This window comes from Peromyscus maniculatus, chromosome 11 (assembly GCF_049852395.1).
Source record: "Peromyscus maniculatus bairdii isolate BWxNUB_F1_BW_parent chromosome 11, HU_Pman_BW_mat_3.1, whole genome shotgun sequence".
In the NCBI taxonomy this organism is placed as follows: domain Eukaryota; kingdom Metazoa; phylum Chordata; class Mammalia; order Rodentia; family Cricetidae; genus Peromyscus; species Peromyscus maniculatus.
In genome coordinates this window covers 40,409,242-40,479,506 of record NC_134862.1, presented here as the reverse complement: position 1 = coordinate 40,479,506, position 70,265 = coordinate 40,409,242, and the positions used below count along the sequence as shown (strand labels likewise).

Here is a 70,265-nt window from a genome sequence, read left to right as displayed (position 1 = left end):
AATATCCATGGGTTTGAGGCTTCTATGTTAGGATATTTCTGGTAGAGGGGAGCATTGAGGGGTAGGAAGGTGGGGAAAGTGGACTAGAGAGAGATATGGGGGTTAGGAGAGGGTGAGGGACTAAAAAACACCCACAGGAAATGTTGAGATGGAAAAGTGAAGCTATGTTTTTTGTTTTGTTTTGTTTTTAAGACAGGGGTTCTCTGTGTAGCTTTGGAGCCTGTCCTGGAACTTGCTCTATAGGCCAGGCTGGTGCCTATGAGGTAGTCTTATCCTTGGGTGTGGCCATTCTCTCTGTCTAGGCTAGTGTAGGGCCCGCTTTTTAAAGGAACATTCCAGATGCAATCCTTGGCCACTGAAAAGCGATTCTTGGGAAGAACAGGGAGATGGGAGAAGGTATCTAAAGGACCCACTGATGTGATATTAATGTTGTAGCAGCAGTTAAGTGACATCTAGTTTTCAGTCTCTAATTTGGTGACTAAATAGCTGGTAATAGCAGAAGGAGTGATGTAGTTTGAAAAGTCATTGTCGATATAGAGTCGTGTGAAAACACATGTCTGAGATGTGAATGATGCCCGATAGCCTTTTCCTAGGGCAAAATACGGTGAAAGAAGGTAAGGCTGTGAGGGCCGAGGCCACTCTAGAGATTGTCCAGGTGGGAGTGGGATTCAACCCAATCAGGAGCAGAATGCTCCAAAGGATGGAGACAACTGCTTGACATTTGTATGTTTATCAAAAGAGTTGTAGCTTATGAGCGTGTGTTTGTGGGGCAGGCGTTCTTTTTACCTGGACCTGTAGCTCACCCATTCACCAGCAATCGTGGGTGTCTGTTTGTCTCTGCCTCCCCAGCTCTGGGCTCACAGGTGTGTGTCACTGAACCTGGCTTTTTCTTTTCTTTCCTTCCTTCCTTTCTTTCTCTCTTTCTTTCTTTCTTTCTTTCTTTCTTTCTTTCTTTCTTTCTTTCTTTCTTTCTTTCTTTCTTTCTTTCTTTTTTAATGTGGTGGCTCTGAACTCAGGTTCTCATGTTTTTGTGGAAAGCATTTTACCTACCTACTCAGCCCCTGACTGTAAAATTCTAAGTTCCTTTAAAAAGGATGAGAGAGCTGGTGAGATGGCATGTGCTGACAATCCGGGTGATTTTGATTTCCAGTGCCCACGTGATAGAGAAAGAGAACTTACTCCTTCAAATTGTCCTCTGACTCCATATGCATGCTGTGGCACATGCCCCAAAATAAACAAACAAATGTAATAAAAAAAAAAATGTAAAAGCACGAGAACTTCCCACCCAGCATCCCATCTCCATCTATAGTCGCCTGACATTAGTTCTGCAACAGAAACCGGTCCTGTTTCCTCTCGCAGGGCACTCCCTCTCTGCAGCCCGAGTCCACCCTTCTCTCATTTCAGAATGTCCGTCTGCACCGACCCCCCCTTTCTGCAGCATCACTGGCTTCATATTCTCGTCAGCACTGCAGCAGCTCACACACAAGCCCTGATGTCGGCGCTTTTAAAACCCCTCGGAGGGTGTTTGCCTCTTCTCCGCTCCTCTCTGTTCTCTCTCTCAAGTGTCTCATCAAATTCCTATCCGCTCCTCCAATTTCTCTTTGATCATATCCAAGCAAAATCTTGTCTCTAAAAGTCCACCCAAACTGCTCTCATCCGAGTCGACACAACTGCCGTCGCTGTCCCTGTGGACCACTTGTTTGTCCCCATCTTACTGGCCCCCTTGGCAGCATTTGACTCAACTGAGTCCTCCCTCCTGGGACCACTTCCTGTGCTCCCCCTGATGCTGTTCTGCCGTGGCTGTTCCCGTGACGGCTCCTCTCTCACTTGTCCATCTACATCCACCCCTCCACTGGGCTGGCACACAGCTGGGTATCCGACCTTCTCTTCCTGTGTCTTCCTTCTCTTTCCACACTAACTCATTTGCTCTAGGGCCTTTTAAATACAGGTGCTGATAGACTGGGTTTTAACTAAACATATGTTTGTTTTTCATCTTGTCATTTCCTCTGAGCTCCCGACTGGCTCTGGCCCCTGGACTCCATGGGATATTTAAGATGATATCGAACAACAGCCAGCAGAGAGCTCTTCTTAAACCTGCTCACTCACAAAAGAGTTTTCTATGTTGGGAAATAACGCTACCACCCAAGTGATGAAGGCCAAACTCATCCTCATGCTAATGAATCAAGAAGAAATTGCTGGAGGTCCAGGGAGATGGCTCAACAATCCAAGCTCTGTCCTTGGAACCCAAACATGTATACATGTCTAAAATCCCAGGCATGTATCTGTAATGTCCTTACTCCCATGGTAAGATAGGAAGCGGAGAAAGGAGAATCGCCTGGAAGTTCATAGGCCAGCTACCTTAAAGTCTGTAGCAGACCGGTAGGAAGGAGGTACGAAGTGACCCCCCAAAGTTACCCTCTGATCCCCACAATGTGCTGTGGCATGCACACAATAAATTTTTTAAAGGAATAAATGAATATTCTCTCTCTCTTGAGTACATGTCTCACATGCGCGTGCTAAGTCATAATATGTATATGTATTCTTATTGGTGGTCTAGGGAAAGAGGTTTGAAGCCCACAGCCTATGGTACTGTCTTGGTTTATGAGGGACCCTCCCATAGGGCTCAATGTCTATAGTTGTACTGAGCTCTAGGGACAGGCCTACCCCAATATTTACAGGCCTGAGGGCAGTATTAACAAATACTATCATACATCTAGCTTTCAAAGTTATTACCAAGGGCTGGGCATGTGGCTTGGTTACTACAGAGCTAGCCTAGCACGCACAGAACCCTGAACTTGAGCCCCAGGCCTATGTAGCCAGGGATGGTGGCCCATGCCTATAATTCTAGCTCTTGAGATCCTCTGCAAGAGGATCAGGAATTCAAGGTCATCTTCATCTACAGAGCTCATTAGAAGTCAGCCTGGGATACAGGAGACCCTGTCTTTAAAAAAAAAAAAAAAGATTAACAATAGACTATTGATTAAAGTATTTTGTATGTTCTAATCATGTTAAATCTATATATTCCTGCTCTGTTGCTTATGGCACATGTGACCTCCCTCTGGGCGGGCTCCCCTTGGTCCCTCAGCTTTCCTCAGTGATGTAATTTCTCCACATTTCTGGCACCTCCCATGTCCTGGGGTCTCCATTGCTTCACCTTCACAGCTTCATGCAGTGACACCTTGGGGTCTTTTGTACAGACAATCCAACCCTGCACCCTTTGCCTAGCCTCGGAAGCTGTTTGAAACCTCGGTGCTGGCCTTCACGACCCCTTTACCCTTGTATGTTGCACATCTGCAAAGGCAGCTGTGTGTGGACAGGCCGGGTTCTGCTATAGGCTTGAGATGCAGCATGGCCCCTTGGACCACAACTAGAACAGGATCTGTATGTCTTTGAGGACAAAGACTTTCCAAGGTGGCGGTATTCTAGCATCACGCCCTGAAGAGTCTCTGTAGTTAAGCTCTCTTTTTTCAAATGAAAATTTGTGAAGTGGGTTCGCATCACTACACTCTCTAGTTTGAGAGGTGGAATTTTGTGCTCAAGACATCTTTCCTATTGTTCCATTGCAAAGTCCGAGGTTTCCCCTTGTGCTGGATAGTTTTATGTCTCAATGAAGAAGACCCTTTAATAAAGATTGGCTTTCAGGCAAGCCCGTGGGGGCATTTTCTTAATTAGTGATTGACGGGGTAGGGCTCAGCCCATTGTGGGTGGGACTGTCCCTGGGCTGATGGTCCTGGATTCTATAAAAAAGCAGGCTAAGCAAGTCATGAAGAACACGCCAGTAAGCAGCAGCCCTCCATGGCCTCTGCATCAGCTCTTGCCTCCAGATTCCTGCCCAGATTTCCTTCAGTGATGGACAGTGATGTGGAAGTGTAAGCCAAATAAGCCCTCTCCTCCCCAACTTGCTTTTGGTCATGGTGTTTCATTGCAGCCACAGAAACCCTAACTAAGACACTCCCTAATTGTACTAATCTCTTAAAGAACCATAGTTCTTTGTCTGAATCCATTTTGTCTGATCTATTTGCATCTCTCAAGCCCTTTTCTCTGCCAGGCAGAGCGTTTTCCACACATTCTGTTCTTTCTCGCTGTGACTCTGGGCACACGCAGTGAGCCGTAACTGTGCCATGGCATGAATGCTACATTTACAGCACTTCTGTCAAAACAACTTAGTTCACGTGACCTCAGCATCATTCAGCTTACGGAGGCCCAAACAGAACACAAGCAGATTCTTTGCCAGGTTATAACACCAATGACTCCTACTCCAAGTTCTGATAGAGTCCTTGTTCTCCCGTGAGCACAGTCTTTACAGTGGCCCCCTTTTTTTTGGGGGGGGGGTGTCATTCTGTTCTTATGTGCTCTTACCAGTATGGCCCAATTAACTTCCACTTATAGCATTCTAGATCCTCTCTACATCATCCGTGTTTCAAAATGCCTCCTGAAAACTAATTCTGAAGGCCTATAAAGCCCAAGGTCAGATTTCTCACAGCAGGAACCCCACTTCCTGGTATAAATTTCCAATTATTAGTTACTTTTTCTCATTGTTGCAACAAAACACCCAACAAGAAGAAACTTCAGTAAGAAAAGGCCTATTTGGGTCCACAGTTTGAGGGTCTAGACCAGTAAGTGGTTTTTAACCCCTTTGGGGGTTGAACGACCCATTCACAGTGGCCACCTAAGGGCATCAGAAAACACAGATATATACATTGTGATTCATATCAGTAACAAAATTACAGTTATGAAGTAGCAACGAAAATAATGTTATGGTTGGGGGGGGGTGGACACAGTGTGAGAACAGTACTAAAGGGTCGCAGCATCAGGAGGGTTGAGAACTGGTCTAGACTATCATGGTGTCAATACTGTGGTAGCAGAAGCATGAAGCTGCTTGATTTTATCTCAGGGTGGGATCAGCAAGGAAGGTGAATTCCAGCGCTCAGCAGGCTTTCTCTCTTCCCTGTTTTGATTCTGTCTGTCATCTCAGCCCATTGTACAATCCGAAGTCGAGGTGGGTCTTCTCCCCCAGGTGATGTTCTCTGGAAACATCTCACAATCATACCCAGAGGTAAGCCTCACGAACACCTCAGCATTTCCTAATCCGATCAAATCTTGAACGAAGCTGAACCACCGCAAAGGAGGTATTATTGACAAACTAAGTAAGATAAGCACACTGAGCCAAAATATGGTGTGAGTGTTAATGGATTCAGAAGGTGCTCAAGAATGAGATACAGTAAGTGGGTTTGAGAAGAACCAGTGATTGGAAAATGGGGAGGAATGATGTTCCCATATCAAGAACAGCCTGAGAGAGGGTGTGGTAGCAGGGATCTGTAGCATTTGTTCAAAGAAGAGCCTGTTTGGCTGGAAGAAGATACAGGGAAGTGCAGTACATTTGGAGTAGAAGAGAGGAGAGGATATTTAAGTAAGTAGTGGGAGCCATCGAATGACATTCTAATGTTAGAGACAGGATAGATGGAATAGCTGGTTTATACGGTGGACCTGTGAAGTATCTCAGGCAGGGCATTAGGCACATTGAGTTCCAGATCTTGGTGATCATTCAAGTGAGGTGCCAGATAGGCATTCGTAAACCGAGATATGAAGTTTAGGGGCTAGGTTAGGGAGTCTTCATTTGAACTTGAGGGTTGCCAGTTCAAGAGTGAAAAAGAAAGATCTAAAGAAAGAGAAAATAGAAATAAGAAGAACAAACCTTAGAGACACTCACTTTTAGATCGCATACATATAAGTGAATAGTTAGGATACGTGACACCTCCAACCTTTAAGACTCTAAGGGTTGCCCTGGATGGAGGTCTGGAAGAATGCTGCATGAGTCAGGAGGGGCCAGCACTTCAGGGGTCCCCATCCTGATCCTCCCTGGCTGCAACTCAATCTCTCAATCTGTGCAGAAACGGTAGAGCTGGAGATGGCTGCCAATTGATGACCTCTGCCTACCTCAAACCTGCTGGCTAGCCTGGAGTGTTTCCCCATAGCACTCACCTGGCAGGAAGTAAAGTAACCAGAGCCAAAGGCACATGGTTCCTTCAAGGCCAGATCCTATCCAAGAGCCCCTGGAGTGCGGCGGAGACACAGTGATCACCTGGGAGCCTTCTACAGTTGGGCGCTTGAAAGAGATTCTGGCCCCCCTGAGGGGTAAGGGCTTAAAAATGAGGAAATGATAATCTGTCTTGTTTGCTAACTAGTCTTTGTCTAAAAAAGAAAACAGCAGCAAACCACAGCGGAAATCAAGTGTTGAGAAAACATGTGTTACATGAAGATGGGTGGCTAGGGTTCAAAGGGCCTCTAAGAAACTCAGGACTCCCAGATGCTACCAGGTTCCGGGACCTTTCTCAGAGGGGCTCAGGATTTGTGTGCATTGATTGGCTTCCGAGTTAAAGGCATTTATTGTCTCTCTGACTTCAGGACAACACAACCTCCTCACCAACCCTCCCCCAACCACAAAGGCTTTGTGGACCAAAGCTTGGCTGCTTGAAGTCTTAATGAGTCGTCAGTTAATTCCTCCGATGAATACTTGTGAACACCTGCTATTCGCAGTGATATTAACCATGGATTTTCAGCAATTCACTATTTTCTTCTCTGAACTTTATCTAGAGGATAAATGAAGGTGAGACACACAGCCTCTGGCACCCCACCATGCAAATGATCATTTCCGGGGTCTGAGCCTCAGCTTGCCCAGCACCCCAGCCATGCTTCGGCTCTCATTCTCCCACAGTGGTCTCCAAACAGGGGCTCCCCTCTCACAGAGGCATTGATAGGGAGAAGAGAGAAGCCAAGGCCCAGCGAGCACATGAAAACAACGTTGGTTTCAAGGCAGAGGGTTTGTCCAGGTTTGACACCTTTTAGCCTTGGGCGAGCTTCCCTGAGCCCGTGTTCTCACTGATCATTTGGGGACAGCAGAAATCACTGATGAGGCCAATACTGTGCAAAGCCGTAACTAATCAGAGGATTCCCAGGCTTTCCTTCAGAGGTCCCCTAGTCTAGGCATTCCAGCCCCTCGTGCCCACCCTATTTCAGGCTCCTTGGTGGCTGGCTGACTGCACACACCACTCCCCACTCACGCCCACACACCACATTTGTCACATGCTCTCCAAAACACAACTGGACACTTTCCTCAGCCCCGGAGGTTGAATGCGAGTGAGTTCAGAGCAGGTGCAGAGGAAGAGGAAAGAGGAAACGTGTGGGTGTCAGCAGCCTGCCCTGCTCTGCCCTGCCCATCTCCCTCCAGGTCTCTACTAGCTCAGAGCAACTGGCGTGGGATGTCCTCCAGCTAGCAAACAGGCCAAGAGGTCTGGGCGCAGCCTCGGGGCTTCTGGTTAGAGTGGCTAACCGAGGCCACTTTCAGCCAGGATCAGTGTTTACACTTCCTCCTTACAGAGCGTTTTCCCGGGGCCTCCATCTCCCACACAGCTAGCGGGGCTCTCCATTGGCTGGGATTGCCTTCGTGTCCTGGGTGGGTGAGAGGAACCTAAGGAGAGAGGGAAGGAAGGGAGGAGGATATGAGTGAATATACAAAGGACGATGGTGGCTGTGAGAGAGTGTGGGTTGTCAGTGTATTGTGAGTGTGTGAGAGCAGTGTCCTGTGCCGGTGTGCAGCAAGCCATGTAAATGGGTGTTGTGTGGTGGGTAAGCATGTGATGGGTGTTCTGTGACACACGACCATGGTATGTGACGTCTGAGCATATGATGTGGCTGTGAGTGTGTATCATGTATATTTGGTGTGTAATGTCTGCATATCTACGAAGTTCTGGCATTTGCCATGTGGCCGAGCCTGCCAGTCAGGGCTACAGACATGCGGATGAGAGAACACTTAACAGGTGCAGCCTACACAGATTCCTTTTGCAAATTCATATGAGGGGGAAAACAAGAATTAGTGTGTGTTGGAGGGGTGGAGGGGTGACCATCTGCAAACCTTTCCATCTACTGTGGTGACCTGCCTGCATGATAGACTGGGGTGATAGTGTCACAAATAATGTGGGAGTGGCCAACCAGTATCTGATTGGAATTGAGGCCCATTTCATGGGACGGAACCTGTACCTGCCGCTGCTCTGGTGCCGAGGACCTGAGACTAGATTGGACATGGACCTAGGGGAGAAACAAGTACTATTGTTCTACTAAAGGAACATTGTAATTAAATGACTCCTAACAACGTTCTTCTATGAGACTAAATTGAACACAGACCTAGGGGAGAAACAAATACTATCCTTCTACTAAAGGAACCTTGTAATTAAATGACTCCTAACAACGTTCTTCTATACATACAGATCTTGCTCAGCCTTCATCAGAGAAGTTTCTTCTTGTTAGTAACGTAAACTAACACAGAGACCCACAAATGTACAATGTGCAGAGTGAGAGACTTTGGAGCACTCAGTCCTAAATGGGATGTCTCCATCAAAGCCCTCTCCCTAGGGTTCAGGAACCTATGCAGAAGGTGGGAAGGTTGCAAGGGCCAGAGGTGATGGATGACTCCCAGGAAACAGTATCTTCTGGATACAACAGGCGAAGGACCAAGCCATATAAAATAAAAATAGATAAATCTTAAAAAAAAGAAGTACAAGTCTAAGCTATGAGAGGTAGGAATGACTGGAGAGATCAAAAGTCTTAGACCTGAGTCTGGCCAAATGGAGGGCCTCCACTTCAGGCAGTCCTCCTCCTGACTCATTGTCCTTTCCACAGTGACGCACAAGTCAACCAACCAATCAATAGTAGCCATTGGCTGAAGCTATGGCTCAGTAGTAGAGTGATTCCCTTGAATGCACAAAGTCATGGGGTTCAATCTCCAACACCACAAAGATACCACCAATCCACTCTCACTGTTAGATGGGAATGTTACAGATATGTGTTAAATGTAGTTCATCTATAGTGTACTTTAGCTATGAAATTTCTCTGTTAATTTTTAGTTTGGAAGATATAGCTAAAGATGAGAATAGAGTATTGGAGTGCTCTCTATTAGTATACCAGGCCCATCTGACTTTTCATGTCCTTTAGTGTTCGTTTTATGAAATTACAAGCCCTAACAAACATCTGTATATGTCTTTATGTTTTATATCTTCTCATGGGTTATTAGCTTTATTAACATAGAGTGCAGTGATTCTCCACCTTTCTAACGCTTCATCCCTTTAACACAGTTCCTCATGTTGTGGTGACCCCCAACCATAAAATTATTTTGTTACTACTTTATAACTGTAATTTTGCTACTGTTATGAACCATAATGTAAATATCTGATGTGTAGGATATCAGATATATGTGACTCCCAAGTGGGTTGCAACTCACAGGTTGAGAAATCACTGATATAATGATATAGTGACTTTCTTTATCTCTTCCCTGGACAAATTTTGGGTTGAGGCCAACTTCAGTAGCTATCACAATAGCCGAGGAAGCTGCTTTACAGCTCCCATTGGCTTCATAGGTTGACTCTGATATTTTGATCTCACCGTGAGTATGTTTCTTGGAGACAGCAGATAGTTGCGTTTTGCTTTTTAATACATTCAGATTGTCTGAATCTTTAAATGGGGCACTGAGGCCATTTGTGTCAAAGGTTGATTTTGAGAGATGTTTGTTAGTGTCTGTGACTAGATGTTGTTCTGGTTGGTTGGACTATTGTTCTTTGTCTCTTGTTAATGTTAGAGGATTCCTGGCTTACTATGTTGGACATGATATCTTTCCTAGCTCTCCTTTGTTAATCTATTCAGTTCATAAAAGTCATTCTTTTTTTTTTTATGAATAAGATTTTCTTTTAGTGTGCTACTTTTAAAGTATTTTCTCTTTTGAGGATCTAAAAAGTTATCAATGTATATATGTGTGTGAGAGTATACACCATATGTGTGGAGGCCAGAAGAGGGTGTCCGACACCCTGGAGCTAGAGTTATAGGCAGCTGTAAGCTGCTAGCTGTGTGTGATGAGTAATGAGCTTAGATCCTTTGGAAGAGCAGGACACACTCGACAGCTGGGCCATCTCCTTAAGTATTTCCTACAGTGCTGGCATGGTGATCATGAACTACTTTAGCTTGCAAATGTCCTTATTTCTTCCTCAATGTCAAGAGATGACTTTGCTGGACGCAGCCATCTTGATTGGCTGGTGTGCACTTTCAGCTTGCCATATCTCCATAGCTTTCTAGCTTTTAGTGCTGCTGATAATAGACCTGATGTTATTCGGGTGTGTTTGCCTCTGTAGGTGGGGTTGCATTTCTCCTTACAGTTTTCATACAGTTTCTTCGTTTTGAAGGGTTGACACCTTGACTATGATATGTTCTTCCTATTCGGGGCTCTAAATGCCTCTTGTATTTGTATGTCCATTTCTTTTTATAGGACTGAGAAAATTCCTACTGTACTTTCATTGAAGAAACTACTTATGCCTTTAGATTTTACCTCAACTTTTTCTTCTTTCTTCAGGATTCTTGGGTTTGGTCTCTTGAACATGTCATGGGTTTTGGTCATACTAACCAACTTTTCTTTTGTATATCTGAATAGATTATTGTCTTTAATTTGTCCATTCCTTGAGAATCTTGTTTTCTTTCCTGTGTAGCATGGTTTTGTTTGCTAATACCTTCCACTGTGTTTTTTCATTTGATCGATCGCCTCTTTGAATCCTAGCATTTCTGTTTGGCTCATTGGAATCTGGAGCTGAAGTTTCCCTGTTTTTCTACGTTTGTTATCCACGTTGTTCACCTGTTCATCTATTTCCTTCTCTTTCTATTCTAGGTCCTGCATTGATCCCCTCACTTCATTCATCTGCTGGTTTGAGTCTTCTGTGTAGGTATTAATTCTTGACAAAGTAGGACTCTGATGCATGGATTCCAGCATTTCATCTATCACGGCCTTTCGTTTCTAGTTTTGGGGAACTGTGGTCTTGTGGCCGTTTTCTTATGTTTGCTGTTCCTTTGTTGTGTTTTGCACTTCTGTCAGGATAGTTGTGGTCCTGGTTTTTATTTCTTCACGTTTCCAACTCTTTTTTCTTTGATTTTTTTTGCAAGTCCCTTGGGTGAGCTTGTTTTTGCTTGTGTTTATGTTTCCTGAACTCTTTAGAAGGGATGCTGGCTACAGCAACAAATGTTAAGACTTGGCGGAAGTCCTGGTGTGAATTTGTAGTAGTGGATACTCGGTCCTTCACTTGTGTTCTCAGTAGGGTTCGGAGGCAGTGGCACTAGGGTACTGACTTGGAAAGACGTAGTTAGTAGGTTTTTAGAGCTGAGAAAATTAATAGAAATAAACAGAGGAGGAAGTAAATAATTAAGAAGTAAAAGGAATAGAAAAGGAAAAATATAGCTAAGTTTCAAAAAGAGGGTAAGCATGGGTTGGGGTGATAAGAAATAATGGAGACAATGTTCTAGAATAGGTGCAGAAAAGAAGAAAAGAAAGAACAGCTGTAAAAGCCTGTTTAGATGAGACAGAAGCTAAAACAGAGAACTAAACAACTAAAGTACTTACCGAAGCAAATATTAAAGTGAAAATGAAAATGCGCCAGCGTAGACTAGCAGTCCTTGTTTCCCGCTGGTTGGGATGGACACCGTTTTGCCTGTCCCCTTGGTCATCTCTCACGGCAGTCTGTGCGGGTGGGATGAGGGCTTTAAGCAAAGCAGACCTGTTTGTCTTCCCTGCTGAAAGGGGACTGTCTGGGATTCTCCTTTCTTCAGCCCCTCGCCCACTGGCTGCAGCTTCATCTCTGGTGCGCATGCGGGGCTTTCTGTGAGGGGGCGTGCTAGGCACACCCACACTTGTGTTCGCCATTGCTGCTGGGCGCCCTCTTTCCTTCTGCCTTCTGCCCGTCCTTGTTCCTCTTCTCTGACAGCTCTTGTCTAAGGATTCTTGTGGTCAGTGGTGGGATCACGAAGCGCACTGTTCGAATTCCGGCCTTCTCGCTCGCCCGGGCAGTGGCAGAGGAGCTGTCCTCCTCAGGTCCCTCTGGATGCCTGCGGGGAGCCTCAGCTTAAGACTCTGGTGCAGCGTGCTTACCACAGTCCCCATAGTTGTGCAGCGCTCTGGCTGTCTTTCTGTCCAGAGTGTGCCTAACGTCTGACTGCAACTCTGAAGTCCATCCAGTCTCTCTTTAGTTGTCAGTCCTACGGTGACTGGGCTCAGCCAGCTGCAGCGCCTCCCTGGCGGCTACCACTGACTCCAGCCTGGTGTGAGCACCGTAAAGTGGCTGTGTGCCATCTGACTGCTCCATGCCGTTTCTCCATGATGACACTGTAGATGTCGCCATGGCTTGTTTGTTTGTTTGTTTTCTTGTCACCCATCTTTGTTTGCCCACTGTCCTGTGTGTGTTGCTGATGTTCTTCTGGTATTTCTCTCACTGGAATTCCGGTCCCTTTCATCTTGATTCTTCTCCTTCACTAGGTCACATAGCGGCCTTGTCTGTCACCATACCTAGAAATCCTGATTGTTTATTTTTGAGACAGAGTCTTGCTATGTAGTATAGGTTGGCCTGGCACTCACAGGATTCTGGCCTCAGCCTCCTTCATGCTGTGATTACAGGTGTGTGACATTACACCTACCTGCCTTGGAAGAGACTCTCTGGAGCCCCTTGGCTCATTGGCTCATTTTTTCCCAATTCCCGCTTTAGCTTCATGGCCAACTTGGCGCCATTGGCCTCCGTCTTAAATCTTTTATCTAGTGTACCCTTTCTCCACTTAGATAGTTTTGTTTCTGAGATAACCCTTCAGTATTATTTTTTATGGTCCAGGCTCCTCAGCACAGTTAAGTATTTTGGGGGAGCTTGGGTGGGGGTACACTACAGATTTCTTTGCCTTGGGGTCCAGCTTCATAGTCATCAGCATAAACGGTTGGTCTCCAACTTCATATTAATTATTAATGTCTAGTGTTCTTAGAAGAGTTGTCCAGTCTTGAGTCTAGAAAAGTCTTAAATGGTTAGAGATTATTTCAGTTTACAAAGTAAAATCAACTGTCTCGGAACTGCTAGGTGGGCCTTGTTAATGCATAGTCAGACTGTTATGTAACAGCCTTTCGAAGGATAATTCTTAAAACACAGGAAGGTTTCCTTGTCATCAGATGTTTACCTCCCTGAATGGTTGATGGCCATTGCTGATTGGTTTATCATCATCAGGCTCACAACTGTTATTCTTTTGTATGGGGCTGAATGACGTCCTAACAAAGTTCAGGTCCACCTGTGACCCAGCTTCCTTCTTGTAAGGAACTTCCTCAGGACGAGACTATGTGGTGCACTTGCCATCACCTATTGATAATATAATACATTGCCTGTGGCTTTGGTGACATTTTTTTGGCCTGTGAGTGCAGGGATTGGGATAGGTTGTGTGATAAACCCAGGCTCAGACTTCCGGTTACTGACATTAATGCAATGTCTCAATCTCCTGTCGCAGGCAGAGCCCTTGACTGACACTGCAAACAGTGTGGGGAAGCATATGGAATGAGGATGTATAACGTCTAAGAACAAGTGACGCGGCTTACAGTTAATTATACCTCTTCTGGGCTGACTTTCTATCATCACCAGAGAAGTAGATCTGCATCCACATCACAAAGAAAAGGACCTACCCCCAATACCCTTGCATCCCTGGACAGGTAGGACTCATTATTGAGTCTTATCATTGGTACTTGTGAAGGGGGGAATGTGAAAAGGCCTCAAAATAGCTTGACCACACAGCTGCCATGACAGGCTTAGGGGCCTAGACACAGCTTCTGTGACAAGCTTACTGGCAGGCAGCACCCAGACCCAGGAAAAGCCTTAAGCTGACCCCACCCAGGGATCCACCCAGGGGTGAGGAAGTACCTGACACCCCAAACATTCCAAAAATTAGATAAGGTGGCCAGATGTCCTTGAGTCTAGCACACACCTATTTTTTGTTTTACAGATACACCTAGACAATTGTCAGCCAATCAGGGTCCTGGACCCTTGGAAATCCCCTCAACCCAACCTCTGCTATGATAAAGACTCTGCCCCACCTGAGCTCGGGGCTCTCTGCTCTCACCCCTGTGTTGGCCAGACAGAGAGATCAAGCTCTGGAGCTTGAAATAAAGGCTCTTTGCTTTTCCATGGGGTCTGTGTGTGGGGGGGAAGGACCTACCATTCCCCATCTTTTTCTCTGCCTCTTTCTGCCTGGGATGGAGTCAAAGACTTTGATGTAGGCCAGGGCCAGGGAATTAAGTCGTGCAGTTGATAGCCCAAGAGGAGAGCAGAGGAGAACTGAGCTCAAGGAACCGCAGGTTGGCTCGTCTGTCTCCAAGACATTATGCTCAAGACCCCTTCAGCTCAGCCTTTGTAGAGGCTGAGTTTGTTGGTTGGGACACATATTCTGAGGCACCTGAAGGTGTGGGGGACAAACACAGCCCAAGCCTCCTTGGTAGTAATCATAGACTTTAATTATTAATTGACATTTCTGATTTGTTGGTTTCAGCCTGTAGGTGCTGGTTGAAGTGCAGAGCTCAGAGAGAAACAGTTTTTTTTTTTAATGTGACCCTTAGAAGAGCAGCTGCTCCCAGGCTCAATCTTCTTCCTGTCCGCTCAAAACTCTCCACATACAAGAGGGTGAGAATTCCCTTATCTGAGGTCCACATGAGCAACAGGAAGGGGAAAGGTGATACTGAGGAAAGACTCATTTGTGTTATTTCATCTCCTTCTCCTCCTTCTTCTTCTCCTTCTCTTTCCTCCTCCTCCTCCTTCTCTTTCTCCTCCTCCTCCTTCTCTTTCTCCTCCTCCTCGTCCTTCTCCTTCTCTTTCTCCTCCTCCTTCTCCTTCCTCCTCCTCTTCCTCGTGCTTTGAAAATAAGGTCTTCATGTATCCCAGGCTGGCCTCAAACTCCCTACGTAGCCAAGGATGACCTCGACCTTCTGATCCTATTTCTACCTCTTGAATGCTGGGATTGCACGTGTATACCACCATGCTTCACGTTACTCATTTCCTCTCACTTTCCTCACGTCAAAGTTCACCCTCTAATAAGGGCACAGGTCTCGAAGACAGACCCCAGGCCTACAGCCAGGAGTTGCCAAATCTGGTTTGACACCAGCTTATCTCATGGGTGCCCTAGAGCAAGTCTCTTCCATCTGAAAACCGTGGTGCCCTTACGACTTAGGTATGCTGTAGGCTGCAGGAATTCCTTATGCTGCCCTATAAGGTGCAGAGGCTGGAGGTATGCCTGGTAATGATGCCTTTTCTTAGTGAAAAAGATACAATCTGGGAGGAGATGGGGTCTCTTTCAGTGATGTTTATAGAAAGGTTGTGGCCTGGGTCTCAGCACTTAGTAGGCACCTGAATTCTAGTAAGTTTTCAGGTGTGTCTTTTGAATGGAGAAGACAGGAGGAAGGGAGAGGTGGGGGGGAGAAGAGTTACATTGACTTCCCATCATATGGTATAAGAGGCTTCAAATGGCTCTCCCTCCTGAGGTGAGCCCGAACCCCAAACCCTCTTCTCACAGAAATGTCTCTCAGGTTTGACTCCTTATTTCCACCTTAATTAACCTTTTAACAGAGAAAAGCTGCAGGTCGGAACTCCTCACACCTTCCAAACAGGCACAGGGAGGCCAGGCTTTGATGGCTGAGCAAGGGACCAGGACACCTCTGAGGTCAGGAGGGAAAAGCCCAGGAGACAGTGCAGGCTGTGAGTGGATCAGTGTGATTCTCGAGTTGATTGTCACAGGCAGGGGTAGGCGGTCAGCACTGCCTAGACTTCCTTGGGAACATCGTGGACCTGTGCAGCTATGTTGCTGGATTGGATCAGGAATGCTGAGTAGGCCAGGTCAGCTTCCTCCTTGGATGACTGGAGAGCAACAGGAGAGAGAGGCATCAGTTGATGGGCAAGAAGAAGGACATACACGTGAAGTTCTGTGTATCCCATCTCTGCTGGCACAGCACCCGCTTCTGAGACCTTGCTCTCAGTCCAGCCCCCATGCTCAGGAGGAAGAGCTAAATTTTGAGAAATGGAAAGTTGTAGCCTCTAAAAATATCTCCCACTGTCTCACTACCCCCTTATGCAAAGCGGAGTGGAACACCTGTCGGCGGGGGCCGTCCCCAGAAGTTATGCTCTTGTCGTCCACAGGTGAGGTGACCTAGGTTGTTGTCGGCCAAGATGTCCAGCATTTTCTCTTTCTACCACCCCGGAGAGGTAGCTTTTTTTTTTGTTGTTAACACTGTCCAGGTGGCAGGGACTCATTTCTAGGACTAACTCCACATCCTGACTATGCTAAATGCAGGCTCTCTGGTAGTATGAGGGGAAGCAGATATAGTAAAAAAAAAATTATATATATATATATATATATATATATATATATATATATATATATATCAGTACTCCATGATTAGAAAAAACAGGGCATCATAAGGAGCCTTGGGAAGACAAGAAAGGAGGGTAATTTGCAACCCAATGGTAGGAGTTGCCTCTTCTGGGGTTTCAGGATACTGGTTGAGGTGGGCAAGGGTGTGATGATCAAGATGCCCACTGTGAATAAATGTCTTCCAGCCTCCGGCCAAAGGATAGGCCAGAGGAAGCTTTCAAAGGGGGATGTGTGGTCCACGGAAAGGCCCTGAGGTCCTGTAGCTCAGGAAGACCACCCACTCACTCAGTCGTCACTGTTAACATGTGACCCTCTGCCTGTGACCACATCTTCTGCAGTTCACAGCCTACAACTGAGTTCCTGTCCCTCTGAAGCTTCACACGGAAGGATTTGTCCCCTTCTCAGAAAGTCCTCTCGAAGAGTCTCCCGATGGGGGTGATTTTGCCCTGACGTCTAACTGTAGTCCAAATCCCCTGCCATGCAATGGGATGCCCTTCTTCCTTACCCGCTTTGCTTTCTTGGATTCTTCTGGCTCTGTGGCAATCTCAGTGGTAGTCATGATTTCTGCATGGAGAGAGAGAGAGAGTGTCCTTAGCCCTAACCATCTCTGTTCCCTCCCAGATGGGAGCAGGTCCAGTTTTGCTATCCCAAGGGCTGTGCATTCTCAAATTACATACCATCTTTCCTTTCCAGGACTGTCTCCTGATTGTCTGGAGAGGCTCCCATGTTGTCATTGCCTCCAAAATCCCTGGAGTTCTTGAAGTCTGACATGCTAATGTCTGTCCTGTAACTGCTGATTGACATCCGGTCTGTTGGGCAGAGGAGTTGGTGTGAGGGTAGGACCATGGGTGAGGAGAGCAGCGTGTGTTGCTCTCCCTGAGAGGACCTACCACACGCCACAGCCCAAGGAACACCAAGGAGTGGTGTCTTTTGATGCTTACCTCCAAATCAAAGTGAGAATAGTCTGACTCCCTTTCTTGGGTAGTCAAGACACTAGGACCTTTGCTAATCTGTGACTCAGTTTACAGCACTCCATTCTAGCTTAAATCAGCCTCGTGAAAGGTAGTTATTGCCTTGTCTTGAGCCACAAGGAAAAGGAGGATAGAATGGGTTATAGCAGAGTCACATGGCTGATCAGCTGAACTGGAGGTGGGATGGGGAGCATTCTGGGTACTCACCTACATTCTTCCGGTGACGGGCTCTTGCCACCCACACAGCCACAGCACCCACTGCCAGCACCAGACCCAGGGGCACCAGGGTGGCGAACAGCACTTTGGAGCTTCCCGTTGGTGCATCAGCACTGCAAGAAGTATTAAGTGAGCCCCACCACTGAGGGAGATCCTCAGAATGTGCTGGAAGGCTGTCCCAGCTAGAGGTCCCCCAACCCCACCCCATCTACCTACTCTATTTGATGGAGTTCTCAACTCTGCTTTGCTAAGGACCACCCCGTGCCCTGAACCAGCAATGCAAGGACCTGGCCTCCTCCACATTCCAGGCTTGAGATATTGAACTGGACTGCTCCAGCTACTGGAGAAGGGGTGTGCACCCTCCCCTTCCCTGACAAGCATGAGCCAAGGCTGTGAGAGCTACGGGTCTCCTTTCACACTCTGCTACTTGGTTCTAGTGGCCCAGACTTGGGGCTTGGCCTCTGGAGCGGTAGAGTGGGCGATCTACTCACCTGCCAGCATTCACAGATGCTCTGTTCTCCTGAGCTTGGTCTCCTACGCTCTCTATCCCTTTTTCCTCTGCCAGAAGCTTGGGGTTCAGAACGGGTCTATTCTCATTCTCACTGACACTGGATTCAACTGCCTTTTCTGGAGCAACATCCGCATGTGCGTTTGCATCTGGTGGGTTGACATGGCGTGACCCTGCAGCAGAGCAAAACAAAGCTGGTTATGGTTTTTCCTCTGTGTTCGTGTGCCTTGTGGGTTAGGGAGAAATCACAGGGCGAGACCTCAGAGCTACTGGGGCGGGCTCTGGACTGGCACTAAGCTTGGTAGTGAAGACCTGTTCTAGATCCCAGACATTATATCTACTCCTACTGTCCCCACACCATGACTACCTCTGTCCAATCCTCTGGTCTTACCAAGCTCATTTCCCTTGTCAAGGATCTATGTAACAGATCCACCTGTGACAACAGGCAGACAGAGAGATTGTCACAGCGTCCAAATCCTGTCCTAGGGCTGCCTCCAGGCAGCAGCACCACAATGGCTTCTAGTGAGCTAGTCTTGCTGGACTCAGACTTCCTGAGCTATCCAAGGCTAAAAGGCCCATATCATACAAGATGGCATCTTATATGACTTTTTCTTTTCTTTTTTCTCTCTTTCCTTTCTTTTTCTCTTTTTCTTTTTTTGAGACAGGTTTCTCTGTGTAACAGCTTTCACTGTCCTGGAACTCACTCTGTAGACCAGGCTAGCCTTGAACTGACAGAGATCTACCTGCCTGTGCCTCCCAAGTGCTGGGATTAAAGATGTGCACCACTATCACCTGGCTTATATGATATTTTAATCAGAGGCTGGGAATACCAACTTGCCAGATGAGCTTGCATTAATTGTTTTCTTCCTCCCTTTATTCTTTTGGTGTCAGGAATTGAACCCAGGGCACCGCACATGCTAAGCACATGCTCTAATCCAAGCTACACTCGCACCCTGTGCCTTCGTGTTCTTGGTCAAGATGTTGGCACCCAACCATCTTCGGAGAACTGTCTCGCACAGACTGGATGGAGGAGGACGGGTGTGCCGACGTGACTGTGACTATGAAATTGCTATGTAGGACTTCTGGACGGAGAGGGGCCTTCACTCTGGTGTGAGAGGCACCTGTGAGACTTGTCTTGTGACTGAGATTAAACAGAAAAGCTCCTACTATTTGCTTCCTTACTCTTATAGCAAAACCCGGGGTTACCCTGATGGAGAAGCTTCTAGTCAGGGGCCTTTGATAAGCCCTGCCACGGGGTGCTGTGGGGTGCAGGCACTGACCGCCCTTGGAGACTCACCCCCTGTCCCCTCTTCAACCGCTACGTAGATGGCTGTAGTTTCTCCATAGGTCTGGCCTTGCTTCACCCCACACCAGTACCAGCCTTCGTCTTCCTTCTTGACGGGGTTCAGGGTCATGGAGATGAGCTGGTTGCTGGGGTCACAGCTCACAGAGGGCTGGCGGGCCCCTTCGTCACGGCTAGGCAGGACGTGGCAACCCTTGTTGCTCCACTTGCACCAGTATTTCTCTTGGGAGTAGAGCTTGCAGGGATAGTGGCAGGAGAGCGTGAAGGTCTCTCCCAGCACAGCCGTCGCATTCTGGGGTGTCACCTCGAGGTCGGGCTTCCCTGGAGCTGGCAAACAGACACAGAAACTGAGACTTGGAGGTGTGACCGGGGAAGGAAAGTGGTGGTTTTGGCGTGCCGTGTGCATTTCCCCTGAAGATATCATTGGGATATATTAGTTTGCATGTAATAAGAAACAGAAGGCATGCTAATACAGTGACTATTGATGACCACCAGATCAGCCCAGACTTTAGTACAGAACATACAGCCTTGCTCGCTGGCTTCTCTTTGCTTCTTTTACTTGCCTTTACTTACTTAGTTTTTTTCTAGGCTTAGTACAAAGAGCATGTTCAATATTCTACTTCAGGGGACATCTGTCTGCAGCAAAGGAGGCCAATATTTGATATCAGGAAGTGTTGCAAGTGATGATTGAAGGAATATGCGGTGCTGGTCATGGGTCTGGAAATGTGACCTCTGGACAAGTAGGTCCTTCCTGCACCAACATGGAGATGGCACAGCAGGGAAGAGGTCTAGGGGGCGGATGAAACCGCTGCTGTTGGAATAGTCCTCAGCCTCCTGCCTCCACCTGCTCCAGGTCAGCTCTCACCTTCAGCAACCTGGAGTTCTATGGTGGTTCTCCAGCGAGAGTCGCCATTGGTGAGACACCAGTAGGAGCCGGCATCCTGGGTGGTGAGCTGGTTGAGGATGACAGTGTAGGAGCCATTGCCTGGCTGGTCATACAGGGCCAGTCGGCCCTCATAGTCTTCTTGCACCACCCCCTGGCTCTCCACAAGAATCGGGCAGTGGCCATTTCCATCCCCTTCCCAGCGACACCAGTACTTGAGGCTGTTGCTTTCCTTGGGGTTGTAGGGACAGACCATGGCCACAGAGCCTCCTGTGACACCCTTCACCACAGAGCGACTAGGGGGAATTGTAGACTCTGGAAGTACAGATGGGATAGTGTGAAAGAACAGGAAATACTCAAATGGCAACTTTTCTTCCCATGACATCACCACGGAGAGAGGAAAGTTTAGACGAATCACCTTCCACTCCTCAGAAAATGAAAAACATTTTATTTATGTCTGAGTCTGTAGCCAGAGTCTGGGGGCCAGACACCAGTGACTTTGGTGTGGGTATCTTGTCTCTCTCTCCCCATCGTGAATGAACGGCATTTAAGAGAGAACATTGGCCCCCTTCCTTTGGCTTCTTATAAAATCTCCCTCTAGATAAGCTTCTAATCTGTTTCTTAGCATATCCGGGAAAAAAAATGGCTTGATGTATTGTACCTAAATTACAAAAATGTATTTGGAATAGCTATACTTTAAAATAGAAACTAAAACAATGTGGTATGATTTTAGGAAAGTCCCCAAGAGTCATCTTCAAGAACACAGAAGCTAATGCAGAGGTCCAGAGGGAACCCATGATGACTGAAGATGTCAGGGATGTTAATGAAGACCCAGAGTTGGGAATAGGAAAACAGTGTCAGGAACATAGTCTCCTTAAAGAAAAACCATAAGGACGGGTACTTTGAACTTCAACTACTGGCTTGCTGCTTCTCATGAGGGCGATTCCTTGTGTGAGGGTGAGAAGGAGCATGGGCTGAATCATTCTGCCTTGCTGATAGCACATGGAGGTGTAGCTGTTGAGGCAGATTGTGCCAAATAACAAATAACCCTTAGAGCTGTGGGAGTGGAACATTCAGATGCTGGGGCATTGCCTTTTCTAGAAGCTTTAAGGTCATGGTATGCCAATGTTCTCCCATCTGAGTGTCAGGGTTGTGGTGTACAACTTGCTCCTGAGTTGAGTGGGTTGGGAAAGGGACATGGGCCTACCATGGTACTGAATGCCATCTACTAGTCATGTCTCCAGCAGGGGCTCTACTTTCCTTGTTCTTGTTACCCAGGGATAACCACCAACAGCCCCTCGATAATGCAGAAGAGTAATTGGGAACTAGCATAAGGCAGAGGTTGCATTTTCTAGCTCTCCTGAACTGCCTCCCACTTAGTTCAAGACTTACCAGTGAGTAGATACTGATGACTAACATGAACATCAATGAATATATCAGGGAGTTAAGCTCCCTGATATACAAGTCTCATCTGCCATCCCATGCCACCCCATCTTGCTTGCCTTTTGGAGGGTCTCACCTTCATTGACAAAGAGTTGCCACGCCTGAATGGGCCAGCTTTCTTGAGGCAGATCAGAACTGTGGACTCCACACAGGTAGTGCCCTGCGTCTTCCTTCCTCACGCCTGTGATCAAGACGCTGAAACGGCCGTTATTGTCCTTTGGGGTTAGCAGGATCCTGCCGTCAAAGGCTGGATCCCTCTTCCCCAGGGTGTTGATGACCACATCACAAGTTTCCTTGTTCATCCGGCACAGATATTTGGCTTCATTTGCTACCTCACGACCCAAAGCGCAGTCAAGAGTCACTGAGGATCTCAGATCTGCATAAACCAGCTCTGGCTCAGGCTTTAGCACCTGGAGGTCAACATTCTTTTTATTGGCACTAGACCCTTCCCCAGCCTGGCAAACATACAGCCCAGCATCATTGAGTCTTAGGTGATCAATGCTGACACCGAATATTTCTCCGCTGGTCCCTTTCATGAAAAGTTCTACTCTGCCCTTATAGTTGGGGTTCACTTTTCCAGTAGAGTCAATGACAAGTTCGCAGGTCTGACCTATCTTCTTACACAAGGATTTCTTGCTATGAGAGTTCTCCTTTTGGAAAGGGCATTCGAAGGTCACACTTCTGCCCATGTCCTCAGTGTAGACATGAGTGTCCTCTGGGAACTCAGGAGCTGAGAAATGAAGGACAGGGGTAAATTATAATCTTTGTTTTATAACCTAGGGCCATTTGCTGCTCCTAGTGAGGGCTCTGGGTGGGCCAATGACCTAGAATGCCCTCCTCTCTAGAGGAACATTGTCAGAATTTTTCTGTTGGAACTTATACAATGACACACCAGGACAAAGGCCGCCAAAGCAAGGTTTTATTTTTGCTTTCTCCTGCCCTTTTATTTTTCACGCCATTATTCCCAAGGGCAAGCCATGGAAACCAGAATTCCTTTTCTCTAAGACAGACCATAGAAACCATAACCCCTTTATCCTAATGCTACCCATAAACCCTAAAAACATTACTTTGACCTTCTCATTTTTCTTTGTGACAATGAGGTAGAAAGAAGCTCCTGACCTACCATTCCGTCTATCAAGATCTTCACTGCCGAGTCTGCCTCACACCTCAAAAGAAGAACTACAGCTGGAGTACCCGGAAGAATTTGAACAGATGAGCCTTGCTGGGTTTTCCACTCAGTCTACTAGCATGGGCTCACACCTGTTTTGTCCTGTCTCATCTCTGTATGGCCACCCGTGCTTCATGGAACTCCATATAAAGGTTCCATAGGAACCAGATCTTTGCATGGTCATTGTGAAGGTTGCTATGATTGCAAAACTTCAATAAATGGGGGCTGGAGAGATGGATCGGCAGTTAAGAACACTGGCTGCTCTTCCAGAGGACCAGGGTTCGATTCCCAGCACCCACATAGTGGCTCACAAGTGTCTGGAACTCCAGTCCCACCCACGGGATCTGACACCTCTTCTGGCCTCTGAGGGCACCAGGAACGCACATGGTGCACAGAAATATATGCAGACAAAATGCTCACACACATAAAATAAATAACTAAAATTTAAAGGCCAACTTGGTTAAGTGTTCTCTGGTTACCCTGCCTTTTGTTGTGGAGGTGTTGGCTATGACTTTTAAGAGTGAAGTCAGCAGTCACCCATCCATCTCCTCCCTCTTCCAGGACCCAGCCTGACTTCCATCTCCTCAGGAAGGGTTTCCCTAAGCTTGCACTAATTTCTCCCTTCTCTGTGTCCTCCTGAACATCTTCGTCAGTCATCACATCCAGTCTAGGCTCTACCTCTACAGACTGGGGAGACATTTCCTGCACATTTTCCCTCTGCTGTGACTGGCACAACATCTATTTTTGGCAGGTGCTAAATTAACATGTGCAGAAACAAACAGAATTGAACATGAATTGTCTAAAAATAATATCCCAAATCTTCTGGGTGGCCTTAAGCAGCAGAGTCTGGTATTAAAAGTGTTTAATTCCCAGCATCTGCAGTACCCTTCTAGATATCTAGATGGGGTCAACTGTGAAAAAGCCTCATCTCTTAGGGATCTGTGGTGTTATGACTCTCCATGAGCATAGGAACAACCTTCTTATTTAGGATGCAGTTAATGGCAGGCACATCCCAAAGAGCAATGCATATCCTCAGAGCCCCTGTGAATTTCCTCCCTTGAGTTTTCTCTTTTAATCCCCCTTGGATGATCAGAAAACCTCTTTTTTTTTTCTCCTTCTGATCTTTCATTTATAGTGGGTTTGTTTAGTGGCCAACCTCTGCAGGGGCCTAGACTTCAGTTAAAAAAAAAAAAAAAAGCTAATTCATGTTGATAGTTCTAATGGAACTATCTATGGTTAAGCGGAAGGTTTGAATTGTAGATATGAGGGAGAGTATAGCCAGAGGCATCTGGAAGAGTCCAGAGCATGGAGAGAACGTGGTAGACTGCACATGGCCAGCAGACACAAGAGAGAATCGGGAGCATGGTAAGGGTTGGGGGGAGCAAAGGAAGTGTGGGCCAAAAGGAAGGTGTGGAGTCCAAATAGCAGGGTAGAAGGAGAAATGAGGAGCTGGGGGAGGGGCGGGGGAAGGAAGCCCATGAGCTGTAGAAGTTTAGGATAGGGGAGGGCCAGGATGCCAGCATGGGCTTTGAATATATAACAGGTACTTGTGATCCTGAGGGAGCCTGGATGCCAACATGGGCTTTGGTATGCTAATAGGCACCACAGATAGTCATTTGTCCTTTCTGTCAGTTCTAAGGGAAATGGCTCCTTTAGTAGAAGGGCACTGGCTTCACAAGTTCCCAAGGAATGATGGCTTTCGTCTATCCTCCAGAATTTGGGGGAAAGGAGTTTCCTTTGGACCTGACAGACATCATGTCTCAACTCTATCAAATCAACAAAAGCTGTCCTCCTGGCACCCATTCAAGCCACTTAAGATGCTTGTTAGAGATCCAGAAGACATAGAAAGTTTCCCCCATTTCCCCCAGATATCTCATCTGTCTTGATATTCTATTATGGAAAAAAAAAAAAAAGGCTTTGCCTCAGGAGGGAGGAGACTCATGTCAGGATACCCCTCTGCAGGAGGTATCTTCCTGGGGCAAACGCTGTCATTGGCCCTGAATTGATTGAAACTATTTTCCCCAGGAGCCCAGGGAGCTGGATTCTTACCCTGGCTGACCTCCAGGCTGACGTCAAAGAACAGAGGTCGGTTACTGGTGCCCAGACCACACTTGTAGCTCCCAGAGTCATCCTGGGTGAGGTTTGCAATGTTAACCACAAACGTGTTATTCTCTGGGAAGTTGATGATGTTGGCTCTGCCTGCATACTCCTTGGAGACGTAGCCGTTTGAAGAGATGAGGGTTGTGCACAGGCTGTTGGCTCCCTTCCGGCACCAGTACTTCCGGGAGTGTCGGTTGACGGAGGTGGCTGGGTAGTAGCATGTGATGGACACTGGGTTACCTACCACACTGCTCACCTCCTGGGGACCAAATATGGGGCTTTTTGTGGAGGCCGCTGTGGGAACAGAAGACAAGAGAGTTTTAAGAACGGAGAGAGGTCAAGTGGGCTGAAGCGATCCACATAGCTCATCTGGAGGAATGCCATTTTCTAATTAATGTGTATTCCCTAGTTATTTACATGACACGACAGCCATACAGCACTGTATAAAACAAAATGGTTACTTAATAATAATTTGGTTCCATTTTAATTGTAATGTAATAGGTAAGTAAATTCCTATTTTGTACCAGGCATCCACTTTATCAGCTGTTGGCCTCTGACCTCAATTCCTAAAAGCTCTGACCCCTTGTCTCCTCCCCTAAATTGTATAACTGTTGTGAAATGATTAACAGCTTGTTCTGGCTTCTGTAAACACGCTTATCGCTGTGCCATGGGGAATGGCAGTTTCTCCTGTAGCTATAAATTCTACAGAAGTGGAGTAATTGTGGTGCTCACCTTTCAAATCCTTTCCCCCATCTGTTCAGGTGTGGCACATTTCTGATCTGTCTTAGAGTTACCTGCCCAGCTAGCACAAATAATAATTTTGGCAAATTATATCTGTAATTGAGTTTGTAGTCTTTTCCCAGCAGTCTCAAACGCCACAAGATTCTTGGAGGCCCCAGCGAGATCCTGGGGGGACCTCAGACTCAAGGCCAGGGATCCAAGATAAGCCCCAAGTAAGGGCAAGTCTAAGGCAGACTTGGAAACTCAGGGGCATCGGACACCATGGCTGCCGAAAATTAAAGAGTCACTAGTCAGAGTCAGGCCCCAGTTGAGGACAAGTACCCAAACTGGGAGCTCCAGATGGGGGCAAGTACTTTTGTGGACTTGGAGGCCCGGGGATGTCCAGACTGTGACCACTGCAAATTTGCAAACTGAAACAAAATGGAAGTAAGAACTGCTGGCTGCTGTGTACTCAAGACAATATCCATCAGTGAGCTGTTCTGAGGAGTCCTGATCTCTGGAGACACATGGAGAAGGAGGAGGAGGAGGAGGAGTGCGGGGCGTTTACCCACCAACCCCACAGCTCCCCAGAGTTTTCTTGAGTATGAGCAGCAGGAAATATTAGATAGAAGGATTTATTGTGGAGAATATCTCGGAGATAAACAGATAGAAAATAAGGGATAGTCTCGAGAGGGCCTGGAACCTATTCCAACAGCCTGTCTCTGCCCCAGGGTTTTTATAGAGATGCCAAGGGGTGGAGCAAAAGACCTCCTCCTGCAGCACAGCCAAGTGCAGACCATCTCAGACACCAGCACTCAGGCCCGTGATCCTAATCATCCTCTATGTGGACCTGCTGGGTAAAGCCACGAGGAACCTGAGGATGGGCTCCCACAGAAGAGATTTAATGTGATTGTAGACTCAGTCTCCAGGGATAGAAGTGTTGTCCTCCTGTACCCCGGGGGTTTGGGTATGTAAGTGAAGGTGGCCAATGTATGTCTGTGTCTGACTCCTCTAACTATGTGAATGTTTTGTCTTTTTACATTGTTTGCATTTGGTGGATTTGTGTTTTCTGCTATGCTTAATAAGTTTTGTTGCAGAAAGGAGAAACTGACAGAACATAGCCAAGTCTCCCTTGAGCTGCATGCTGCAATACTTCCAGAAGTTCCATAAGGCCGAGTATGGAGTTAAGATGTCATCTAGAAAGCTCTGTACTCTCTGTGAACTAGAATGTCCCTCTTTTCATGTGGGATGGCCAGATGCAGGGCCCTTCAACCCCCAAATTTCCAAGAGAGTCTGTCAAGTGGCCCCAGGGAACCCTAGCCACCCAGACCAGGTTCCTCATATTGACTGCTGGTTCTCCCTCCTCTTTGAGTCCCCCCGTGGCTGGAATGTTGTACCCTCAAACAAGGTTCCTCGGTTTTAGTTACCAAGTCAATAAAATCAAAGGCTCAGTAGAAACCTAAGTAAAATGCCTGGACTCTTTGTACTGGCCCCTGTGAAGGAGGGGGTTCTTCTCCACTTTACAACTGCATCCAGCCAGTCCAGGATCCGACTGTATCTGAGTGGGGGCTCTCCCGATAATCTATCCTGACCAGCCCTCACTTTCACACACTTGGGGTTGCCTGGTTCATGCTCCACGCCAGCTAAGCAAGGCTCCAGCTCTTCTCCTTCTTAGAGAGGCAACCCTCAGTGGGCTCCCACTCCCACCAGCACAAAAGGCTTATGAGGAGGAGAGGCCCAGAGCCTCTCTAGATTTTGTTCCTTTCTTGACCCTGTGTAACAGCAAGACTTAGAATCTTCCTTTCTCTGGGATGCCCCCAGGCCCTCATCAGCCCGTTGGAAACTACTTTCTTTACCCACCAACCCATTTGGGATGATTGTTAGCAGCTTCTAGGTACCCTTTTTACTGCTGAGAAGAGGGATATAGTTATGACAGGAAGGCAGTGATGGGTTCTGTGGTAACCACAGCAAAAGCAGAAGAAAGAGCTGAGCGAATATTACCCTCAGCTTTACCAAACTGGGATCCCAACACTGACCAAGGTTTAAGGCAGCACTAGACACCTATTACCAGGCCGTGGTGACCGGAATGAGAGCAGCGACCCCTTTAATCTCTCAAAGGTATCTGAGTAATGCAGGGAAATCAGGAACTATTCATGCCCTCAAAACCTTCTAATTTCTATAACTTCCTGTGAATATTTGGGGATGGCTCATGACAAAAGCGGCATTACTAACCTGCTGGATTTCTGGGGCATCTAGACCTATGGAGGTAAATTCCCAGGAAGCCTCCCAGAGGTGCTCCAGGAATCCAGCAGGAGATTCCTGTGTCATCCTGTTTAATCTTAAGGGGAGTAAATAAGAGAGTAGAAACCCGCCCCCCAGACAATACCAAATCCTTATACTTTGCTCAGCCTATTGGCTCAAGGATAAACTGTACACACTGTCTTAGACCTGAAGCATGCCTTTTTCTCTCTGTCTCTGGCACCTGTGAGACAAACTATATTTGCCTTTGGACAGACCCTGAGTCAGGGTTCAGTGGCCAATCAATCTGGACCAGACTACCCACAGGGGTTTAAGAACTCCCCTACTTTTTAGAGAAGCTCTTAGTGTGGACCTGTTTGAGTACCTCCAAGGACACCTGAATGTCACCCTCTTGCAGTATGTGGATTATCTCATTGATGGACGAGCCCTGGAGGAGGGCCAAAAAGCTGCAGAGGAACTTCTCGAGACTCCTCAGCCGCCGCGCTGCTGTGTGTCTGCTAAAAAGGCCCAATTGTGCTCCTATAAGATGACTTAATTTGGGTAACTTGCTTTCGGGGTGGCAATAGGAGAACCCTGTCCGTAAGCAGGATCCAATCTCTTCTGAATATCCCTGAGCCGCGAGATAAAAGGCAGGTGAGAGAATTCTTGGGCACAGTTGGCTACTGCAGACTGTGGATATCCAACTCTGCAGAAATAGCAAAACTGTTCATATCAGTGCCTAGGAGGAAATGGCCCCGTGAGCTGGGAGGGCAAAGAAAAAAGGAGGCATTCCCAAAGCTCAAGGAAGACTTGGTGTCAGTCCCGGCGCTCGGCGACCAGACCCTGATGGGTCCTTCCACTTGTTGTGGATGACAACATGGGGTGGTGAAATGGGTACCGATTCAACCTCCGGGACCCTAGAAACGGCCTGTGGCCTGTTTGTCTAAATGCCTAGACCCTGTCGCCGCAGGATGGACAACTTGCATCTGGGCCACTGCTGCCCCAGCACTATTGACAAAGGAAACTGATCAATCAACCGTGGGACGGGAAGGAGCTGGTTGTCACCAATCCCCATTCCGTCGAGGTGGTCCTCCGAGGAGCCTCTGAGCACGGGATGGCAACCACCACACACCTCACCCGTTATCAGGTTCTCCTTTTAGACGTACCCAGGATCAAATCCTCACCATCTGCTGCGTTAAACCCAGAATCCCTCCTGCCTGGCCCTGAAGAACAGCCGGTCCATGCCTGCCTGTGCCCGGGTCATTGACCACCTGCAATATGGACAACTGGACCTCTGAGACCAGCCCCTTGGGAAGGCAGATGTGACCTTATTCACCTAAGGAGGCAGTTATGTACAAGACAGTTTCAGGCATGCGGGAGAGGCTGGAGTGCCACTCACAGAGGTCATCTGGTACAATCTCTGCCTCAAAGGACATCAACCCCCGAGGCAGAACCCATAGCCTTGACTCAGGCACTAAGATGGGGAAATAGTTGAGCCATCAACATCTATGCCAACAGCCAACATGCCTTTGCCAATGCACGGGGCCTTGTACCCGGAACAGAACCTGCTGACCTCTACCGAAAAGACGATCAAAAAAAGAGGAGGTCTCTCCTCTCCGAACAGCTTTCAGGTTGCTAGAGAAGCTTGCTATTGCCCATTGTGTGGGACACCAAAAAGGGGATTTGGCAGAACCCTAAGCTAACAGATTTGCTGATGGCACAGCGAGGAGAACAGCCATGGAGCCAGTGCAAGCGTTTGGCCCGCCACATACATACACCTGCGAGGAAGAAAATTGGGCTGTACAGTGGGGGCCTGCCCGGACAGAGGACTGGTGGATGCTTCCAGACTGATGCCCCATCCTACCGGAAGCCTTGGGGTCGACCCCTTCTCTCACAAATCCATCAGAGGGACCTGAGATCGACCAAATTAAAAGAATTGACCAGGGACAGGTGCTTTCTAGGCCACCTAGATGAAAGAGTTGAGCAAGTGACCTGCCGCTATGCCATCCGCCCCCAGGTGAACCCCAGAGGAGGAAAACCCGTACCTGTGGGTGTTCGAGGAAGGGGCTTGGTCCCAGAGAACACTGGGAATTGTACTGAAGTTACTCCGACAACATTTGGTTACCTGTATTTGCTAGCTTTTATAGATGCCTTTTTAGGATAGAAGCCTTTCCCACAAGGTCAGAAAGAGCAAACATAGTTACTAAAAAGTTGCTGATGGAGATTCTTCCCAGATTTGACTTCCTCTCCTCTTTGGGGTCTGACAATGGGCTGACCTTCATGGACAAAGTCTCTCAGCAAGCAGCTAAAATGCTAGGGATACATTGGAAATTATGTTGTGCCTATAGGTCCCAGAGCTCAGGACAGGTAGAAAGAGCTAATGGGACTATTAAAGAGATACTAACTAAATTCTGGGCAGAAACTGGCAAGGAGTGGATAGAGCTGCTCATCATTCTTTTTTGGAACAGGTGCGCCCCCTACCAGGACAAGCTACACCATTAAAAATAATGTTTTGCAGCAGCCCCACTTATTTCTGCAATGGGAAGGCCACGGGCCATTGAAATATCTAATGATTCCTTCCTCAAGTCCCAGGCGCATTGCAGCAGACCATCTGAGACATCCAGAGTTGTCTATCACCCTGCCCACCCACGCTGCTTTTGACTGAACAGAAGCACAGGTTCCAACCTAGTGACTTGGTGTAGGTCCGTCGCCTGCCCAGCAAAACCCTGGAACTTTCCCGGAAGGGGATGTACCCAGTGATCCTGACAACACCCATGGTCATCAAGGTAGCAGTGACTGAGGTTTGGATCCACCACTTCCATTTTAAGGAGGACATAATTAGCCAAAACAAAGGTGAGAAATGGAGAGTACTGAGAGATCACCAGCTCCCCCTAAAGGTGTGGTTCATCAGCACCTCGGACTCAGACACACTAATGTTGGGAATCCTATCAGGTACCTTTTAGGCTTAACTCACTGAAAATGTTAAGGTTTGGGACTGGGAGTTGCCATGGGAACCACACATCTTACAGTCATGGTCAGATAGCAGAAAAATAATGTGTTCTACAAAATGATGCCTCCCAGCCTATGTTTAGATTTGATCTAAGTGACCTCTTCAAGGATTCTCTAGTCCAGGCTGACAAAAAAGACGGGGATTGCTGACTTCTAAGATACAGTATATTGGAGGCAATGCCATGGCCATTCCCAGGATGTGATAAGAATATACTAAATGAAACTCTTTTCCATATATGTCCAGCTGATGGGCCAACAAATTGCCATCAGCAAAAAACGAGATTATCATTGTTCTGATCCAAACTGTGAGACTGAGTTTGTCTGAGAAAGGGATATTGGGCACCTAGACCCATACATCCTTTTTGAGTGAGAAATCTCTTCCCCGAGGGTGCACCTATGGGAAATAGAGCACTTCCACTCTGTCATGACCTGGAATGAATGAGAACACAGCCTTGGCTTAAAAGCTGGTCCTGGGGTTTCTGGCTTGATATCAAGAGTTTCCGTTTTAAAAGTGCTGTGGAGTTCTCTATGCAAGAAAGAGTTAGGGTTAATCCCAATCCCAAATTAGCCCTACAGGCCCAGGTAAAAGCTGGATGCCTTAACCAAAGACTAGGGTAAGTTCCCTTCCTGTCCTCCCTCCTCCGAGCACTCTCTACCCATGATAATAAATCAGTCTTCAATCTCAACCAACGGGTATATGATAATAGACGCAACCTACGCCCTAATACAAAAAGACATGAAATAACATCTTCCCGATGATGTCTCTGAGCATGAGAGCTTAAGGTTACTACACAACTTGATTAAATCATACCCTCTCTAACCTGGGAAATTAATGTTGGCTTTGTCTTGGCTCTAGGCCTCCTTTTTATGTGGGGTTAGGGGTCAATCTCTCTATTACCCCAACTACTACCCCATCTGAGAATTTTAATTGTGAACCAGAGGAAAGTAAGCTCACCCTAGAAGATCTCCAAGGAACAGGTACTTGTTTAATCTCTTCAGCTAATAATTACTCAGATTGCCCTTATGGCCGATCCTGTAGTACTCACATGTATACCAATAGGTTTGAATATATTAGAATGTACTTTCCAGTTCCTTTAGGGACACGGTGGGCCTGCACATTTGGTCTCGCTAGATATGTAACAGTGGAACACCAGAATTCAGGACATGGGAAGGAAATCTCTGTATTCTAACCTATAGTCTTCCCCAAGAACATATGTATACTAGAGAGGAGAGTAGAAACAATTGCCTGTATATAAAGGACACTCCCGCTGTGAGTGCCAGGGCCTAGTTAGAAGAAAAAGAATAGTAGCTCAGCTGTAGTTATATCCCCTCCTAGTGACAGCAGGGATCACAGACTCGGCTGCCTTGGGAACGTCAGCTTAATTATCCAAGATCAGACTTTCCAAACTCTAAATGATAGAGTAGACCAGGTCATACAACACCTCAATGATTCTATAGGACAACTTGAAAAGCTGATTCCCTAGCAGAAATGGCTTTTATAAAACCATCAGCGATGAGATTTGTGCTGTCTGATGTGAAAAATGCTGTTTTTATGCCAACAACTAGGGAGTTATCTGAGAAACATTAAACATGGTCCAGAAACATTTAGATGCAAGAGCAGAGTGTGATGAGGCCTCTAGTTGGTATCCATCCATTTTCTCTTCCCATGGCTTACCATTCTTTGACTGCCTTAGCTGGACCTATCCTTTTACCGATCCTTGGCATTATGATCAGCCTTCAAATTTTAAATTGCTTGATAACATACATTAAAAAAAGAATCAACTCCGTTAAAAAATCAATTCAGCAGGAATCAATGATTTGATTCATATGATCTAAAGCCAGTGGGGGATGTTGTGGCTAAGAAAATTCCATTTGTTACCAGGTACCCAGTTTTGTAGCTGTTGACCTCTATCCTAAAGTCCTAAAAGCTTTGACCCCTTGTCCCTCCCCTAAACTATGTAACTGTTTTGAAATGATTAACAGCTTGTTCTGGCTTCTGTAAACATGCTTATCGCTGTGGGCAGGGGGAATGGCAATTTCTCATGTAGCTGTGGCTTTGGGGAGTGAAGCAGTTCCTTATGTCCAGGAGAGAGGGGCAATTCTCCATGTAGTTGTAAATTCCGCAGAAGTGGAGCGATTGTGGCGTTTGCCTTTAAAAACTGTTCGCCCATCTGCTCGAGTCCGGCACATTTCTGATTTGGCTTAGAGACAGCCACCCTGCTAGCAGAAATAATAAATTTGGGTAATTGTAAACTGAATTGAGTCTGTAGTCTTCTCCCTGTGGTCTCAAATTCCACAATAGCATCTCATTAACAATAATTTTAAGGACAATGAATGACAAAGTAATGGTGTCTTAACACTACTCTTAGGACGATATGGTTTTTTGTATTTACTATATAATTTCCCTTGGTAGATTCTTTCTTTCTTTCTTTCTTTCTTTCTTTCTTTCTTTCTTTCTTTCTTTCTTTCTTTCTTTCTTTCTTTCTTTCTTTCCACTAAAAACATTAAGGGCCAGGAAAATTAGTCCATTTAGTTAATTTCCCCCAAATCACACAATTCAGAAAAGATGTTGGGTTTGAGGTCAAGGTCATTTTTTTTTTTCTTTCTCTTTAGTCTCCAGAGAGGATTCTCTGTAAGACTCCTTGTCTTCAAATTAGGAGTTGTCATTCTTGTCTCTGGTTTCCAGTGCTATCAAAACCCACTTTTAGACATGCCTTTTCTGCATTGCCTCTGTGTGTCTGTGTCTCACGGGGATACACATCTTGTGAGGGACATAGCTGGGCATGACTGATGTCAGTGTCCCATGAAGTTGGGATTCTAGAAACAAGGAGTCTAGAAACAAAGAGTTTGAGCTGGGGAGTTGGGACAACAGACCCACCTGAGAAGACAGCCAGCAGGACGGTGACTAAGAAGAGCCTCATAGCTGGTGGCTTCCAAGGGGGTTGTGCCATTCAGGTTGGCTTCTTATGTGAGATGCTGAAAGACAATAACCAAACAAGATGAAGTTCCTCTGCAGAAATGGTTGTAAATTCTGTTGAATGAATGAATGAATGAATTCATGAATGCATGAATGGGGCTTCCTCATTGTTAACAATTCCCAGTCCTCCCATCCCTCATCTCTTCTCTCTCTCTCTCTCTCTCTCTCTCTCTCTCTCTCTCTCTCTCTCTCTCTCTCACACACACACACACACACACAGAGACATACACACACACCTACAATAAAAACATTCCTCTTAACCATACCATGGAGCAGCCATGTTTCAATTTATATGAAAAATATCAAAGACAATCTTTGACAAGTGATAGGTGTTCTTAATTGCTCGTCAGTAGTTATAAGTACCTTTGTCTTCTTACCTAAGCTTCATGTTTCTTTGGGATAGTGATGTTGGTGACATTTCTTTGTCATCATCCAGGACACAGTTGGGTACACCGTAACAAGGCCCCGTCCTTCTGTGTCAGTTACCCTCCCTACATCCCTAAAGGTAGAGGAGGCTGACGTGTCTTCAGTGGTTGTTGGGTAAACTGACAGGAAGAAGTAGTTTAGCAAGTATGGTGTTTGTAAAGGCAACAAAGGCTTGCAAATGCCACACAAGGGTTGACTGTGGGATAGGCAGAGTGAATTGGGGGAAATCTGAACCCTGCCTTGTCTACGCTCTTAATCTCTCTGCTGCATCAAGACTCTGATAGTATGCTTATACTGGATGCTAGAATGCCTATTGTTTGTCAAAGACTGCCTTTGATATTATTTGTATAAACTAACAACATGACTGCTGCATGGTTTGGTTAAGAAGGTCTTATTGTTTGTTTGATTGATTTTTGTTTTTACTTGTTTGTTTGTTTGTTTGTTTGTTTGTTTGTTTGAAACAGGTTTCTCTGTGTAGCCCTGTTTTCCCTGGAACTCACTCTGTAGACCAGGATGGCCTCAAACTCACAGAGATCTGCCTGCCTCTGCCTCTGAGTGCTGTAATTAAAGGAATGCCTAGCTAAGAAGAAGATTTTTTTAATATTATTATTGTAAATATGAGAATGAGAAGGGGTATTGGTAGGGGTGGGGTTCAGATAGATTCATCTGGAAGAGTCCAGAGCAGAGAGAGAAAAAAGTGGACTGGACATGGCCAGCAGTCTGGACATGGTCAGACCTATCTGTGAGAGAGAGGAGAATAGCAGGGGGGAGAGAATAGAGAAAACATAGGGAGAGAAGCAGGAGCAGAGAGCTGCAGAAAGATAGAAAATTTAAAATATAGCAAGAATAGCAGGGTTATAAGGAGAAACAGTAGCTGGGGGGATGAAGCCTGTAAGCTGGAGGGAGTGTAGGGTAGGGAAGGAGATGAGGAGGGCTAGGATGGACTTTGAAATGTCTAACAGGTACTTGTGATACTGAAGGAGCCTGGAGGCCAGCGTGTGCTTTGATATGCTAATAGGCACCACAAGTGGCCACATGTCCCTTCTGCCAGAGGTCCCTTCCTTTTGGTAGAGGGGAACCAGCTTCACAAATTCCTGAGGAATGCTGGCTTTTATTTAACCACTAGAAACCCACCTATAGTCCAGATTGAACTCATTTCTAGACATTTGGACTATCTTTTCCAGTTTGGGGAACTGGAGTTCCCTTTGGACCTGGCATTATTCATTTGAGTTTTCCAAGTGCCCTTGAAATAAGACAGATAGGCAGACACATAATCACAAGGAAATTAAGAGCTGGAGATGATGAGTTATGCCCAAGGTTTCCTGTGATTCCATTCTGGGGTCGGAGACAAAACAGCAGGTGAGTTCTGGCAAAGAAGGAGAATGCAAGCAACCCATGTGGACTTCTCCGCAGTCCAAACCTGGAGAGGATTGAGGTTCTGGCCCATGCTAGGCTGTGCTATCACAAGGACCCAAATGATACCCTAGATTCTAGAGCCTAGAGGAAGAGAGAAGAAAGGAGAGGGTAGTACCCGCTTCCAACAGACCTGGAGGACTTTGCCTGGCTTTAAACTTTGGAATGGATTTGATGGAGCTTTTAAAGGAGAAGGACAATGATAATAGGCCCTCCGCACTAATGAGTCCCCATAAAGATAAGGAAGCTGTAAGCCGGAGGTATTATCTTTTCTCCCTGCTGGTCCTTAACTCCTGGTTCCCAGAGACTTCCTTCACTAGCTGAGCCAAAGGCAATAAGTTTGTTTATCTTGGTTATTTCTTTTCCTTGGAGGGAATTTCCCAGCAAGAAACCCTTTTATTTCCTTGTGGAGATAAAGGTATTCTGTTTCTCTAGTTCTTTGGAAGAGTGAGGGCAGGGGGTGGGGACAGACAAGGGCGTCAGGTGGCTACTAAAGGCTTTTTTTTTTTTTTTACTGGGGTTCATGGCCTGTGCTTTCTTACCAAGTCAATGATAAACTCCTGGAGTGGAGTTTTAGCCAAACTCAGGCTAATTTGGACGTGATCAGGTGCCCATGGGTCACCTGAGTGGCAAGAAGCTCCTAGGCAAGAACAGCTGTGAGGCCTATCTTCTCTGTAACAGTTGGGATGGGTGGTGCCAAGTCCCTTGGGACCTAGCACCTGCCCCCTGTGCTGGTCCTGGGTGCAGTCACAGGTGGGAAGGCCAAATATTATCAGCTCTTAAGAACTCAAATTAGTGGCGACCATCTTTTATTGTCACTCTTGTCCTTGACTCTAGACCAGCAAGCTTCTAATAGTCATGAGGCAGGACCTGGTCTTCTTTTCATAGGCTTGGCTGGGGTCCTACCTTCCTCTGGAGGGTGACTTTCCCTTTGTTTCTGAGGTGGGAGCTTTCCATGGTGGGGGACCTGACTTCTAGCCCAGGCTGCCAATCATTTTATGATACCTTTTAGATGGCTAGGTCAATCAGCTGGGAAGTGGGGAGATGTATGTATACCTTCAACTTTGTGTGTAGCTCAAAGTCAGGTGTGAGAGAATCAGGTATGCATATCTGGAAGAAAAAACCTAGGAGGGGGTCACCTTTGCAAGGAAGTCAAGAGTCTGCTCCCAGGGCAGATGATGGGCAGGAGACATTTTCTCTCTCTTTCTTTCTTTCTTTCTTTCTTTCTTTCTTTCTTTCTTTCTTTCTTTCTTTCTTTCTTTCTTTCTTTCTTTCTTTCTCTCTTTCTCTCTCTCTCTCTCTCTCTCTCTCTCTCTCTCTCTCTCTCTCTCTCTCTCTCTCTCTCTCTTTCTTCCTCTCCTTTTTTTTGGTTTTTTCGAGACAGGGTTTTTCTGTGTAGCTTTGCGCCTTTCTTGGATCTCAATCTGTAGACCAGGCTGGCTGCGAACTCACAAAGATCCGCCTGGCTCTGCCTCCCGAGTGCTGGGATTAAAAGCGTGTGCCGCGGCTGCCAACATCACCAACTCCACCGCCACCACTACCACCCGGCGAGACATTTTCAAAAACAGGAATTCTTCCTTGCCTAGAGCTAAAATTTGGAGCTGTTTCTCTGGTAGCAGCTGAAAGGACCCTGTATTTAAGACATATTTATCTCAGTCAGACTTTCCCCAAAGCCCAGGCAACCGAGAGCTCAGGGAAGCCCCAACAGCAGGGCAACTCGAGATGGATTTAAGAAGGGAAAGAAAGAGTGAAGCACTGACTTGCCCCACCCCCAACCCTAGATGCTTTGCTAGGATTCTCTTCTACATGATCTAATGCATTGCCGCAGGAACCCCAGGCATAGACGCGCTATTACCTTATTGCAGCAGATCAGAGACCTAAGGACCAGGGATCCTTGACCCCAAGATGTATTTCAGAATTGGACCGGGGACCATGAATCTATTACTGCTTCCTGCATGAGCCCAGAGATCAGTTCTATGGGGTTATAAATATGTTAGTGACCAGCTTAAGAAAGGTCAGCTTGCCCTGACTCCTAACCTCCCCCACTTAGGAGCCACATTTGCCTCTCAATAAATAGTTTTCCTCTCCTCTTGACCAAGTGTTTTACAGCACCAAGAGGACCGGCCATCTACGCTGAGAAAGGGTCCTGATATTGTTTCCTCTAGAGCAGTGGTTCTCAGGCTTCCCAACCCTGCAGCCCTTTAATACAGTTCCTCGGGTTGTGATGACCTCCAACCCTACAAACTGTTTTCATTGCTATATCCGAACCGTAATTTTGCTAGTTATGAATCGCAATGTAAATATCTGCATTTTCTGATGGTCTCAGGTGACCCCTGTGAAAGGGTCGTTCAACCCCCACAAGGGTCTTGACCCATAGGTAGAGAATTGTTGCTCTGAAAGTATGACCTTGTGTGATGTTTTACAAGATCAAAGGTTACATTGTAAAGACCGGTAGCCGAGCCGGGCGTGGTGGCGCACGCCTTTAATCCCAGCACTCGGGAGGCAGAGGCAGGCGGATCTTTGTGAGTTCGAGGCCAGCCTGGGCTACCAAGTGAGCTCCAGGAAAGGCGCAAAGCTACACAGAGAAACCCTGTCTCGAAAAAACCAAAAAAAAAAAAAAAAAAAAAAAAAAAAAAAAAAAAAAAAAAAAAAAAAAAGACCGGTAGCCAACACCAGGTATGATGCATATACAACCTTTTGACTTTAAAAACCTTACCCTCCTTTATCTGGGTACCAAGAGTCTTTTCCCATGCAAGGGCCTACTCAAGGACTCATTATACTCTTAACTGGCTTAATAAAGCCAAAGTGTGGTGATCTATAACTTCCTATGTGGATTGTTCAATAGTATCCTTGCACTTAAGCTAAGATTGTGCTGTTTTTTTTCACTGATGAGGCCAAGATGTTCCACACTGTTTGAAGTTTACTGTTAGTTTCCCAGTATGTTTATAACATATATCCCCAAGATTGTAGGTTGGGGTAAAAGTATGGGCCACATGGAAGAATTGAGTTGGTCTCCCTATGAACTAATTTAGTTCCCCTTTGGTTAAAGTGACAACTTTTCAGCTTTCAGGACAAATCTTTGTTCATCTGATATCATCTGATATCCCTCTTCTGAGGAAGGGAAACCTGGGCCTGGGTCTTAGCTTGGCTAGTAAGCTATCTATTCTTGTATCTCTGAAGCAACCTAAAACCTTTACCTCCCAAGAGAAGGTAAGGTGAGTTTCTCAAAGCTCCAGGGGCTTCAGAGGGGACAGAGAATGTGAGTTAAGAAGACCAGAAGCCAAGTGACAGTTTCTGAAAATCCAGAAGTATGAACTTGAAGGAGTAAGATGCTCTGGAGTTAATAATAGGGAGAGGATGACTTGGCTGCATAGGCTTTCTTTTCATTTCTTCCTTCACCTGAGCTGAATAGTCCCTTCTACTCCAGGAGAAGCATTGCCTAAGTCCATTTGGGAATATCACTTTCAGCTCACACAGACCAAGAGTTGAGCACAGGGTAGGTAGCATGAGCTTGGAAACTGTCATGTGAAGAAGGGTGTCAAGGATGGAAGAGAACCTCGGAGTCTGTACTCCATACTATCATGGGTATAAGGAGCGTTCTATCACTTGGGTAAAATATACTGACTTTCATTGTTAAAATAAGTATAGGAGTTTCTGACTCTTCTAACTTGAAAGGGGAATGCCTTGGGATGGGAGGACATGGGGAAAGATGGAAGAATAATATATAAGGACACATTTTTAATGACATTGAGTGCTCCTCAACTGAAAGCAGCTACAATTACTCTAAAGGGCAGGAGGGTGGGTGGTGTCTGATCTTCATGGTAGCTATGCATTGGGCTGAGTGGCAAAACCACTTATTGTCCACTTGGCTTTCTACTCTCTCACTTGGGGGCTGTGTGGATTTTTAAACTGAGCCTATAGGTCCCCATCTGTAAACTGGAGGTGACTCTACATTGTAGAGAGTTGTTATACAGATCAAATGACAAAATCCTTAGCAGAGTGATGGGATTGGAAGTGTTAACTCATCCACATCTCCTATCTAAAGTCAATGCAGTCTTCTCTTTCTTTTGGTCAAACCATGAAAGGGGACTGGAAGGCTGTTGGCTGGGCATCCTATCAAGATGACTCAGAGAGAGCTGTTTAGATTGAACTCTGTGACTCCCAGAGGCAAACACTGTGACCTGGGTTAGAAGAAACACATACAGAATTCTTTCCAAGACCTTTACTGATGTTAACTTTTTAATTTGTGCAGCTACCCCAGGAAGCAGGGTATAAGGCACAAATGGGTAAGAAAGTTGCCCAAGGGTACGTGCCCAAGTGAAAATGATAGAGAAACACACCCAGCAGAGATTCTCTGACCTCCATATGCATAGGCATAGGCTGTGCGCTTACACACACACACACACACACACACACACACACACACACACACACACGCCTCACACACACACAAGCATGTATACCATATACACACAAACACCACATACATGCTAAAATAATAAAAATAAATTCTATAGAAACCATAGGAGCTTAGTCACTCTGGTGTGCTGGAGAGTGTCTTGCTGTTAGAGGAATCAGTAGGAAGAGGAAGGAGCAGGAAGGCCAACCTTAGAGAGGGAGTAAAATTATTCTCCCCTCCCCACCTTTCACAGAAAAGGCAATTCTCATGAAGAGTCCCTTGGACCTAGAGGTGGTGCCAAGTTCTTCCTGAAATCACTAGCTGTTATTTATTGAGCACTGGGCATGGACGAGGAGTGGTACTTTTGTTTCCTGAATCTGGGTGCATCCATGCCAAAGCTTTGTCACTCCTGCCATGCTGCGTCAATGCCAGTGACTCTGGAACCCAAGCTTCCTTGTGCCCAGAGTCAGAGAAAGGAGGATGTGGATCGTGTCCCAATGCACTGATTACGTAGGTTGAGTGCCCCTTATCAAAAAATGGTTAGGATCAGAAGTGGGCTCCATTTGAAGTTTTGGAATATTTCCGATATGTGGTATGATGTCTTGGGAATAGGACCCAAGTCTAAGCACATCCTGAAGATCACTTGATATATTTTTAGTGTGCCTCTGTTTTTTGATTGACACCCCTTACCTGAGGTCTGGTGTAAACTTCTGCTTGTGTGGTGTTGGCTCTTGAAATGTCTAGGTTGAGAGCATTTCAGTTTTGAAAATTGCAGATTCAGGAATCCTCACCTGTGGTTGATTGATTTATTTATTTTTAAGAGTCTCTCTATGTAGCTGCCATCCAACGCACAATCCCTCCGTCTTCCCACGTTAGCCCCACAAGTGCTAAGATTGTAGGTGTGTTCCAGTTGCACATATATTTTTAGTTAAGTGGTTTGTTTTCATATGTGATATCAAAGTGTCTTTAAAACCATACCAGAAAGGATGCACCAGCCCACTGTTCAGCCTTGCTGGGTGACTTGACATTATTCACGCTACCTCATGAAGTCTTAGTTGTCTCAGTGGTAAGATGGGATTGTGGTGTCTACCCTTCCTAGCTCCTTGGCGTTTGGGGAGGGACATGAGATGAATCTAGGAAGTCTCAGGGCAAGTGGACTTACTGAATGGAAGCTGAAGGAACTGGGCTTTTTGTGAATAAACCCCACAGATGTAGAGGTGTGCTAAGAAGCAGGTAATGGTCATAGAGCTTGGTGTTCTCCTGACTCCTGGTTCAGGTCACTGGGCTATGTACAACACCACATTCAGGACAGGCAGAAGCATGACTGGAAAGTTCTGTATGTGGCTCAGAGCCGAGCCCCTACGTTCAGTCACTGGATGGATGCCTCTACCCAAATCCCTGAAAGTGGTGCACACCCCACTTTGTATATTAAGAAATCTCTAAGTCCCTTAGCAGCAGGGGAAAGTGTTAACGGAAACTATCACACACATTGCGTGTGTCCTGTCCTGGGTGGCTCCAAGTACAGAGGCAGTTGTAGAGATGGAGCTGGTGCAGAAGATGAAGCTAAGCTGTCACTGTCCTTCTGTACGGGCTTAGGACTATTGTCAGGATGGACAAAGCTGAGGAGGTTGTCTGATGGGTGCATGTTAGGGGGTGCATCAGGGCATAGGGCTAATGCCTGCACCTAGAAGGTGGCTCTGCCCCTCCCTCCCCCCTGCCATCCTTAGTCTATTACTCCACAAAGACACTGTTATGCCCATTTAGAGCAGGGCAGAGTGACACCACAATGCATATTTGTTTCTAGTGGCGTGAATACGTGGGGGCAAGTCTGGATTGCAATTGGAAATGATTTCGGAGCCTCACAGAAGCCCAGAAAAAGCAATCGCGTGTGTCCCCCTCGGAAAGGTAGCTGACACTGTGTGCATTATTGTATGATCTGAATTCAGAGCTATCTGCCTGCCCCTCAATTAATTCTTGAGTAACTGAACTAAATTATGACTCACCAAACCATTGTCATATACTTCACACTTATTTTCTCAGGTGAACCCACTTTGACCAGCAGTGATAGCCGTTATTTTTAAATTCCCATCTTAAAGATTGAGACTGAGGCTCAGAAAGATTAGGCGCTGTGTAAGTTAGTAACGGAAGGAGAATAGGGGAATTTGGGGACTAAGAGTAATGGGTAAGTTGGCAACAGAACTACTTCCTTCTTACCCCTGATATTTTGCAGAAAAGGCATGCCCATACACATGTCTGACGTTCTTCATATCACTGGAATATGCCCCTAAAATCCCTTGTGATGTGCAGGCATACAGTCTGCCCTGTCCTCCTCACCCTCTCTGTGAGCTTGGTGAGAGAGAGTCAGAGGGCCATCTGAACCAAGATCCCAAGGAGCATCCTATCCCAGGATCCCAGGCAGCACACTTACTTTTAGCCACTTCCTTCTCTCCCGTTGATCCAGTTTCGGGGCGCAGCCTGTCAGCCAGTATGGACCCCTGCCTTTCTAGAAGCTTCCAGCAAGGCACTGGTTACTGCTGCCAAAACTGAAACTGTGCTCTGTGCTTGACCCGCACCTGGCTCTTAAAGGGCCGCTGTCCCAGTAGGCAAAGTAGCCAGCCGGAGCACGTGACTCCCACAGATCCTAGCTTCCCTGGCAGAGCCTGGCTGGCTCCATTTGTTCTCTCCTGTAGGTGAGGAGACGATGTCGTGTGTGGCTCTTCCATTGTTGCAGCTTCAGGATATGGAACAGAATGTTCCTTAGGGTTTGGCCTCACACCCCCAAGTCGCTAAGGATTGCCCCTGCTCCCATGACCCCCCAGCACATGGAGCCTGAAATGCCACCCTGTAAGCATCATCTGCGAAGTCTCGCTTTTCAGCCTAGAGCCTTTGGGAACTATGCTTCTTCCCCTTTTCACCCTGACTCTCCCTGTGCTCCCTGAAGCTGGGCTGAATGGGGAGCTGTGGTAGGGCCCCGGACCTGGCTACACACAGAAGAAGACTCCCACCAGCTGAGTTGAGGGAGCAGCCTCCTTCCTCACCGCAATTAGTCCGTGGAACTTTCCCAGGTCATGACCCGTTTGGGCCTCCTAGGTATCCTCCAGACAATCATAGCCATCCTGGGCCACACAAAGAAGCCCATTGTCCAACACACCCCATACCCTCACAAGCTCCCCCTCCCCTTGAAGTGCTACACACTGTACCTGTGCAGGGCTCACCCGTCACTGGTTCTTCCTCAAGAGTCCCAAGCAAACTCCCAGAAGGGGAAGGGGAAACAGGGCTAGAGAAACAGGAGGGTCAGACGTGCATGTGAGCTCACTTGTGTGCACTAACCCACAACACAATCGCAGATTTTGATGGCAAGAAAAGAAATTGCTTTTTTTTTTTTTTTTTTTTTTTTTTACTATGGAGCTTCATGGGAGACCGTAAATCCACAATCTGATTGATGCATGAAAAATAAAAAAAAAAAAAATAGCTATAGTCACTTCCAGGAAAGCTCAGCCCAATGCAATGGTATTTCAGATTGGATTTCTTTTTCCCTCTCTCTTCCTTTCCCTCCTCTGGGCGGCAACACAGCTCCCGGGGGGCAGCGAGGAGAGACCTGGTTTTGGTGTCGGTCTGGGGTGCTGCCGTGTGTCTCGTTCTTCCAAACAAAAAAAGTGATTCTGTGAACCAAGATAGAACTCGTCCTACCTCGTCAGTGGGACCGTTGATCCTTGCTCATTCCGAGGGCTCGGGAGCTGCCTCGTCTGTACTTTCTGGTCACTACTGCTGCTCAGTTCCTTCAGTAGGACTTGAGGGCTTCTCAGCCCTCCTTAGCCCTTCTCATGGCTGCAGAGTGGATTGACCAATCTATAGCTCTAATGCGTATGTATCCTTTAAACTCATGCAGTTGGAGGGGCAATGGGTAATGGTGAGACTGTGGGCCACGGTTAGTTTAGAGAGGACCGTCAGTATTGCAGCCCCTTGACTCTGGAATTTCTTTTTTTTTTTTTTTTTTGGACCTGAGGATCGAACCCAGGGCCTTGTGCTTGCTAAGCAAGCGCCCTACCACTGAGCTAAATCCACAACCCTAGACTCTGGAATTTCTAAACGGTCTAGATATCTTTGTTACTCTCCTCTCTTCTACTGAAGCTCAGGCTCGGAGCCTTGGTGACTGGCGGGAGGGTCACAGAGGCACATTAGTAACTAACTTCTTTTTTCTTCCTCATTAGCAATTTCCTCCTCCCCATTCTGGGGCAGAAGGTTAGTGGGAGATGTGCTGGGAGAGGGAGATGTATGGGGATGGAGAGGGCACGAGCCTCTCTGCCATCCGAGAGCTCTTTGGATGGCTTTCTGTCCCTGCCTCCTTCTATGTAAATGCAATGGTCATGATACCTGCAGGATATGATTGCTTCCCTTAGAGCACGGAGTCGCTTGTGTCTAGTTGTCTGGGATGTAATAGGTATGAAGGAAGGCCCCTGAGTACTAGCACAGGCACTTGATGAAGGAAGATTTGAGAGAAGGAAAGGAAGTATATCAACTATGCCATCACTTCTTTCGCTACCTGGAGGTCGGGGCTGGTCTCCTTACCTTCTCCCACAACTCCAAGATGATGGGTGGCTCTGTAAATCACCTACTGGTAACACATGCTCCCAGTGGTATCCAGAAGTGCTTTAGCAGACATATTAAACACATGCATCCACAGAGAAATATGTTAGGTGTGTTCCCCGCCGACCCAAAGACCTTCTCTTGCCCTTAGAGAACCAGCTTTGGGGAAGAGGAAATCTAAAAGTAGAACCCAGTGGTTAATCAGGAAGTAAAATTCTTGTGGCCAGGTTTGACCTCAGCCACAAGCTGGTGGTGTGAGTACAGTGATTAGCATCTCTCTTCATACTGCAGTTTCCCTTTCTAGAATCCAATGAGTGACCCCTGTTTTCAGCTCTGAGGGAGGAGGGATGGGCCCACAGCTAGGGGATGTGTCTAGTGTTCGACTTAGTGGTGATGCTGACAATGATGCTTTCCAAAACTTACTTCATTTTCTCAAGCTAATCCTCTCCTAATAGCAAGAAAATATGACCTAGATCTCATCCAGTGTGGGGAGGATCAGATCCACTGGGCCTGAGTCAACACACCTGTATGCTAGCCTTGGCTCTGCCTCTACCTTGCTGAGTGACCTTTGCCAAATCACTTCCTCCTTTTGGTCTGTGGACTTTTTTCATCTATAAAATGAAAGAGCAGGGCCAACTGGTTTGCAAAGCCTTCCGGTTTTAGGTCTGTGTGTGTCGGTCGAGCACTGTGCAAGTTTGTTGTGATTGTAACAACCGCAATCTTAGTGCTGTTAAGCAACAGAAATATGTTCCTCTTCGGTCCTGAAGAACAGAAATCCAGGACCAAGGTGGCAGCAGGGCCACCCTCCGTACGAAGTCTCAAGAGGAGGATTTGATTCTTGCCTCTTTCCATGTCCAGCTTCTGCTACCGTTCCTTGATACCCTATGATGGACAACGGAACCTTCCAGGCTCTGTCTCAAGAGTCACTTCGTGTTCAGTGCACGTTTCCAGTACCTGCTGTTCTTACCATGACACTTGTGATAGCACCGAGGGGCCGATCCCACAATCTGGGATGATTTGTTTGTCTGATCATCCTGATCTTAATCCTGTTTACCAAGACCCATTTCCTAAGCAAGGCCACGTTTACAGGCTTCTGGGATTAGGGTGTCGATATAGCTTGGAGACTGGGTCTACTACTGGCATCTACTCTGAGCATGATCAGTTAGAGATCCAGGGAAGCTGGAACTATGCAGATGCGTGTATTGTTGTTTCCTCAGAGTTATAGCTGTCACTCACACACAACACTGCCCTGCACAAGCCAGGAGGAAACAGGCATGCCGTGCTGAGGCAGTACAGCCTGTGAGAAGGGAGAGGCTCTGTACCTAGCCTGTCCTGGATTCATACCCAGGTCTTTCTGTCTGCTAACTGGGAAGGCTTGGACGAGTGACTGAATGTCTTTGCTTATCCTAAATCCATAAAGGTGCTACAAAAGTTAATATGTATAATAGCTGGAACTTAGCAGGTGTTTATCATTCATGTTTGACCAACATGGCACAGAGCAGGAACTCAGAACTATGAGTAAATCTGCACTGAAGATCCATGAGCACAGATGTGAAATGATGCCCCAGTGTATTTAGAAAGGAAGTGGCAGAGACAGGCATATACGCAGGAACTTCCTGCACTGGATACCTGCCACCCCACCCCGCCCCTCTGCTTTTTTCACACAGGGGATGAGTATTTTGAGTTATATTTCCATGGACGGCAGGGGGTTCTATTTAACCCTTGGTTGATCGAGTGGGTTGTAGAAGGTCAAGGCCCACACAGACCCAACCTCGGCTTGTCATTAGCTTGATGCTCTAAGACTATGGACTGACCCAATAATCCATGATAGAGGATTTCCTCAGACTATATATCTCTTCCTCACTTTGCACTGCCCATCTCTTACCAGCCTGGAATTTCCATCTGGTTCATTTTTCTCTGCCAGTTAAAGAATTAAAAAAAAAAAAAGGCAGGCAAAAGTCTCAGACACAGCAGACAGAGTCAACTAGTGAAGAAAGGCTTTTATTAGGGGTGAGGAGATACACACAGAGAGAAAGACACCCTGCAGACTGGAGAGGGGACTTGGTACCCGAAATTCAGTCTCTTTTTGAGGGCTCTGGGTTTTAAGCATCTTAGAAGGGTCTTCCTCCTCTAATTTAGGGTTGGTCAGTTTAAACAAAGACAGAGAAGCAGCTAGGCCCACAGTTTGGGGGATAAATATGTTGTAATCTAGCTTGAACTTGCTGGGCCCATACAAAGGCAGATGGCCTTGCTGATGGTAGAAAAAGGCCACCAGGCCTTCAGGGATCAGAAGTGTGAGGGAGAAGCTAGACATTTGCCATCTTTATTATCTTTTGGTGGCCCTTCTTTTCAAATGTCCACCTATAGGACTCTGTCTAACTTCTAGGCCTTTACATCTGGCAGGGGATGGTGCCTGTGGTTGTTGCTTTGCAAGGGGAATGAAATAAGACCAACAGATGAAGTGTTGTTTACTGTCAGCTCTGTTCCCAACAGTAGGTAAGGAGCTAAGTCAATGTTTAACCCTTGTCCTAGAGTCAATGTTTAATCTCACACAGCCAGTTGTATAATCCAGCATTCTCTATCAAGTTGAGAGTATAGTCAATTTACTATCAATCACTGAAAAATAGCTTTGAGACAGCGAATCTGCCAAGGCTAAATTGCATCCTCTCCACCTTTGAAAGGGGTATCAGCTGTTTAGAATCATTCACTCCACAGTAGCCCATCAGCAGATAACGATACAGCTTTCTGATCTCAGCTGCTTATATTAGTGGACACACACAACTCCTTGTTCCAGTTCTGCCTGGGACTAGTGGAGACGAGCATGGGGTGGGATGATTGCCTTTGTTTGCCCAGCTGGCAACCAGAGAGCTCCTCGCTAGCAACAGACTAAGTGTACTCCTTGTTTTGAATCCCACTAAAAGAGATGGAACTGGAAAAGCCCAGTTGACTAATATTGGGCAAGTTTGCTGAAACTTGCTGAGCCTAGACTGAGGCCTAATTTTTCCCCCACAGGCAAGTCTTCCTTTTAAAGGGCAGGTAAAAAGAAGGGAGATGGATTATAAGCATCCCCTATTTTCCTGAATATTGGGTGATGCATAAACTGAGGACATGACTGCTCCAAGGTATGGTTGAGAAGATTTTTATTGTAGATATGAGAGAGTGCACAGCCAGAGGCATCTGGAAGAGTCTGGAGCAGGGAGAGAAAGTAGTAGACTGCACATGGCCAATAGACTGAATGGGGCCATGAGGAGGGGTAGGGGGGATAAGAGAGGACAGGAGAGGAGAGGAGAGGAGAGGAGAGGAGAGGAGAGGAGAGGAGAGGAGAGGAGAGGAGAGGAGAGGAGAGAGAGACAGAGTCAGAAACAGAGACACAGAGAGAGGGCAAAGAAGGCTAAGAGAGAGCAAACCAAGAGCCAAAATGGCAGGGTTATACAGGAATAGATATACAGGTTATACAGGAATATAGGTACATGTTATACAGGAATATATACACAGGTTATACAGGAATATAGGTACAGGTTATACAGGAATATATATATATACAGGTTATACAGGAATATATGTACAGGTTATACAGGAATATATGTACAGGTTATACAGGAATATATGTACATGTTATACAGGAATATATGTACATGTTATACAGGAATATATGTACATGTTATACAGGAATATATGTACATGTTATACAGGAATATAGGTACAGGTTATACAGGAATATATATATACATGTTATACAGGAATGAGAAGCTGGGGGAGGGAAGCCCGTGAGCTGGAGAGGTTTGGGTAAGGGTCAGGTTGAGAAGAGCCGAGAGGAGCTCGGATGAGAGCATGGACTCTGTAACAGGTATTTTCGATGTTGAGAGCCTGAAGGCCAGCATGTGCTTTGATATACTACTGGGCACCACAGTTAGCCACCAGTCCCCAGTTTTGTTTGGGCCTGGCAGGTAATTCTCTAGTGGCCCTGTGAGCGCTGAAGGTCTCGAGGCATGGAGTCTGCCATCTGGCAGTATCACCCCAAGGAGGGAAAGGAGGCTGGCAAGCAAAGAAGCGTAGTGTAGGGGAGTTAAGTAAGGGAAGAGGGCTGCTGGCAGGTTAGCGGCTCTTACAAGAGTCACTTACGGGCCAAACACGCATTCCAGCCTTAGGGTTTTCCTTCTGCCCAGACAAACACTCCGAGTTACCTGCTCCATGACCACCTGCCTGCTGTGTCGTTACAGACATTCAGTCCTTCATTGTTTGCCCAGCGCTGTTGACTCCTGACAGCCAATCAGAGCGTGAATGTAACTTCTGCCCCCCCCCCTTCCCGGGATGGCAGCATTATGGAACCCTTTATCAGTCTGGCTGAGGAAGAAGTAAATGAAGAGATTGTGGCAAAGCTCCTGAGGCAGGGTGTTGAGGGGAGCCAGGCTGTCGAGGGGAGCCAGGCTGTTGAGGGGAGCCAGGCAGTGGGCACACCTTTAATTCCAGCACTCCAGAGTCAGAGGCAGGAGGATCTCTATGAGTTGGAGGCCAGCCTTGTCTATGGAGCGAGTTCCAGGACAGCCAGGGCTACACAGAGAAGCCCTATCAAAAAAAAAAAAAAAAAAAAAAGTAGAAATGGAAAGTTGGCTGTGACCCAACAAGGTCTCAGTTTCTGTTTCGGGATCTCCCAGGCTCTGAGGAGCTTTGCGTCTACTATTCCTGTTGTCAGGGACAGACGAACAAGTCTTTTCTGAGGTTACAAAACCACTCTCCTTCCCCCTCTCGCCCCTACACTTGGCCAGGGAGCAGGAGGAAGTTTTGAGTAGACACCCAAAGTCAACAGGTGAGTGCCAGGTGACAGGGCCCAGCCCCTCTCGTAAGCCACTTCAGGGTCCCCCTGAAGATTGTCTGTTTCCTTGTTCCTGGTCCGGGACAGACCTGTTGCCCGACATGTGCCAGGTAGGCAGAGGCTGGAAAAACAGCTCCTGTAACGCCCTGCAGTCCACCTGAGCCTCGGGGCTCCCAACTACCAAAGGAGAGTCTTTCTTTCAGGTGTTGAATAGTGTCAGTAATGTCTAGCTGTCTGTCTATGCTGCACTGTGGTGGTCGGGAACTGGTTGCATCTTCTAACCAATCTACCTTTCTTGTGCTAGGCTCTAAAGAAGCAAATTTTCTATCCTTTGGTTTGTTTTATTGTTGTGTGTGTGTGTGTGTGTGTGTGTGTGTGTGTGTGTGTGTGTCTTTTGAGGCCGGGTCTCACTGTGGAGCCCAGAATTTGCTGCACAGCACAAACTGACTTTGAATTTGCGGCACCTCTCCATCCTCTGCCTCCCGTATCCTGGGATTACAGGCAAGGGTCACCAGGTCCATCCACCTTTGCCTGAACTCTTCCCCAAAGTGTCTCTCCTCCTCGTCTCTACAATACTCTGTGTTGGGTGGCACGAATTTGCAGCTCAGAGAAAGAAGTGATCCTACTTGACAAGTGTGTGTCGGCCTTGGTGCTTCAGAATTATAATTCTCACATGTCTCTGGGGTCGGGGTGGAGTCCTCTTGTGGATGCTTCCAGACTCGCTGCTGGGTCTGAGTTGTGCTTATCTTCCTGCTGAGTAAGAGGAGCAGAAGGCCAGTGCCTGAAGTCAAGCTATGGCACTTGATGAAGAATGGAGAGTGTGGCCATCCTGGATGCCACACACAGGGTCACTCACAGAGTGCATTTCCAGTCTCCAAGGCATGTTTGTCAAGCTGTCAGCCCTGGGGTATCTCCCCAGGGGAGGATGGTCAGAAACTTCTCATCTGTTTGGCCCATGCATCCTAGTGTGTCTTTCAGTGGAATCTTCTCTCAGGCAGCTACTACAAGGATTCAGTATTTCTCAGACCCTCCTCTCGGAGGCAAAGGACCAACCTCTGAAATGTCAGTAGTGATGCAGTCTAGAGGTCTTGAGATTATACCATCTAGGGGGCCCGGATCAGGTTAGTTTTCTCTGCCAGTTAAAGTATTGACAGGCAGGAAAAAAAAATCTGGAATGGCACCAGGTAGCAGCAGAGAAACCTCAATCACCACAGACAAAGTTGACACTTGAAAAAAAGGCATTTATTGGGGGTGAGGAAATACATGTGCAGCAGACACAGAGAAAACGACCCTGAGCAAAGCAGGGGGCGGGGTTCGGAAAGCCGGAAACTCCAGCCTCTTCTGAGGGCTGGGGGTTTTAAACCCTCCAGAGTTTTCCTCCCTTAAGTTGGGTTTGGTCGGTTTGACTAAAACAAGGGCTGCTGATCGGCCTGGAACTGTGGTGACATGTCCCGAGCAGGCCTTGAACTTGTGGAGCCCTGTCCACCAGCAAGCAGCCTGCTGGCGGACGACTGAAGCTCACAAGGCCTTTGTCTGAAGCTGCCAGGCTTTCGTCTCCAGTCAGGAGGGGGAGGAAGAAGCCGGCCTTCTTGGAACTTGCCACCTTTATTACCCAGCCATGGCCCCTCTCCCTAGCTGTCTGCCTGCCAGAGAGTCTGTCTCGCTCCTAGCCTCTCAGGAGGGTGCAGTGAGGAACATTCATACTGAGTGACCTGGGGTACATGGACACTCTTACACATCTTTGACATTTGAGCTCCGTTTGTCCAAACATCAGCAAGTCCCTCAGGGCTGAAGTTTCAGCTCTCAGTCTGCCTTCATGAACTCCCCCACCCCGCATCCCACTAAGCCCAGACAAGAATAAGCTAGTTAGTGATCAAAGAGATCCAGTGACTGGAAGGGATTGTGTAACTTCCCACACACGAGTCTCAAGGAGAGAAACAAGCAACCCCTGAAACTTTAAGCAGGGAAAGGCCTGACCGGAAGACAAGATTATTGTTAGGCAAAGGAACCTCCAGTTCCCCAAACCCCAGAAGGCAGTGCAGGTGTCCAGAAGTGACAGTCTTGGCTCAGCTGAAGGATTCTGTCAGCATTCCTCAGGAACCCCTGAGAGGGTTTCTGTCAACCAGAAAGAGGCACACCCCTATGTCCCCTTCCACGGGTGGATGAGGCATCCTTATTGACAGGTACCTATGGTGAGTACCAAAGTCTGTGCTGACTCCAGGCTTTAGTCCTTACTCACATACAATGTTACGCATTTCAAAGTCTATGCTCACCTCCTGGTCCTTCTCACCTCTCCACCCCCTCCACTGCGCTAGCTCCAAGGCTGCTGCAGCTCACAAGCGTCCCTCCTCCCCGTAACTGTTTGTCCAGTGTACAACGGCAAGGTTTCCCCCGACCCCAGCTCCAAGCATGTTATCGTCACTAATCTCGATTGTTCCTCTCTGCTATCCCTGCTTCCTTAGCCCTGCCCATGTCCTGTCTGCTTCTTTTCTCTCTGCTCTGGACTCTTCCTCAGGGTGTTATCTCTCCTCTATCCACGATTAAAAATAAAAAACCTCCCCCAAATCATGAAAACAGCCATTCCAGTGGTTTCTTTGCTGCATCCTCGATTACAGCCATCAATAAAGACAATCATGATGGGGGAGGGGCAACATAGCAGTGATCAAGGATAGAGGCTGCTGGAGGGCCACGTGTCCCAGCTTACTGTTCCCTTGGAAGTGTGAGATGTTTCCTCTGACTGTCGATTTCCTCATCCATAAAATGGGACTGGCCATAACTAACTACCTTTCAGAACTGTTGGATCTAGTGCACCCAGAATGAGCTGCGGAGAGACATGTGAATGAGAAGTTAGCTAACTTCATTAATAAGTAGAAGGAGAAAGAGCATTAGAGGGGCTGTGCCCAGCTGTTTCACCTTGTAAAAATCGGTGGCATCCCTGAACTGCCTCTGATTTTAGCCTAGTGAGGAAGTGTTCTCTGCCCCTCACTTCAGGGGCAGGGGCATGGTGCTAGTGGAGCTGGCCTGCTCCGTGTGGTTTGTCTCTGGCCCTTTAAGCACAGTCCACCCTGTTCCTGAATCCGTTGGACCATAAAGGAGAGCTGTAAACCGGGGCTGTCCCTCTTCCTTCTCTGTGGCATCCACCCAGATCTTATCCCGCCTCCCTCCAAACACTAGGGCCTGAGATTGATCTGCTGCAGCTCCTCCTGGTAGACCTCAGGTTCCTCTAACCTCCTGTCCTCCTGGAAGCTTCCCTGACCCCAGCACCTGACTGCAGGGGCCCCTTCCCTCCTATTCCCTCTCTTCTACTAAAATGAGCAGCCAGACAGGACACCATAGCTGCCCAGTTCAGGACAAAGAGGATCAGAGCAGTTCAGAGGAAGGGGCGGCAGGAAGTTCCTGAGCAGACAGGTCTGATCTTTCAGGTCAGGTATCTACGTTTCTAAGAGTCCCCTGTAGTCTTATGACTTCATGGAGGCATTGCAAATTATGGTTAAAGGACAGATGCAGCTTCCTGCTTCTGTGAGAGTTTTGCTGGAATGTAGGATTAGCCTGTGGTTTGTGTACCCTCTGTGGCTACAGAGGTGCAGCTGAAGTGCCAAATCTCAGAGGCTTCTGAGTTGCCAAATCTAAGATAGTTGCTATGCGGCCTTTGGAGGAAAAGTCGCTCACGTCTTGGTTTAGCGTATTGGCGTCCAGAATGAGCAATCTGAGGAGAGCCGGTTCAATGGGAATGCTTTGCCAAGTACAGCAGTCCAGCGCACACCATGTCCTTACTCTCAGTTATTGACCATGTTCCCCTGGATAGTTAAAGCTCTGAGAAATCCTGCGTATAAGACTCTGCTGATCAACCTAGCATTTCCCACACTTCTTTGAGCTACAGCTTCACTTCCTCTGACCACCTCTTACCATCCCAAGAAGCTGATGGCCTATGGATAAGCCTGGTAAAGACCGATTGGTTAGACAGACCAAACAACCTGCAGTTTTGACCCCTCGCAGCCATCCATAAACTGAATGGTCTTGGCTGAATTGTGTGCCTGTCAAGAACTGCTTGTTCGTTGGTGGCATGGGGCAACAGTGGCTTTTCTGTCTCTCTTCCTGGTTTCTGAGGCGGGCTGACATAGCAGGCAGAAAGTAGTCTGAAGGGATGGTTGTGGTGTGGTGCACTTTTGACAAGTCCTGCTTCGTTAACATGGCAGTGGTGAGGTGTAGACATTAAGCCAAGGTCATGCACTCTCTAGTCTTCACTTGGATTTTGCTAGCTTGGTTACCTGGTGACTTGGTGACTTCAAACAAGTGACTTCTTCTACTGGGCCTTAGATTCCCTCTAGAGCAGTGGTTCTCAACCTTCCCAATGCTTCGACCCTTTAATACAGTTCCTCATATGTGGTGACCCCCCAACTGTAAAATCTTTGTTGTTGCTACTTCATAATTGTCATTTTGATATTGTGATGAATTATAATGTAAATATCTGATATGTAGGGTATCTGATATGCAACTCCTGTGAAAGGGTCCTTTAACCCCCCAGGTTGAGAACCACTGCTCTAGATTAAGTATCTGTAACTCCAAAGTTCTGTGTTTCCACTTGGCTAGCTGCATTCAACCTGCCTCCTTCCCCCAAGACAAGCGTCTCAGAAGCCCTGAGGGTATCTCTCTTGGCTTTCTTGGTACAATATTTGGAGTCATGACCAGATATACAGAGGTGTTTCCAAAGGACTTTGATGCCACTGACAGCTTAGAAGGCAAGACTGAGACTTCTGGAAATGTCAAGGTCACAGTTCTTAAATTGGTGTTGGAACCTTTCTTCCCCACATGGCTCAATGCCTGTACTGTCCACATACAGAGTACAGACCCCTTGCTAACTAACACACCCAGCAAAGGAAAAGAGCAGATATGATTCCTGAAAAGATGGTAGGGTCAACAGTGGGACAAAAGTTCCCAAACAGATACGGTTATAAGGCGGAATCCACACAAAATTCCTTTCATTTGTCCCTCTTTTCTTCTTTCCCAAACCACTTCCAACTTTGTTCACAGCCTTTGATATCAAAGATTTATAAACAGAGGAACAAGAGGAGATTGGTAAAGAAGGTGAAAACCTCATGAAAAGTACCCTCTTCTTCCATTATTTAGGAAAATCCCAGAAAATCTTGACCTGGTCAAAAGATCTACAGTGTGGTAAGGACAGGGTCCAGTGGAGAGAGAGAGATGGTCAGGTGAATGGCTGTTTTTCCCTCCCATCCCACATACAAACCACCCACTGATGTGGTCATCTAATGCTCTCCCAACCAAAAGTGACGGAGGCTCTTGGGGATTCAGACCTCTTGCCCAGGTGGATCCCCAGAGTCCACCAAACCCATGCCATCCCCAGCCAAACAGGCATGGACATTTAACTGGCTGGGATCCCACTCAGTTTGCAAGTTCACTGGAGATGTAGTGAAATGGATGAAACACAATTACTGCCCTTAAGGAGCTACGGTTGTGCCTGCTCAAGTGAGCCTGGTATATGAGAATGCCGCTGAGCGTGAGCAGCAGGCTTAGTGCTAACAGGCATAGAGGAAGAAGGGAGCCCAGAGAGGCTGCAGCAACAGCATGGAGCTTCACATTTTCCACACCACCAGGAATGGAGAGATTCTGTATATCTATCTATCTATCTATCTATCTATCTATCTATCTATCTATCTATCTATCTATCTATCTATCTATCTATCTATCTATCTACTTATCTATCTATCTTCTAACATCTCTCATATCTCTCTCTCTCTCTCTTTCTCTCTCTCTCTCTCTCTCTCTCTCTCTCTCTCTCTTTCTCTCTCTCTCTCTCTCTCTCAGAAAAAAAGCTTGTAAGGGGCACCAGACTAGGCAGTTGAAAACAACCAGATCACAAGCCCTTTCTGGAAGCCTTCTTTGAATCATTGTACCTTTGGCTGTGGAGAGTGCCTGACCCCCGTGTCCCCAGATAGAGGCTGAGCTCAGTAAAGCTAGTCTTCATGCGGGTGAAGGTGAGAAGGGGATGAAGAAGCCGTGGAGATATTTGGTCTTGGTCCTCCCATGGTGACTGAGCTGTTTATCTTTGCATGCTCAGGGTCCTGGGTCCTTCTCCAGGACAGTCAGGCTGGCTTGGACAGAAGGAAGGTCACCTTGCTGCAAGTTCTTTCCCACAGCAGGGAGCTTGTCTGGTAGGAAATGTGTCATCTGAATTAGAGTGATCCTTGGTGGCCTTTCTGCCTCCTGAGCTGTAGAGACACAGAGAAGGCTGTGAGTATTCTGGGGCAGACATACAGATTTGCCTTCCTAAGAACGAGAGCCAAGTTTCTGGGAATTTCTAAGACAGAAGTCTGGTAGCTGGGCCCATTAGAATAGTGACAATTGGTCCAGATGATTTGATCCCTGTCCCTGGGAATCTCAGCTTCTCCTGCTGCCTCCCGGAAAGTGTCAACCTCTTTTCACCAAGACCACATACCCTGCAGCACTCACGTGGAGCACTTACATTAGGAGTCTGCATCCCTGGAACATTACAATGAGAACTGTGCAGAAAGTTTGCCAGTGTGGCTCCATACCTATGGTTAATCGTTCTTGTCATCCCGCAGTGATCTCCTTAAGCCCAGGAACGCCTCTGAGGCACAAGGGTAGAGGGAATTTTAAAAAGCCACAACGAAGCATAGTTCAATGGTTCAGAGTAGAATTTACCTTTTCTACTCTGGACACTCACTCTAACGGGACCCAGCCCTGAGGGTATCAGGTGGAAAGGACCACTCCTCTCCCCAGCTTTGGGGTTACTTAGGCTCAACTCACAGGCCCTCTCTCTCCAGGGTCTCCTTTTCAGTAGGACCAGAGCCGCAAGCAGAACCAGGGCCAGCACAGTGGAGACTGGAGTCAGGATCCAAGAGTTGCTTTCTCCTCCTGTAAGAGCACTGAAGGTGGGAGGAGTCATGGTCAGGGCGAGGAGAGCACGGACCAGGGAGGTCGGAGCTAGATGACGATCAAGACTGGTACCCCCCCCCTCTCATTTCACAGGTGGACGAGCGGAGTCCCAGGCCACCCTTGTCCCTGTAACTGGCTCCCAGCAGATCTGCTTTCTTCAGCTCCTCAGTCCTAGGCTTCCCTCCACCCTCTCATGCACGGGCCACCACGTGCCATACTGAGAAAGAGGGTGAGTGAGAGCCGGGAGGTTGGCCTTGGCATTCGGCCCTGTCACAACTTTTCTGTGGGTCTTCAGCAAGTTACTTCCCTTCTCTGGAGTTCTGGTCCTCTCATGAAATAGAGAGTTCCAAGGGCTTCAGCCTAAAGATTTATTTCATCACATCATTTAGGTTTTTGCTTGCGGACCACCAGAAAGCATCCAGATAGCGTTATCACAGTGTGGGCACTGAAGTGTGGAGATGGATGGCAGCTGGGGCTTATGTGTCCCATTCCTTCCTTTATGATTTGTAGATACAAAGGGAGAGAGGGCCACAGAAGGAAGGGCTGGCCAGGAAACAAGGCAGACTTGGGGCTCCAGGTCAGAGGAGGGGCCCAACGCTTACCTCTTCATGGATGACCCTTGGCCAGGGGCCCACCTAGGGCCTCCTGATGAAAGCTGGCTTGGTGTTGGGGGGCTATTTTCTCCATCAGTGTTTTCTAGATTCCCATCAGTGTTTCCAGATGGCAATGGCACATGCGTAGTATTCAACATCCATGCACTTGGAGCGGGGGATGACTCTTCCACAGAGTACTGTGCTTGTTGCTTAGAATCCTCTCTTGCTTCATGGAGAGCTTCCCAGGTCACATGCTCTGAGATCAGGACTGATGGCCCGGTGGTTCCTGTGGTCTTCCTGAGTGCTCCTGGAGACACGCTGATCTCTGTTTCCTCCTGAGGCCCATCAGCCTCTGGAGTCGGACCCTTCCCCCAGCCCTCACTGGTGCTAGCACTAGTTGTTTGAGTTTCTGAGTTTCTGGTACCCCATAGCCTAACACCCGGTGTTGTGCTGAACATGCTTCTTGATTTTGAAGCTGGGCTCTCTGGAGTGGGGACTGCTGTCTTGATAGAGCCCTCTTCTCTGCTGCGTGTCCTCGGAACCGTCGTCCTGGCTGTTCTTGGGGTTTGTCTCCCATTGGGTGAAGCTGTAGTTCTCCTTATTCTTGAAGTTAGAGCTGTTCTGTCCCACTGTGAGCCTTGCGCTTCTAGAATCAGGGTGACTTCTGGGGTCCATCTATTGGCTGTAGTTGGAGCTGTTCTGTTCCATTCTGACCCTTGGCCTTCTGGAATTGGGGTGACTTCCGGGGTCCATCTATTGGCTGTAGCTGTAGCTGTTCTGTCCCATTCTGACCCTTGACCTTGTAGAATCGGGGTGACTCCTGGGGTCCATCTGTTGGCTGTAGTTGGAGCTGTTCTGTCCCATTCTGACCCTTGGCCATCTGGAATTGGGGAGCCTCCTGGGGTCTGTCTGTTGGCTGTAGTTGGAGCTGTTCTGTCCCATTCTGACCCTTGGCCTTCTGGAATTGGGGTAACTCCTGGGGTCCATCTGTTGGCTGTAGTTCGAGTTGTTCTGTTCCATTCTGACCCTTGGCCTTCTGGAATTGGGGTGACTTCTGGGGTCTGTCTGTTGGCTGTAGTTGGAGCTATTCTGTCCCATTCTGACCCTTGGCCTTCTGGAATTGGAGTGGCTCCCGGGGTCCATCTGTTGGCTGCTGTAGATGTTATCCCAGGAGATGCTGTGATGAGCTCACCAGAAGCTGGAGATGCTACATAGGTGGTGTTGGAAGGACCTGTGTGGACACACCCAGAGAGAGGCTATGCAGGAAGGCTATCTAGACTAACTACTGGATTCAGCAAAGGACCATTTGATCAAAATGCTTGTTAAGTAGGATGCACCTCACTAAGAGATGCAATCTTCTGCCAATATGTCAGACAAAATTAGAAGGTGAGGATCTCAATGCTCTTCTATGGTTTTGCAAACATTCACATTTTACATTCCTATTTCCTTCCCTCAGGCCTGCATACTCCTATCCAGGCAGCTAGGAGCCTGGGCGACTATTCAACAAAGGAGTAAATCAGCCTCCAATTGCAGCAGGCAGGTGAACTGCATCATTCAAGGGGATTTATATGTTCACCAGAAAGATCAATTCTGACTGGGTGTTCTGCAGAGCAGCCTTTAGGGAGTGTGCATCTGTGCACACACAAACACACAGACCCAGACCCAGACCCAGACCCCCCCCCCACACACACACACATAGTGGGTAGCCATTCCAGCTTTGATCTGGAAGTTCCAACCCCCATTGAGGCTTTGGTAATTGTCACCCCTACAAGACGGGGCCAAGGGAGGACCCTGAAGACCCGAGATCTAGATGCATGGGCTCTCTTGGCTCCTGGACCCTGGGCACTAGAGGTAGACCGAGCAGAGTTCTCCAGAGAACACCGCCAGACTGCCACGCCTTTCCAGACTCTGTAAACTATCCATTCACTTGTAAGTTACGCCACAAAATAAACCTCCCTTTTAACTACGTGGAGTGGCCTTAATAATTTCACCAATACACACACACACACACACACACACACACACACACACACACACACACACCACTTTAGACTTCTATGCCTGAATCTGGATCCAGCCTTTGGAACAGAGCCTTGGAGCTGTCAGATGTCTTTGAGGGACTCAGCTAGGTGCTCCTCTAGGGAAGCCTAGCCCCAGACCTTCTGTCCTTTCATGCAGGCATCACCAGTGCTACCTCATCTCTGCATGTCTGAACACCAAGTTTTCTGGAATCAGAGAAGTCACAGCATCTTTGGACCTCATTTCAAACATTCATTCTGCAACATTCAGGATAGAAAGAACCAGGTGGGTGACCTTATATATACTCCATTGGGCACTCTTCCCTAGTATCTACCTTCTTAAGGATAACTTCTATCTAAACTGAAAGCATACCTCTCAGAGCCTTCCTCCCATTCCCCTATTATTTATTGAGAAAGGCTCAAGGCTTTCTTGGGCTTCTGAGCCATCTCTTGTACCCATTTCTTCTGAACTTTGGCTTTACAAAAAATTGGCCTATCAGCCATCAATCAGCTCATACCTGCAGACACAATCAGATTCATCCTGAAGAACAGCATGTCATTTCGGTCTCCGATGCCACAGCGATAAAGTCCCGTGTCATTCAGTGACAGTCGGGACAGCTTCACCGTGAACAAACTGCTCTGTGGCAAGTCAGTGAGAGCCACACGCCCTCTGTAGTCACGGTGAGTGTAGTGGTTGGTGGACACGATGGTGGAGCAGATCCACAACGGAGGCCCCAGGCGGCACCAGTATTTTCTTTGGTGCCTGTTGACCGAGGAGGGGGCATAATGGCAATGGATGGTGACAGCTCCTCCAGCCTCCCCAGACACCAGCCTTGGGCCTCTCAATGCATTTGCACCTGCAGGCAGAGAAAATTGTCAAAGGGAAGGGAATAGTGCATGCAACCACTGTTAGGGAGTCAGTCATGAACTCTGCTTGTCAGAAAACACACTGGGAAGGTGGCATGTAGAACCGAAGAGCTTTGCCGCTGAGGACGTAGGCCTTGGCCAAAGTACGGAAGGGAGCTGAATTCAAGGCCTCCTCTGAGAGACTCTGACCCAGTGCTTAGCGAACACTTATGGATTTGCTGTGCTCGTGCAAGTCTGTCCAGAGCCTGCATTCATCTCACTAAACTCCATCCACACGCTTGTGAGAAGGAGGAGGAGGCAACTCCAGGCAGAGCGCTCTGGTTTACACAGCATGTAAAGGAGAAGTGCTGCTAGTGTGGACATAATTGTAACGCGAATTGCTGAAATAGCATATCCCCATATATATTGATTGGTGTGTTTTCCTCTGAAGAGAAGCACGTTCTGCTCCGTTTGGCTTGTGCATCTTCCAGGTCAATGGCTGACACTCTCCCACACTAGCCACTTCTCTCTGGAACAGAGCACTGAGCATCCACAGCCCACAGCTGGTACAAGAGCACAGGCAAGAAGTGTTATGGGTATACCTGCTTTGGCAATGCTGAGCTGAACTGGGGTATATATAAGGCAGTGTGCAGGAAGAATTTAATTTGATAAGGTGGAAACAGAAACAAAGTGTGTGTGTGTGTGTGTGTGTGAGAGAGAGAGAGAGAGAGAGAGAGAGAGAGAGAGAGAGAGAGAGAGAGAGAGAGAGAGAGAGAGTTTTGAGACAGGGTTTCTCTGTGTAATTTTGGTGCCTGTCCTGGATCTCACTTTGTAGACCAGGCTGGCCTCCAACTCACAGAGATCTACCTGGCTCTGCCTCCCAAGTGCTGGGATTAAAGGCGTGCGCCGCCGCTGCCACCACCACCCGGCTCAAAGTTTATTCTTTCACTGACTTTTTTACACTATCTCTGAACTCTCTGCTCCTTAATGAGATACCGGGCATAATCTGTGTACGGTAGATTTCATTGTCTCTTCAGGCACACACTGTCTAGTCTAGCCTGAAATTATACATCCAGCCCCATGTGATAACAGACTGAAGCGGAGTGTCTCATCTAGCTGAAGGCTTTCTCTCTGTTCTCGCTAGGCTCTGAGACTGCCAAGGAGGAGATGTACAGGTTGGGTCTCTCGCTTTGCTTTCTTCGGCTACTCAGAGCTGAGGCCTGGGGACCTTCCAGGACTGGCACAGAGAAGGGGGTGGGGTGCATAAGACAATCTTTCCATGCCTGGCTAATGTCCAAAGTCATCTCTTCTTTATTTGCCTTCCAGCTGTCTTTTTGGTGGCTCCTGTCTCTAGTTTCCCCCTTGCAAGAATGGCTTCTTATTTTGCTGGCCTTTTATGGCTGCCAGCAACAGCCCTGTGACTTGTGGCTATTTGCACCTCTTTTTGTGGCCACAGTCTCCTGTAGATGTCTCTCTTCGAGAGGACCCTAAACTAGGTCAAAGGAAGCACATTTTGTCTTAAGAAACCTGGAGGATAATGACAATTTTATTTGGTCACTCTCTAGACATTCCTTCTCTCACATGGCTTAGAGCAAGATGAAATGGCCCCTCTCTATCCAAAACAATTCTTACACCAAGCTCTTCAGTCCTTCTAGAGTTCTTTGCCCTCCCTGAGAAGCCAAGATGGCTGCCTGTTGGTCTATTGTTGAGACCAGTTTCATCATTTTCTTCCCACAGAAAGGCCGCCAAACATTCAACTTGGGATATGAGTACCTGGTTTGCTGTGTGTCTTTATGGCTTCTGAACCCATGAAACTTCTGACCAGTATTCTCTTACCGGGAACAATTAAAGAACTTGTGGATCCTGGTACAGGGGGAAAGTACAAGACTCCTTGTTCAAATTACCATGTTTCAAGAAGAGGTTGAGTATGATAACACATGCTGCAATCTCATCAAGAGGCAGAGGCAGGAAGGGTTTTGAGTTTAGTGCCAGCCCAAGCTACATAGTGAGACTTGTCTCAAAAAAAGAGCAATACCCACCTGGCTCACAGGGATGCAAACAGACTCATCTGGGCATCAGCACCTGGATTAACTGTGCTACCTGGGCAAAGGCTGTGGAAACCACCAGAGAAGTGATTTTCCCACCCACCCACCCCCGACTCTACAGCAACAGCTGAATGAACAAGAACTGGATGCTTAACAGAGCCAAAGAAGTTGACTAGGTGCCCGAGAACCTTTGAATTTTTCAAAAAAATTTGAAAGGGACGCCAATCCAGATCTAGGAGACATTTAGAACACCAAACAGATGAGACTGGAAAAGAATTCCTCCTGTCATATTATAATTCAACTACTAAGTATACGGAACAAAGAAAATACATTGAAAATGCCCAAGAAGCCTCTAGTCACATACAAAGGCAGGCCTGTCAGAATAACAGATTTCTCCATAGGAACTTTAAAAGCCAGGAGAGCTTGTAATAATATATTTCAAGTCTTAAAAGGTATCTACTGCCAACACAGACTGTGATCCCCATCAAAGTCACCTGTCATTGAAGGAGAAATAAAAACTTTCCACTATTAAAATATGCTAAAGGAATTCATGACTATTAACTCAGCTTAACAGAAAATACTTGAAGAAATCCCTCAGATTGGAGAGAAAGCCAAATATATCCACGGGGCCACAGGAAAGAATCAACTTCTTGAATGATAACAGTTAAGCAAGACAGGAATAAGAAAGCACCAAATGCAACAAAATCAACAAAATTTGCCAGGAATTAGTGCACACTTCTCGATTTCCCATAAAAGACGGATTAATGCTATTTTAGGGCAACACCACGGGAAGAGGTGTTCTAAGTGAATTCATCTTTGAAACAAGCAAGTGTCATTTTTCCCCCTAATATCATCAAAATAGATTCAGAGGCCATTTCCCAATGATTGAGGGAGCAATCCTCAAGAGGACATTTCAATTCTGAACTGCACAGAACACAGGGACGCCCAGATATACTAGATACAAAGGCATAGATTAATCCTAATACAGCCAGAGTGGGTGACATTAATACCCCACACAATAGACAGTCACCCTAACAAAAACAAAGCATCTGAGTAAGATGGCACATAGATCAAATGGGTCAGTGGATCTGGCAGATAGCTATGGGACATTCCATCTGAACCTAGCAGATAGACTTTCTTCCCAGTAGCCTAGTGGGTCATATGTTAGAACACAAAACAAATCTTAATACATATAGGAAAACTGGAAAAATTCGTTGTTTTCTATATGGATACAATAGAATAAAATTAAAATTCAATAGCTAAAGAAACTACAAAATAAACACAAACTCTTGGAAATTAACTAGCATACCACTGAATAATGAATGGATCAGAGAAGAAATCAATAAGAAAATTAAAAAGATCTTAGAATTAAAATGAAGATACAACATAGCAACACTTGTGGGATACAATGAAAGCAGTTCTAAGAGGACAATTTATATACATGGAAAAACCACTGGCACCTCAATATACCTTAGGTTTTTAGAAAAATAAAAACAAACCAAACCCAAAATCAGTAGATAGGAAGAAATAATTAAGATCATGACAGAAATTAGTGCAATAGAAATTAAAAAAAATTTTCATTGTAACAAAATTTTCATTATAATAATAAGATTTTATAAACAGAGAGTTGGTTCTTTGAGAAGATAAACAAGATTGACCAACTCTTAGTCAAACTAATGAAAAGAAAGAGGAGACCAAATCAACATTTAGAAATGAAAGGGAAGTGTTAACAAATACTAATGAAATGCAATAAGTTATTAGTACACACCTTAAAAACATATTCCACTGAACTGGAATCCAAAAGAAGTGAATGAATATGGATGTATATGACCTATCAAAAACTAAACCAAAAGGAGATAAACAATCCAATCTATCTGTAATAAGCAGTGAGAATGAAGAAGGGATAAACATTTTTCCTGGCCCCGATGGATTCACAGGTAGATTCTCCCAGACCTTCAGAGAATTAACACCAATACTTCCCAAACTATTTCATGGTACAGGAAAGAAAGGGACACCATTAAATTCTCTCTACAAAACCAGTATTATCTTGATATCAAAACCAGACAGAGACATAACAAAAAAGAAAACTATAAGTCAGTCTTCCTGATGAACACAGACCCGTGAATTCACAGTCACTGTGATTGCCTTCGCAAGACTGACACAAGATCTGGTCTGCCAATATTCTAGTAAGGACATGAGAGGGGCTCAAGAGGCCCCACCCCTCCATGAGGACTTAAAGGGAGTTAATGCCTGCTGGGGGGTGCTCCTGAGGGACCCTTCTCTGAGGATCTATGGGTAGTTAATGGTTGTTGGTGTAGACACTGGCAAGCTGACCATATCTCTGTAGACAACTCTTTATCCATGCTTCTGTAAGCAACCCTAATTAAAGTAATTCACACACACACACACACACACACACACACACACACACACACACACACACGAAAGTTGAAGGTGACTGCTTAGAAAGAGGACAGGGATCTGCTAGGATGGAAGTTGGGCAAGAGAGGATAGTGGGGTGAATATGATCAAAACACACATACATACATGAAGTATCATAATGAAGTCCATTGTTATATATAATTCATATGTACTAATATAAATAAAACTAAAAAATTAGGCCAAGAAGACAAAAACAAACCAACAATAGCCACAAAAGAATTTTAAGATAGTGACAGCAGAGCATAAACTCAGCTGCCTTCTGAGTACTTGTTAGTGGCTTGTCTCTTATGTCTAAGGTCTAATTACAGGACAGCAGCAATCATAAATGCTTTGATAGTAGCAATACCACTGAAGGCTTATTTAAACAACATAACCCAAACCACACCACTCATGATAAAGGTTACTCCTATTACATTTTAAAATTAAAAAGCGAGAATATTAGTCACCATTAAAATATTATTATTATAATGTACACACCCTAGATTCTAGGAATTCTTGTGTCCTAGAGCTGCCACATTTAAAAGGATCACTGTATCATTAGTCAGGAGGATGGGACAGTCTAGCTTTGCTGATTGAGAATCTTTGATTGACTCTTGCCATGCACATAGCTTTTCATGAATACCAGAATTAAGAACCAGCATCTCAAGTGATGAGCTACTAACCGGTAGCTCTTGGCTTCTGTAATAATTAAAGGTTTGAATTTTGTGTTAGTCAACTGTGAGAATTAGAGAACGAGCTGGCATTTAGGATTAATGCACCTGGAGACCCTGTTGCTGTTCTCTGCTTCTTGGTGGATGTGGGGGACCCGGAGTCTCACTCATCTCTATCATTACTGAGAGTAGGGGGTTACTATGACTTCCACTGGGGTCAGGGGTACGGGTGCCAGTGATGCTTGCAGTTGAGACAGACCTTACACTGGGACAGGACTTGGTTTAACAAAGGAGCTCTTTTTGGTCAGACAGAGGGAGAGGCGGGGCTGTACCTGTCAGGGAGTTCCTCCAGCAGCAAGGGGGTGTGGAAGCCGTGTGTGCTTCCATAGTGCAGAGATGGGTCCTGGAAGGGGGAGAGCCAACCTGTAGTCCTCTGGAATGGGGTCGTCTGTGTGGAGGGGTCATGGACGAACCTGGGCAAAGGGAGAAGCCAAGCCATCAGGGGGCACCAAATGCCTACAAAGCCATTCTCAGGAAATAAGTGTGATGTCAACTCTAATTTCTGCCCCACATCCGGTGGACTAAGAGAGCAAGTCCTCACACTGCTCCTGCTGGCTCTGATCCTGCTGGGTATTACGTGGCAGAGCAGAGGTTGGGGGCAGCCAGAGACTACACACCTTAACATTCACAGTCCCTGTGAGGATGCAGGGACGTGTCCCTGGATGAGGATTAAAGTACTGACCAAAATATTTAATGGAATCCTTAGAACAATCAAGTTTAGAATACACGAGACATGAAGAGGACTGTTACCTCTATGTGAACAGAGAGGTCTCATGCCTTCCTGAGGGGCAGCCAGAGATTAGAAGTTCTACATCACACACGGGACAGCATTGACTCTTGCTTTACTCTGATTTGTTGACGAGCCAAACATGGTTAATCCATTTTTAGTGTTATCATAATATTTTCACACATTAATGAATTCAATAACGATTTGTAAGACACCTCTCTGGGTTAGAGTCTAAGTAACGCCCCCCCCCCCACATTCTTCCGTGGCTCACCATTACCATCATAATAAAAGTTACACAGCACTGCAAGGGGAAAGAATCATTTTTACCCTCTTGCCTGGTCTGTTCCTGGTCTGCCTCAGCACACGAGGCTGCAAATACTGTTAGGACTGGATTCTATCTATCATCCAGTTGTCCTCAGCTCCTGGCCCACACTAAACTCTTAATGACTACCATTAAACAAATGACTAAATGCATTTAAATTTTTCATCGTATAATTTCTTTTTTTTTTTTTTTTTTTTTTTTGGTTTTTTTTTTTCGAGACAGGGTTTCTCTGTGTAGCTTTGCGCCTTTCCTGGAACTCGCTTTGGAGACCAGGCTGGCCTCGAACTCACAGAGATCCGCCTGCCTCTGCCTCCCGAGTGCTGGGATTAAAGGCGTGCACCACCACCGCCCGGCGTATAATTTCTTTGTATACTGACTTCTTTACATGTAGGCTATGGTTTCCATTTTTATATTGCTAATGCTGGGCCTGGCACTTAAGTGTTTGTAAAATGAAGGGAAATGAAGCCTGTAACATTTGTGTTTTGCATACCTTGGAACCTTGGAACACCTTGTAAACAGCTAATTCTCAAGCCATCCACTTAAATGGAAGAGAGGGGTGTGTGTGTGTGTGTGTGTGTGTGTGTGTGTGTGTGTGTGTGTGTGTTGGGGGTTGTCTAAACAAAGGCTATTCTAGATATAATGAGCCGGGCATATGCAGTCTCCGGTGAACTCTCGTGGCCTTCATTCCCCCGAGCCCATATCCACAGCACAATCGTGTTGGATCCCAGGGGAGAAGGCGATAGATCTGCCTGGTTGGTCTGAATTCCATTCCCAGGTCTCCAGCAGTCTCTGAAGCCTGACTCTGGGCTGTGTTGGTGGACTCACCATGGAGCAGGCAGAGTATGAGGAGGAGTATTTTCCACCTTGTTCTCTGGTGGGAGACCTGCAACCAAAGACAAGAGGCCCGGGGGAGACATATGAGAAGCTAGAGTGAGTGGCAGGGGGTCCTAGGCACTGCGGCTGTGGAATCTCACGTTGCTCCAGCAGTTGAGTGCTCTACTTGAAAGGCGGGGCCAGAGAACTGCCTGTCTGGGCAAGTGGGACTCTACAGAGTAGTGCAGGGTGGAAAGCTCCCATTTAAAGCTAGAGCACAGTTTGTGATGCTTGGAAAGGGCATTCTCAGGGATCTGGCTCTTCTCCGTGAAAATATGGCGGTTTTGAGCCACTGATGGACACTGTGTGTTGGGGGGTGGGGGGTGGGGCGGTACCACATTCCTGGGATGCAGGATATCCCTCTGCTTTCTCTTTTCATCCTTTCTCCTTGCCGTGGGGAGTTATTTCTTCAGGGGGAGCCTTGTGTCTCACTGTTCGTGAGCGACTGAGTTAACACTAAACTTTCACCCTGCTGGCACTAGGGCGCCATTCTGTTTCTTCTCCATAGTCTCTAGAAAGCTCTCTCGGTCCCTCCTTGTGTCCATCTGACCTTCGGTTCTGCATTCTTCCGCTGGCCTTGGGAACTCACTGAAAGCAGAGCCTTGTGTCACATCCTTTTACTTTTAGACTCCAAAACCAGATGGAGCACTGTGTGAGCCCCGTGGGCAGCTATGGGGATCAGGAGTCCCGTGCTCCGTCAGGGAACCCCATAAGGGTCACTTCTCAGGGATCAGAAAGACTGAGATTGTACCTCATACACATCGTCTGTGTTCTCTGAGGATTTTCAGGGTGCCTGGCTGCGGTTCTCTGGACCCACAGGTGCCATTGTTTTGTTTTGTTTTTTTAATGTGAACGTATACTTTACCAGTCTTAAAAATGATCAGTGTGCCAACTTTAAGGCACACAGGCAAGGAACCCTCTTGACTCTCAACTATACCCAGTTGTGCGGGAACGCATCCAAGGAGGAGAAAAAGGAATAGAAGGGGACAGAGAGAAAGTAGGAGAAAGGAAGAGTAAAGGGGGCATAGGAAAGAGGAGGAGGGACAAGAAAGGAAGACGGGAAAACCTAAAGACTCTAGAGTAGGCTGCCAGCAGCCGCTTGTGCCCTGGCTTGGCTCTACTCAGCCATGTCTTCTAGAGCCTTGGGCTGCCCTACTGTCTAGGGCCCCAGAGTTGCTTGTTTGAAAAGATCCAGGTTTCTCCCATCTTCCAGCTCCCTCCACCGCTCCCTTGGGCACTGTCAAGGGCAATCCCCTCCCTTCGCCTGCCTTACCCCCTCCTCTCCAGGCTCTCCCAGGGTGTGGCTGCACCTAGTCCCTAGTTTGATTAATATTCACCAAATCCAGGTTCCCTGCGTGCTCGGTACTCTGACTTCCCCAGGCTACCGTTTCCAAAGTGCCAAGTCCTAATACAGTTCACGTAAAGGCCAACATCACCAGGCGGCCCTGCTCTTCTGGAGCCCAATGGTGTGGCAGTATCTCAGCTTCAGGAGCAAAGCTGCCTCCGTGGGGCAATGAGGAAGCATTGTGTGTGATAAAATAAAATGTCCCTAGCTACTTATCAGTCTTGATTGGGGGCTGGAAGGATATCGTTCCATGGAATGTCTCCAGTCACCCTCCCTGCCAATGACCTTCAGGAATCCTTTCTGCAGGACACTGGGACTCCCAGGCCTTTGTTACCCTGCACCACATTTAGAGTTTAGAGTCCTGTGCCCCCCAAGTCCTGCCGGGAACCACAGCCACCTCATTTTCATTACAGGCTGGTGTGTGGCTTCCCTTAGCTCCCCCTTACCCCTCCCTGAATCCCACTTCTCGTCCACCTTCATCCCCATTCTGTGGGGTGATCTGGCATGTGCAGAGAGAAGAGGACAGCATCACCAGGCTTGGCTTGGCTGGAGGCTGCTGTGTTGACCCAGCTGCTTCTCGTCCACTACAAAAGAAGAGCCTTGCCTGGGCATCTATGTGTTCTGCATCTAATGTGTGCTGCTTCTGTCCTTCCCCGGGTTTCAGACTCAGCATACTTTGCTGGGGCTGAGAAGAGGGTACAGAAAGGAAATGCTGGGGCCTGAACTCCTAAAGTCTTCTCTGGCCTCTGGGAAGAGCCTGTCTGCTCTGAGGTAGGCCCTAGAGTCACATTTGCTGCTGCAAACTACTACTGAGAGTGAGACCCAGACCTCCAAGAGAAAGCCATGTTACCTTTTGTTCTCTGGGCTTAGCTGGGGCGTCTTGGTCCATCTTAGTCCGGAACAAAATCGACTTGGACTTTTTCTTTTATCCAAGGAGAGGCTCGTGTTTCGGTGTCTGCCGGTTACTTTCTCTAGATCTGGAGACGGAGAAGGCAGGGTGATGTGTTGATAGTAGTGGGAGCTGGAGCTGGAAGATTGGGGCAAAAGGGGGAGCCCGGCTACTCACCTCGGACCAGTTGTATCAGGGTCCCTTCTCTTGAGTTTTACTGATGAAAGTCAGTTCTGGCCTCTTGGCCTCACTGTCACTTTGGAACCTTCTCCAGGGCTGGTGACAGTAACTTCAGGGAAGCACATTGGTCCCTAGCTTCCCTTCTCTTATACTCTGTTGGAGATCCCAGACTTTTAGGGTGCCCCATCTCAGAAGCCCCCTTAGGAACCTCCAGAACCAGTGATGCAATGGCTGAGCCGGGGAGAAGGGGATTTCAGGGTTCAGGAAAGGAATTCCCCCGAAAGCTGGCCACCAACTGCTGCCCCACTGCTGACCTGGACACATCAGCTTCTGTGAAGAAGGCATTTGAGCGGTTTGGTTCAGTGGCCTTCCATTTAAATTCATGCTCTGCTGCTCATCGACTCGTGTCCTGAACAAAGAACAATAAACTAATGAGATGGTCTTCACAGAAAGAGAACACGGGCAACAGGGGCCTGAGTAGATGTTGCCCTTGAAAAGCACCACCGGAATTCCCCTTGGGAAACTGTCTATAGAGGCTCTTCTCTTTGCAAAAGATACAGTGTTCCTACCCCTCTTTAGTCTTGAACTGATACAACCCAAGCACTCAAAACAACTGTGCTCAGAGGAGGAAGGATGCTATAGCTGGTGGTTAAGGACCCTTTCCAGGATCCCTCATAGATAATGACAACCTTGGGCCAGATCAAGGTTGGGCCAGACCCTTCTTCCTTAGAATGAATTCAGTTGGTGCTTTGTTACACAACATGAACCACCAGGGGCGGTTGTGGATATTATCCAATGCTTCCCCAGGTGTGAAGACATTGAAGTAGAAGGGGGATTCTTGGAGTATGACTAGGACATTCTCTCTCTCTCTCTCTCTCTCTCTCTCTCTCTCTCTCTCTCTCTCTCTCTCTCTCTCTCTCTCTCTCTGTGTGTGTGTGTGT

At 47.0% G+C, this 70,265-nt stretch overlaps 3 protein-coding genes across 7 annotated transcripts in view; all 3 read right to left on the bottom strand.

The window, feature by feature from the left end:
* Fcmr (Fc mu receptor) overlaps positions 1-6,160 on the bottom strand; it is a 15,654-nt gene extending 9,494 nt beyond the window's left edge. Inside the window, exon 1 of the mRNA XM_015990113.3 lies at positions 5,983-6,160. Coding sequence (XP_015845599.2) covers positions 5,983-6,019 — 37 coding nt within the window. The 5' untranslated portion in view covers positions 6,020-6,160. The remainder of the gene's footprint in view (positions 1-5,982) is intronic.
* Positions 6,161-14,313: 8,153 nt separating this feature from the next.
* On the bottom strand, positions 14,314-42,621 carry Pigr (polymeric immunoglobulin receptor). 5 transcript variants are annotated; one of them, XM_042258083.2, is made up of 12 exons: positions 42,445-42,621; positions 40,707-40,807; positions 33,680-33,777; positions 24,784-25,128; positions 21,643-22,296; positions 20,106-20,438; positions 19,235-19,567; positions 17,921-18,110; positions 17,421-17,542; positions 16,920-17,051; positions 16,748-16,806; positions 14,314-15,728 (listed from the first exon to the last, which is right to left on the bottom strand). In XM_042258083.2, the coding sequence occupies exons 3-12, from the start codon at positions 33,750-33,752 to the stop codon at positions 15,633-15,635; spliced, it is 2,337 nt and encodes a 778-aa protein (XP_042114017.2). In that variant the 5' UTR covers positions 33,753-33,777; positions 40,707-40,807; positions 42,445-42,621; the 3' UTR covers positions 14,314-15,632. The 5 variants fall into 5 exon arrangements, with proteins under 5 accessions (XP_042114017.2, XP_042114016.2, XP_076403448.1 ...); XM_042258082.2 differs by lacking the exon at positions 40,707-40,807 and having other exon boundaries at positions 42,445-42,617; XM_076547333.1 differs by lacking the exon at positions 20,106-20,438 and having other exon boundaries at positions 42,445-42,596.
* Positions 42,622-55,188: 12,567 nt separating this feature from the next.
* On the bottom strand, positions 55,189-69,281 carry Fcamr (Fc alpha and mu receptor). The gene is made up of 8 exons (XM_076547331.1): positions 69,106-69,281; positions 66,863-66,920; positions 65,261-65,401; positions 59,464-59,802; positions 58,000-58,158; positions 56,937-57,531; positions 56,206-56,324; positions 55,189-55,646 (listed from the first exon to the last, which is right to left on the bottom strand). Exons 1-8 carry the CDS (start codon positions 69,142-69,144, stop codon positions 55,492-55,494), a joined length of 1,605 nt encoding a protein of 534 aa, XP_076403446.1. The 5' UTR covers positions 69,145-69,281; the 3' UTR covers positions 55,189-55,491.
* Between the last annotated feature and the right edge of the window lie 984 nt (positions 69,282-70,265).

Excerpts from the sequence above, each read along its gene's own strand:
- Pigr (XM_042258083.2), bottom strand. The coding sequence starts at position 33,752 with ATGGCACAACCCCCTTGGAAGCCACCAGCTATGAGGCTCTTCTTAGTC. Across the intron at positions 20,439-21,642 it reads GCAACTCTTTGTCAATGAAG|AGTCTACAATTCCCCCTAGT; the intron begins GTGAGACCCTCC and ends CTGTACTTCCAG. Across the intron at positions 18,111-19,234 it reads GGTTGAAGAGGGGACAGGGG|GGTCACGCCATGTCAACCCA; the intron begins GTGAGTCTCCAA and ends GCTCTGCTGCAG.
- Fcamr (XM_076547331.1), bottom strand. The coding sequence starts at position 69,144 with ATGGACCAAGACGCCCCAGCTAAGCCCAGAGAACAAAAG. Across the intron at positions 65,402-66,862 it reads CATACTCTGCCTGCTCCATG|GTTCGTCCATGACCCCTCCA; the intron begins GTGAGTCCACCA and ends CCCTTTGCCCAG. Across the intron at positions 56,325-56,936 it reads CAAGGGTCATCCATGAAGAG|TGCTCTTACAGGAGGAGAAA; the intron begins GTAAGCGTTGGG and ends TCCCACCTTCAG.